The sequence below is a fragment of the Danio rerio genome, chromosome 7 (genome assembly GCF_052040795.2).
Source record: "Danio rerio strain M-AB ecotype USA chromosome 7, GRCz13ab, whole genome shotgun sequence".
Lineage (NCBI taxonomy): Eukaryota > Metazoa > Chordata > Actinopteri > Cypriniformes > Danionidae > Danio > Danio rerio.
The window spans coordinates 2,986,752-3,038,965 of record NC_141027.1 but is presented as its reverse complement, the minus strand read 5'-3'; the positions used below and the strand labels follow the sequence as shown (position 1 = coordinate 3,038,965).

Genomic DNA, 52,214 nt, shown 5'->3' with positions numbered 1-52,214 from the left:
AAGGGGGGCAGGGGGGGCAGGGACTCCGAACGAGTAATTTGCTCGAGAAACACTCCTTGCGGAGATAGAGCTGGAAGGTGGCAGCACTATATATAATTATATATTTATATGAAACATATAGATATATAAATATATAATGAGGTAATCTAGGGCGTTGGAGGGGCGTTTTTTACTGACTCTTGCGAGAGTCGAAGCTCTTGGCTCTCCTGCGGGAGAGAGAGCTGTATGTGCCGTCTCCAGCTGGAGTCGGGAAAAGGAAGGGTCGGTGAAGCCCCAGCTGGAGGGTGAATGGCAGTTGGTCGATGACCCCTGTGGTTGTCCGGTGCTCGGGATCAACTCCACGGGAGTTGGAGCTTGAGGGTGACAGCACTATATATAAATATATATTTATATGCGTAGGTGCATATATATAAATAAATGTAGAAAAATAGAAGATAAGTGTGAGAAATGAAACAAAAATAAACATAAATAAAAGCTAGGGCCGGGGAGGGTCGGTGACGTGACTCATGTCACAGCTAGGGGTTGGGTGAGCTATTTAGCTGGCTCCGGGAGGAGTCGGGAGAGATGAGGGAGAATGAAGACTCCTACTGGAGGGTAACGGGCGACATAAGCGCTCTGGGTGTGTTCCTGCAGGAACAGAGCATGAGGGTGACAGCACTATATATAAATTAATATTTATATCCGTGGGTGCATATAGATATAAATTTATATAAATAAAATCAAACAGAGAGAAAAATAAATAGTGCTATACTATATGTCATCATGGAATGACATATAATATAAAAAGCTAGGGCCGGGAAGTGAGATGATTCCTGCGGGAATCGAAGCTCGGGGCAACGCCCCTGCAGGCCATGGAAAAGTTGGGGGGCAGTAAAAACTTCTGTGGCAGCGGCCGGATGGGAGGGGGGCGGGTGACAGGGGGGCCTGGGCAGGAAAAGAACTCCTGCTGGAGTTAGGTGAGTGAAAAGAGGGAGAAGGCTGAGTGCAAATCAGCTGGAAGGAAGAAAGGAAGCTAGATGGCTGGGTCGTGCCCTTGGGAGACTGGGTAGTCCCTCTGCCCTCGGGAAGCTGGTATGGTTGGGTAGTATTCTCTCCCTGGACTAGGCCCATGCCCTTGGCCGCTGGGATTACTGCGTCTGCTGGTGAGGGTCCTCTGAGCTTCCCTGAGATGGCTGTGGCTAAGTCAGATATAAGATTTGAAGGCGTCGAGAGACCACTTTCCTAGTGTTTGTATGTGTTGTTGCGATAGCCCTTTGTGTGCTGCTGTGGTGGCGGCTCCAATTCTGAATGAGTGACTGGATTATGAATCTGATGGAAGCCTGAATAGTCCTATGACTTTAGGGTATTTTTGGAACCAAAACATGTTACTGGGTGGTGTGTGTCGTCTATGAAAAGGGGGCTAGGGGACTTGCGCTTAGTGTTTTCCTATAGTGTATGAAGCTAGGAGTATTTGTAACGGGCTTGTGGAGGAGGGAATATTGAATATGAAGATGCAATGTCCTTTTCTGGATTGATCTGTTTACTTTGCTTGATGAGGAAGGAAATTGTTTCCTCTTCAATCAAGGTCAGATCTGTGATGGTGGGTGGATAGTGGGATCGAAATTTGGTGTTACTGTAAATTCAGAACATCTGAGAAATCCGAAAAAGACGAGAATATACATTGCATCAAGAGTGTGGTCTGTATGAAAGGATAGGTAGCCTTTTCTGATTGTGCAATGCATTCAGAGAGTATGTTGTGTGTGTGGTGGGCAATCTGGTATATGGGGGGGGGTGCCTTTAATAAGGCTGGTTTGTGAATTAGCAATAGAATCAGAAATGGAGCCGTACATGAGTTTGTGGAAGAATTTAATTCCACTTAAATAGCTCTTGATGGAGTTGTCTTGAATGTGTTTGTAAGAATGTGATGTATAGACTGACTATAAGCAGGGAAAACAGAAATAAAGTGTTGTGTGATGAATGGAATGTGTGGATGTGTTGAGCAGTGAGAAACTGATGAGGTGTTCTAGGGGTAACTTAAAATGTATATATGAATGTTGCAAATATATGCAAATTGTGTATGCTGCGATTATGGGATTATCATCTTAAAAGGAGAGATGGAGTCAGCTGCGGCTCTGCTTCTGATACCGGTTTCTAAAAAATAAAGCTATAAGAGAGTCAGCGATTTCCTATGCAACTAGGAACATGTACAACAGTTATAATGGAATTATTATTATTTTTTTTTTCTGAATTCAGAATGTAGCGATGGAGAGCCGCCTTAAAGCAGGATAATGATAACGCCCTTTATTAGTGCAGTGAACGGCAACTTCGTTGTAACTGTGCATGAGAATATTGAAGGCTATTAATTTCTCCACGATATTGCCCGTTAGAAGCGCGTCGGCGGCCCTGATAATATCCCCTACGGAGGGGGCGGCATCTGTGTAAAAAGGATATACTGAGAATGAAATTGGATAGCTAATAGATGAATGGCTTCTATTCCAGCGCTTAAGGAAGGAAAGCATAAGCAGGTCGCATGCTTTAAGCGCCAACTGATGGTTACAAACCTTTATGAATTTCTTTCTTCTGTTAAACCAGGGGTCACCAAACATGGTGATCGCGGGCACCAGGTAGCCCACAAGGATCTCGTGTGTTGCTCACAGGCCTGTTCTGAAAATAGCTCACCATAACGCCACTTACTAGTAAGCTTCCTCTTATATAGAAGAAATCCTTTAAAACTGTAAATATTTCCAAAGATATATAAAAATAAAGTGTTGCACATTGACATATTAAATACAGGGTATGTCCTACCCTTTTAAATCATTGTTGGTAACTTTGTGAGAATCATTAACATGATCAGTGTCTTCACATGGATGAATATTATTAATTATTACCAAAAGCTTAAATTATAGTTAAAAGTAAATTGAGCAAATTGTTATTTGAGAAGTGTTTATCAAACTGGTAGCCCTCCACGTTAATCGGTACCCAAGAAGTAGCTCTCAGTTTCATAGAGGTTGGTGACTCCCGTGTTAAACGCTAAAGAAAACATTTTGAAGAAAGCTGTAAACCTGTAACCATTGACTTCCACAGGAAGGAATAAATACTATGGAAGTCAATGCGGCTGTCGGTAGAGCCCAGCCACAATACAGGACACTTCGTATTCTGCCGCGCCGCGGAGCGCTATTTGAACATTTGATTAGTTTATTTTTAGATAAGGTATGAATGCGTGTGTCTGGTGTGCATTAGCCCTTTATTCCCTGTCGTAAGCGCGCTGCGTCACCGCGCCGTCGGCGCCTCTGGTGCGCGACGCCCTTCAGGCTGAGTTTGTTACGGCCAAGATCGGATTTAGATAATTTCTCTTCTACTCCGGAGATTGATGCTGCGAGATGAAGTAGGTGAGTGACGAAAAGGCATCCCTGCGGGATAATGCGCATGTGTGTTTGATGTCCTAAGATTGACAGCAGTTTGTGCTTAGCGTGATCTTGTTTCTTCTAGAATATAAAAGGGAACTAATTTGTCGATTTATTCAAGTAGCCTATGGATGCTTGAAATTCTATCACTCCAAATTGATGCTTAAGAATTCTATAGAGTGCTTAAGCCGGAGGTTCTTCCGCGATGGGAATGCAAATATTATAAAACCGGTCACTAAATTTAGCTGGAGGCTATTAGGGAGAGAGAAACGGGAAACTTCTAGTAGATGAATTACGTGCAAACGCAGTAGTTATTGGCAAAAATCCAGCGGATCATTTTTAAGGCATAAATGTGTGTGCTACTTCTGCATCCGAATGTTAAACGGACTACAATATATAATTGTGACCTCGGATTAATGCCAGAAATCGGTTTATATTGGAAGGCGGGTGTAATGTTGATTTGCAACCAAGCGTTGCAGCCGTCTAGATTAGAGAGGCTGAATTATGAGGAGATGAAAGAACTGTTATTAGACGTTTTTTGAAACGTTCTAATGCCCATTTCAGAGGGCTGGTATGAATGTGCTTAATGGGGAATTGCTCTGTGATTTCTGCTTCAGCGTTGGTGGACGGCTAGTGAGGTTATGGGAAGGGAGCGCTGAGATCAGCTGTGATCCAGTTGACAAAACCTGGAATGAGAAATTCAGAAAATTAGGTCAGTTTGCAAACGTAATTGAGTAAAAGCTTAAACGTATTGACAAAAGTCGACAAGTAATTTCTGTTTTCACTAGACTTAGCACTTGGCTAACGGCATATGCGTCGCCGCAGTAGCTGCAAGTGTGTAAAAATGAGAGGGGAGGCGGGGGGCGGTGAAGACGTGGATTCGCAAGTCTTTTGGGTTTAATGCAGCGGCTTTGAATTGTGGTCCCGGCTTCTGGGAGTTTGGAGGAGTTCAGTGACATTCGTTGTTGGATATGAGAGACGCATGATGATGCTGGAGAAGGTACGTAGCGGAGCATGCATTGTGATCTGGCTGAAGTGGATAGGCCTACGGCCTCTTATTGGAGCCTCGATCTTGAGCTGACTTTAATGCTGGGCTGGGTGTTGTTGAGACGGGGCTGGTGTTTCGGGGAGCGCGGAGCTTTCTTTCTTGTCTGTAGCTGCGATGATGCTGTTGTGATCTCAGCCGCCGTCGCTGTTGTTTTTTGTCATTTTTGTAGTTGCTGACGATGGTAGTAATGGTGGTGTGGTATTGTAGTAGAAGAATAGTAGGAGATGTGGAGGATCCGGTTTGTCCGTGAGTAACTTTTGGAGGAGCTGTAGCGGACCTGTCATTAGCTTCCTCGGAAAACGAAGATAAGGGAGTAATATCTAGCTAGGCTACTTATAGTGGGTTAGGATAGATCTGATTGGCTAACTAATGAGTGTAGATAGGTGGCCAGCTGCAGTCAATTATATCACGTGCTCCTCTCGAAATTAGTTTAAAAACTTCACTTTATTTTATTAGATATGTTTCTTTGAGTGTCTTTTTGTAATTATACATTTCACTCATTGAGATTAGTGCAATATAAATGTTACTGTCTGAAATGGTCAAATCATGAATCTTAAATGGACATACATTTACTGAATTGTAATGTTTCATACTCTGCATTTATTCAAGGAGAGAGGCAAACTTTAAACTTATATATATATATATATATATATATATATCTGCTAAGTTGTTAGTTAGACTAGTACAGTGTCGGCTATGTTGTTTAAAGTGTTAAATTACTTTTTTTTCTGTCGCCTGTCCTTCATACTGTAGATTTGGAGTTTTTGTTTGGAATTTTGTTTTTCAAATATATATTAACTTGCAGGATATTAATATTTAAGGATTTAAGCTCAAAGTTTAAATTAAAATTAAGATAATTGTTTGTGCCAGATAATGCAATGTGAGACTAAATTTGTGACTAAATAAGATTAATTAGGCTAACAACATTAACTATTTTCTGTTAATAGACTTTTACTAGCAGTCAATGACTAAATAATTATAAATCATAATCATATGAAAGAGCTGGAGGTTAGTTTTAATAAAAAAAAAAATTATGTGTAGTTTTATGCCTATTTTATAATGATCTTCATAACAATTAATCACTCACATGGTGTTAGAAAACAACTAAAATGTTTTTATGTGTAAAAAGGGACAACATATCAACATTGAGCAAATAGAACAAACAGCTTATGTACAGCAACGCTTAAACCATACACTTAAATACAGTTTTACATGCAAAAAAAAAGCAAAAAAAAAAAAAACACTGATGCATCAGAAAAGTGCATTAAAAACGTTCACTTCAGATATAATAAACGTTTACTTCAATTACTTGTCAATACCACATTACATTTTCATTTTGCACATTAAATATCATAAAGCAGCATGAAAATCTAAAGAACTGTAAAAAAAAAAAAAAAAATGAACCAGCCCTTATATATGTTGAAGGCAATCACTAGATACTGTAGTATACTCCAATAATCACAGCACAACAAAGTGTCAGTGTGGTGTCTTCTGGTGTGGTGACGAATATAAGTAGAAACGACTTGAATGGCTGTTGAATGATTTGTAATGTAATGTAGAGCGTTAATGTTAAAGCTACTCTGACTTTATAACTGTGTTTGTAATTCAGTGTTCAATAGTGAATGATTCCTTATTTTAGAGTATGATCTACAACACATACGTTAATGGATACGTGTGACCGGTCCTCGCTTTACTCTGCGTTGTGTTGTGCTTAGGCGAAAGGAACCAGTCATATGGGAATTAACAGGCTTTTATTCTGTTTGAATAAAGCAAATAAAGGGCAAAGCTGAGTATGTGCCTTCCTTAGGAGCTCACCAACCTCTCCTCAATCGCGTTTGCCGCGAACTCACATAAATAAAGTTGAAGTGTGTTTAACATACACCAAAAAAAAGAAACATTATACATAAATTCAAAAACATAACAGAAGCATAAACACATATGTAAACACATACCTGTTTGAATAAAGCAAATAAAGGGCAAAGCTGAGTATGTGCCTTCCTTAGGAGCTCACCAACCTATTAGTGAAAGGGATAATTCTCACTACAAAGCTTGCACATTCATGCTTATAAACTTTACCCACAATACATGCCTCATATACATTCAACCCCTCATACATGTTTAAACATCAATGTAATGCAATTTAGAACACCATTACATGTGTTATTATGATAAACAACACTTATATGCTATATTTTAACCGGAGCTTCAGTAAAACTCACCTCTCCTCAATCGCGTTTGCCGCGAACTGAGTGAGAGCAGGCGGAACCGGAAAATGACACTTAAAGGGGCCACGCGCAATTTTCCAAAATACACCAATACATTGAAAACAAACACAACTATGATTTCATTAACTCTGAAATATAAGATATATAAAGAACAACTTTGAAAATACACAATTAAATAAAAATAATTGATGAATAACAAGGAGAATTTTGAGTGAAATTAATAAAAATAATATAACACCTGTTACATTCACCTCCCCTAATTTCATCAAAATTTCTGCACATCTATGAAGAGGAGTTTTCAAGAAATCCCATTACATGAACATCATAATTACAGCACTGAAAGCTATCTGTCCTGACAGATACAGAGGAATTTGAGGTTGATCAGGCCTCAAAACCTCTTAGTAAAGTATGTTGCCAAATACACCATACCACATGTAATCATTTGTGTGAAATCCTCACTCACATAAAGTGTCTTATATGCAATTTAACAGCATCGATTATCTGCCAAAATGACCAAAAAAACTTGTCAAAATATAGTGTCATCAAAACAAACTTAAAACTGACTGAGACTTTTTTAGAAAACTGTTCGACAAGTTTGGCATTTTGAATGGCTTTTGGGCCATGGTCTCTATAAGACGGTTGACTCTCTTTACGACTCTACCAGCTCGTGTTGTAATTTTGCCTTGTTCGTGATCTGACGACAACACATCTACAATCACTGAATCACCAACGTCTGGATTGGACATAACAGAATTCGCAGATGGACTGTCACTGTTAAAATCACATGGACCTGAAGCCTCATCAGAAAGGATCTGGATTTGACTCCCTGAATTGGAATCACCATGGTAAGTGTCACTACTATCAACATCTTGTTGTATTGGTTCGTCAACAGACAGTGAATTTGGTGAATGTTCTCTGTTTAATGCCCCTGAATATGTTTTGTTTCTAGAAGTCTCATCCTCCAGACAATCAGTGGAATTGGATAATAGGCTCTCACACTCTGAGTCTTCTGAGCACTCCTCAGTTGCTGATTCATCTGATGTCTCCTCTGGAAGTGTTACAGGTAAGAAACTAATATCCAAGAGCATGTTCCGATGAACCACTTTGGTCAGTCCTTTATCATCCTCCACCTTGTATATGTGTGTTTTAGGGTCACTATCCACGATGGTATATACGGTAGGTTCCCATTTATCTGCTAACTTCCGTTTGCCTCTTTCGCTTTTGTTGGCAATCAGCACTCTGTCTCCACAGTGTATATGTACCCCTTTTATCCTGCGGTTATACATCTCAGCCTGTTTGTTTTGTTCTTGTGTGGCATGTTTTTGGGCAATTTCAGCTGCTTCTGAAAGGTGAGACATCAATGCAGCAGCATAGTTGCTATAATCAACAGTTACAGGATCATTCAAAACTTGTTTAAACATGACATCCACAGGCAACCGTGGTATGCGCCCAAACATAAGCTGAAAAGGGGCATAACCAGTTGTTTCATGTACTGTTGAATTATAGGCGAACGTCAGAGTCTGTATCTGTTGTGGCCACTTGTCCTTAGATCTCAAGGGCAATGAACGTATCATGGTCCCCAATGTTCGGTTAAACCGTTCTGTGATGCCATTGCCCATAGGATGATAGGCAGTCGTGCGAGATTTGGAGACACCAGAAAGCGCCAGAAGTTCAGCGATAAGCTCGCTCTCGAAATTTGTGCCTTGATCTGTATGGATTCGCTCAGGGAAACCATAGACACAGAACACATGATCCCATAACTTCCGAGCGACTTGCTTAGCTGTTTGGTTAATGCAAGGAAAAGCATGTGCGAGCTTAGTGAAATGATCTGTCAAGACCAACACATCCACTGAACGTTGCTTATTATCCTCTGCACTCCAAAAGTCAAGACAAACCAACTCCATTGGCGCAGAAGTTTTTATGCTTTCCAGTGGGGCTCTAGCAGCTGGCTCAGGTGTTTTAGCCAGAATACACCTCCTGCAACACTTGACATACTCCTTAATCTCATGGTCCATCTTGGGCCAGAAAAATCGCTGTCTTGCTAAATGAATTGTTCTAGCCTGTCCTTGGTGACCAGCAAGATCATGGAGACCACTCAAAGCTTTTTCCTTCATACATTGAGGGAGAACATACTGGTGGCGTTTCTGTCTGCTTACCGGGTCCTTTGTCACTCTATACAAGATCCCGTCCTGGATTTTCAGACGATCCCACTGCTTTATGAGTGTTAGAGCTCTGATATCCAACTGGTCTCTTTCTCGTCGAGAAGGGCGTCTTTTCCGAATTACTAAAGGGAGAACTTTCGAAATAGTACTGTCAAGCTCTTGACTCCTTTGCAACTCATCATGAGAAAATCCAAGTAAAGAGATTTGGTTAGCAGCTGCAACCTGACAGACAGATTGTGCCAACTGGACTGCACGAGTAAATGTAGCAGTTTCCCACTCATCATGGACTTGGCAAAGTAACTTGATGACTACTGAGTCACATGGTTGCTCATATCTGGATAGACATTCCACACGATCATTACACTTGTGGCACTCAACCTTTAATCGAAATGCATCTTGTATACCATCTTCCTTAACGGCATCAGCTTCAGTCAGGAGATGGTTGTAGCTCTCATTCATGAGTCTGTGACTAACTGTTCTCGCAAACGGGTCTCTACTTAAAGTGTCAGCCACCACATTCTTTGTTCCTGCGATATGTTTAATGTCAAAAGAATAAGGGGCTAGTTTTGAGACCCACCTTTGTTCACAGGCATCAAGTTTTGGCTTTGACATTATGTAAGTAAGCGGATTGTTGTCAGTCCAAACTGTAAAGGTGTGCCCTTTGAGCCAATGGCTGAACTTTTCGCACACGCTCCACTTCAAAGCCAAAAACTCAAGCCTGTGAGCAGGATACTTTTTCTGTGACACACTCAAGGTCTTGCTGGCGAAAGCAATAGGTCTGGCTATTTCTTCCCCTGCTGGAACTTGGGAAAGCACGGCGCCAAGCCCATCCAAAGATGCATCGATAGAGAGAATGAGTGGTTTTGAGAAATCAGGGTGTGCTAGAACAGCACATTTCAACAACTTCTCCTTAAGCATGCTGAAAGCAACATCGCACTCATCTACCCAGTCACTGGGATTCAGCTTCCGAAATGTGCCAACATGCTTCCCAGATCTCACTTTACCTCGTCTCTTTTGACCTGCAGTTAGAGCAAAGAGGGGCTTAGCAATCGCAGAACAATTAGGAATGAAATGTTGATAGTAAAAAATCATTCCTAAAAACGACTTAATTCTCTTTGGTGATGGAGTGCAACCATCCTCCTCCATGAGCTGTGACTTGGACATTTTAGATATAACATCTACCTTAGCAGAATCCACAGAAATGCCACTTCCAGAAATAATATGGCCTAAAAATTTTACTGAATCACGCAAGAACTGGCACTTCTTGGGACTCAACTTTAGGCGATGCATCCTAAGCCGGTGGAAAACTATTTCCAGCCTGTTCAAAGCTTCTTCCTCAGTAGATGCAAATACAAGTAAATCATCCAAGTAGCAGAGTAAGCTGCTAAAGTTCATGTCTCCAAAAATGCTAAGCATCATCCGCATGAATGAAGCTGGGCTGTTGCACAAACCCTGGGGCATGCGGTTGTACTCATGTAGCCCCATAGGAGTAACGAAAGCGGTGTACTTCTTGTCCTGTTCCCTCATAGGCAAATTATAAAATCCTGAGGTTAGGTCCATCGTACTGAAGTAATTATTACCTCCTAAAGCAGCCAAGCAGTCCGACTGATGGGGGAGTGGGTGAGCATCTTTGAGCGTTCTTGCATTAAGCCACCGAAAGTCTGTACAAATGCGAAGACTTCCATCTTTTTTCCATACAAGCACTAACGGTGATGCATATTCGCTGACAGATTTTCTAATAATCCCTTGCTCCTCCATTTCAGTTAGCGCTTGCCGCAGTTTTTGGTAATGGGCAGGAGGAATCCGACGATATGGTAATCGGAAAGGCCTCTCATCTGTAAGTCGTATACAGTGTTCAAATTCCTTGGCTTCGCCACAATCTAACGAATGTTTAGAAAAGACATCATTGTACTTGATCAATAACTGAACAAGTTTCTCCTTAGATGCATCCGTGACTTTGCAGAGATCGATGTCAATTTCATCCAATCCAACATCACGCAGTTTTGAATTTGAAGTACAACTTGGATTAGCTTGTATCTCTGAATTAACCATCTGTATCTTTCCAGTGCCCTGCAAGATGGGGAAATCCTCAACAGCCAGACAAGGTGAAACATCTGCCAGTCTACGATTTTTTCTCAGTGTGACAGGTAGGTCAGATAAGTTGGTTATTTTCATAGGAACCCACCTATCACCCCACATAGATGTTATCACCCGTGCAACCATGATGTTTCTTGGCATAGTCTTGGAAGTTGTTGGTTCAACCAAAATAGTGCTCCCTAGGGACAATGGAGTCTTACTAGGCAGTCGACCCCACACTAAATGTTCTTGTCTAGCAGCAAGAGTAACAGCACGCTGGAGTTTTACTGTTCCAATCTTGTGAGGGATCTCATCATGTCGCCAGCGTGTGATATTTGACATCACATCCAAAAAGTGTTCCCCTTCCTGTGATAGCTGTGTGGGACTCTGTGATATAAAATCCCAGTACTCATCAGTGTTCTTCATTTTGCTCACGATGTGTTTTATCAAGTTAGTACCAAGAATCAAATCATCGTGCTGACCTGGGACCACAAGAATTGGAACTCGACAGCAAATGCCATAAACTTTCATGTTAACTTCGTACAAACATTTTGGTTGCGCCGTCCTACCTCCAACACCCACAAGAACAATATTCTCCGGGAGTGCTCTTTTATCCAAAACAGCGTTTTCAGACAACAACTTTTGTTCGGCTGCTTCACTTAGTGTACAGGACATAGAGCCGGTGTCAAGCATTCCGTTCAAGTGGAAGTGATCATTCACAATCACAGAGGTATAGAATAAATCGTCAAAAGGCCTTATTTTCTGTATATTTTGTGTGTATATAACATGAGTACCATCAGAAACTGCATTACATGCATTCTCATACTGTCGTTCCAGATCCATTATGAGGGTTTCATCATCACGAACACATCCCCTCACCGAATGTGGGTCTAATGGTTTAACGGACCAGTTCCTTGTGAGGAGTAGTTTACGTCTGGACTGTGTCGACTACTCCAGTTCGGGCACTCTCTCTTTCTGTGTCCATATTCAAAGCAAGACAGGCACAAACCTTCTCTTCTGCAATGCGCTACTGTAGAATGATTAGTAGCTCTGCACACTTTGCAAAACATCCGTCTCGCATTCGCATGTCTATAATCTTCAGGTACAGATGGAGTCTGTGCATTTTGTTTCAGCACACGATCAAGCAGATTGATAAGAGACTGTGTGCAACTGTCGCTTGACTGAACTGATGGTGGTAATGGTGACACATTTTGACCTGCTGATACATCTGGTTCATTCCCAGACAATTCAACATCCAAAGTCGGTGCTTGAGCATAAGTGGCAACAGGCTTCATAAAGGCAGAACGATTAGACTGTGCCTTCATCTGCGCTCTTTTCTCAGCTTGAAATTCATCAAGGCGTTCTTGTATTTCAGCTGCAGTCCATTTATCAGCAGTCTTAAATTTTAAGATGGCAGAAAGAGAATGATCAGGGCAGTATTTAACAAACATCATCGTCACTTCACGGTTGGGATCTTCAATACTTCGTCCCTGTCTCATCAAACACTCATCTGCTATATCAACAGCTTTATTAAGCCGAATCCAATACTCCATAGCAGTTTCTCCTGGAACAGGTAAGGTACCATAAAAATCAGCTAGCGGCATCGAAGAATATGTCAAGTCACTGAAATGTTGCTTTAGTATGTCTGTGACAACTCTTGGGTCTTTTTGTGGCTGCAATAATGGGTTGCTACGAAGAGTAATCTTTATTATATCTTTGGCTCTGCCTGTTAAGTTCGACATAATTTCATCAGCTTGTTCAGGTAGAGGGATGCCTTTCTTTCTCAGATAAACGTTCATGAGTTCTTCCCACTCATGTACTGTCAATTTGTCAGATCCATCCGCTCTGAAGCAGGGGGGTGCCTTAACATCAGGCTTCATAACCAGCTTCATACCAGTTAAATTGAGAGACGGTGACTCAGTGAGAACCTGGCTTGTTCTTATGCTCTGTGGTTGATTATCAATAGTTTCATTCTTTTCACTACCTTTTTTCAGCTGATCAGATATTGACTGACCTATTTGTTGAGCCAGCTGTGTGATCAAACTACTCAGGTCAGTGTTACTGCACTTATTATCATGTGACTCAGCATTTACACACTGTTCAGTATTGTGCACCCTATCAGAAGTACGGGTAGAGCAAAAATTGGGACTACCAAAATTAACAGCTCTTCTTAGTGGGGTATGTTCAAGTTCACCAAAGATACGCCCCCTAGCAAAACCCAATTCAAACCCATTACTAGCTGAAAGATCTGTCTTACCCTCTTGTGACATCTTAATTAATAATGATCACCAAAAATAAACAGTTGATAAAACAAAAAAAATAGTCAGATCATTAACGTAAAATTAATTCACCAGTAATTGTTTTTCTTTTTTTTTTTTTTTTTGTCCTTTATATTTTTTCTACTGTCTTTGGTAAGATTAATTTCAAACTTTCAGCTTCTTTTTTTTCTGTATGCACGGGTTAATGTCCAACCTCTTCCCTTTTGACACAGATACCAGCAGAAATCAGATGTCCAACGATGCAGTACACCCCGGCGACCAAACTGGCGTTGATCAAGCAGAATCCATGATGACACATCAGTTGAAAGTCACGGCACCAATGTGACCGGTCCTCGCTTTACTCTGCGTTGTGTTGTGCTTAGGCGAAAGGAACCAGTCATATGGGAATTAACAGGCTTTTATTCTGTTTGAATAAAGCAAATAAAGGGCAAAGCTGAGTATGTGCCTTCCTTAGGAGCTCACCAACCTCTCCTCAATCGCGTTTGCCGCGAACTCACATAAATAAAGTTGAAGTGTGTTTAACATACACCAAAAAAAAGAAACATTATACATAAATTCAAAAACATAACAGAAGCATAAACACATATGTAAACACATACCTGTTTGAATAAAGCAAATAAAGGGCAAAGCTGAGTATGTGCCTTCCTTAGGAGCTCACCAACCTATTAGTGAAAGGGATAATTCTCACTACAAAGCTTGCACATTCACGCTTATAAACTTTACCCACAATACATGCCTCATATACATTCAACCCCTCATACATGTTTAAACATCAATGTAATGCAATTTAGAACACCATTACATGTGTTATTATGATAAACAACACTTATATGCTATATTTTAACCGGAGCTTCAGTAAAACTCACCTCTCCTCAATCGCGTTTGCCGCGAACTGAGTGAGAGCAGGCGGAACCGGAAAATGACACTTAAAGGGGCCACGCGCAATTTTCCAAAATACACCAATACATTGAAAACAAACACAACTATGATTTCATTAACTCTGAAATATAAGATATATAAAGAACAACTTTGAAAATACACAATTAAATAAAAATAATTGATGAATAACAAGGAGAATTTTGAGTGAAATTAATAAAAATAATATAACACCTGTTACATATGCAGTTGATATATCATGGCATTTATCACAATTAATTACAATAATGTACAGTATACTTTGTTAAAGTAAACATAGCATATAGTTAACACAACATCTCAGTGAAATGATGCAAAATAAAACACAATAGAAGACTTACTTATTCCTAAAGAACAATGTATTACAACAATGAAGTATTTCAATGAAAATATATGTATGACATATGTATGAAATATGGAGTCATTGCTTTTAAATTTGATTTGGAATTGAATTAATTTAATTTCATGTTTTTGATATGTACATATTTTATACTACATTATATTTCATCATATCTACATGCAGATGACGTTTAAATCTTCCAATCGCTGACGTGTCCCTCCGTTAGAAGGAGGTGTTGTGTTGGAGCAGCGCTGCTTGTAAACATTGGAAAGGTTTTCGGTGAAGTTATGCTACAAAAGGATAATAGAGTGGAGGAACTATGACGTCAATTTGTATGCAAAAAAACGGAAGCGAGTTAGCATTTTAGCACTTCCGGTTCCCTCGTCCCAAAGTCAATGGTTTTTTTGAATGGGGTTTCAGTAAAATCGCTTAAATAAGGTCCGTGGCTAACACCAACTCAAGATACTTTCACGTTTTGTTCTATGACATAAAGCACATCAGTTACAGCACACTCTTCAACTTTTAAATCAATTATGCTTCTTTAAAAAGACGGTTGCTATCAAGTTGCTCAATGGGACTACAGGCGGCGTCGGGGACAATATACGTCATCGAGCTGATCTGGTCTGGAGCGCAGCTCGCTTGTGTTTGGCATTTGGATTTGTCTGTTATTTAGGTATTTTCATGAATAGTATTTTATAGTTTGTTGTATTATTCTAATTGCGAATTCAGATTGTGTGTAGATAATGCCTTCACTTGTAAAGGCTCTCGAGACAGATTCATTTGTTTATCATTTATTTTAATTAAACAATATTATGAAGATACTGCTCACCAGTGCAGCCTGCATCATTCCTACTCTCAGTAATGCAAACGTGTCAATAAATGTGTAAAAATACATGCATGTTAACTGTCGTTTTAACGTGATCAAGTGATTTCTCGTCTTTTTTTCTTCATCTGAACACATTTAACTGCAGTATTTACACTCCTCCATAAAACGTTCAGCAGATGTGACAGTATGAGCTGCTTTTTGCTGTACTTCGTGACAAAAAAGGAATATTGAATGTTGCTCTGTGTCCATCATGATGGAACTTGCAGGCATTTGATTGACTTGTTTCTCCTCACGCCTCATTTCTGTCCTCTGTTAGGGTAAGCAGGCTGTGTGCACGCGAGCGATACACTTATTTAAATATGTCTCATAATAATACTATATAGGCACATTTATACACATTTTTAAAACTTTTAGAACAACCGCAAAGTAAAACAGATGTATTTCCCACGTAAAAACGATCCAAAAGGCAAAAAGGTCTATGTGTGTTTGCGTATTTATTTGTTTATAATACATAGCGTGGATTATAATATAATAAACTGAGAGATTAACTCTTTGTCATGGACATTATTTCTAAAAATAAGCTTGATAAGTCGTCTGTAGCAGGGTGGGGCTGACGTCACTGACGAGCGCCCCGAGGGCTCTGTAGTCCATTTATAGCCTAATGTTAGCTTTTCAGTTCTTGCGATTGCATTTAGGATCCAAAAGTGCTCAAAGTTGTATTTTCGTGTGACAATTATCCGGCTGAACAAAACGTGTAAGTGTAATGAACTGTGTTTGAACACAGAGCTTATTATTTGCAATCTTCGAAAACCCTATGTTTATAATTTAAGCCTGTACGCTAAATATGAGACTGTACATGTGTATTTATGAGCACAATTATGAGCACAATTCCAAGGATATGTGTAACGACTATTGTTTGTTTGTTTCTTTTATTCAGCTCTTTCAATGATTTATTTTGAAGGTTAAATCCTTTATGAACATCAGCAAATGAAAGTAAGGCAGTGGTGTAATCTGGTGGTCGGGATCAGAAATCTTACACTACAATTTTTGAGTCACGGATCAAACCATTTTTCAGATCAGTAAAACAGGGAGGAGACAAAAATTTATTTTCCATTTATTACAAAAACAATATTGCAAGACACTTTTGATTTTAACAAACAGAACTTAGAAGCTGTAATTTTAATAACAAATAAAATCAAGAAACAACCAGCTGAATTAAAAAAGTAAATAATCAACTGTTACAACCTTGCTCTAGGGCGTCAAGGAAGTAACACAAAACACTCGACATATAAAATATCGTTTTAGGAAGCCCTTTGAGTTGGGTCCATTTATTTATCTTTTTTTTTCTTTAAACATCCAAAAATAAAGTGAAGCCAATACCTCGGAGAGGACTCACAGAAAATAATAAACAAAAAGTATCCGCTAACTAAACACACTAATGAAACTAAATCCTCCTAACAAAATAACAGAAATACAAATACAATACTTTATTAACTCCCAAACTGTCAAAAAACTGGAGAAGATCTTTACAAAAAGAAAAAGTGTGGCATTCATCCCCTACTGCTTCTCATCCTGTATATATACAACGTGTACACTCTTTACAATACAGCAAACAAATACAAATAAAAAGGTAAAAACACTGGATGGATAAAGAAAAAGCAAAAACCAAATTTACATACAGACAAATAAAAAGTGGGAACACGCTTTTGTAAGAAAAAAATGATGACAAAGAAAATCTCAATGAAGATGTTTATTCAGCATAGCAGTCTCAAAATACATGGCAGTACCTTGGGTTCACCGGAGTCAGAATGAACCCAGAACATTCTTAAACTCAAACCTTTATACTGTTTTTGAAGTTGCCTTTAGATGTTGATGAAGTTGCTCCTTGGCTGTTGACCCAGCTGTTCTCCCTATCTCTCCGTTAATGCAGTTTCAACACCATTGATGAGATGGTACTTTGGGCACCACCCATCCCCATTCTACAATTGTTACCATTTGGTCGAGATGTAGTCACCTCAAACAATGCAGAGACAAGACCCTGTTTTCTCTCATAAGTCAGCCCTTTTGGGAAATGAGCATCAATTCACCATTTAGAGTGGAAGTTGGGTCTAGGCAGACTCATTTCTTACACTTTAAAGGGTCTATGCAGAGCTATGTTTCTTCCCATACTGATAAAGTCACATTAACCATTTACCGGAAGTTTATTCCATTTTACACGGTTCCTTTTACAGCATTGATGTTGTAATGTGATTAAAATACAATCAGTTAAATAGACTTCGGCATTCATTTAGTTCAGTAGTAGGGAACCTATGGCTCTCGAGTCACATGTGGCTCTTTGACTAAAAATATGTGGCTCTTCAGCTGTCGTCCTTCAATATTATAAACTATTACAATCACTAAAAATCAGTTTCCTATCAAAAATGCAATTTTAATCCCCTTTTAAATTGTAATCTTATACAGCATCATGAATAAGAACTCAGTTAACAATAAAAGGATGTTTCGACCAATGTACGTTTGTGGCAATGTGGATAAACTTGAATTGCGACACCAATAAAGGACAAACAACTTACATTTCTATCGTAACCTAAATTCAAACAACATTCAAGAGTAATGATGGCGAGAAAAAAAAATGCTATAAATTATTCTTTCTTCATTCATGAACTTGCTCAACATGTGATGCTTCATATTTGTTTATTTTTGAGTTGTGCATAGACATAAATTTAGGTTTTGTTTAAACCTGTATTATTTATAGTAATATTACAAATAATAATAATAATATGGTATTAGTAGTAATACTGTAATAATTTTTAAGTAATTTATAGTAATACAGTAGCAAATGCATTTAAAAAAAAAGGCATTTTGAGATATACAGCTGAAGTCAGAATTATTCGCCACCATGTTTATTTTTTCCCCAATTTCTGTTTAAGGAGAGCAGATTTTTTCAACACATTTCTAAACATAATAGTTTTAGTAACTCATCTCTAATAACTGATTTATTTTCTCTTTGCCACGATGACAGTAAATAATATTAGACTAGATATTCTTCAAGACACTTCTATACAGCTTAAAGTGACATTTAAAGGTTCAACTAGGGTAACTAGGCAGGTTAGGGTAATTAGTCAAGTTATTGTATAATGATGGTTTGTTCCGTAGACTATCTGAAACAAATATAGCTTAAAGGGGCTAATAATATTGACCTTAAAATGGTGTTTAAAAAATTAAAAACTGCTTTTATTCTAGCCGAAATAAAACAGATAAGACTTTCTCCAGAAGAAAAAATATTATCATACTTACTGTGAAAATTTCCTGAATCTGTTAAACATCATTTGGGAAATATTTAGAAAAAAAAAAAGAAAATTAAAGGGGGACTAATTCAACTTGGAGACTTCAACTGTACATTCAAATGGCTTTTTACAAAAATGCATTTGCTAAAAAACATCAGTAATGGCTCTTTGCTGAAAAAAGGTTCTCGACCCCTGATTTAGTTGCTCAAGCATACAACGGGATGAAAAGCCTTTTAACACGCACATGGCCGTCAGGATTAGCAGGCGAGCACAGAAGCTCCATTGAATATAATGGGGTAAAATAAATGTTCATATTTTAAAGACATTAGGAATGCTGGTTTCTTAGACTGGTTCCTTAAAAAGCTACTTAAAACTCCTTCCTTATTCCTTATTGTTTTATTATGCTTTGTTTTTTTTTTTTTTACTTTTTTGCAAGCACTTTGGGTCTGAGAAAAGTGTGTTATAAATAAAATGTATTATTATTATTATTTTTTTTTTTTTTTTATCATTAAGTAAAGGAAATAATTATTCAATCTTTATCTGAATGGTCATTGAAGCTGACTGGTCGTCCACTTACAAGTATCTGTATATGCATGCATACAACCAAAATGCATGCAGAGGACAGAATGTTCTAAAATGTTGTTGACCAGGAACACATGGAGTAATAGAATAGTGATCATTGCTCTGCGTGAATAACACTTGAGTTCCATCCTGCACTTATACTTTATTAGAGAGAGAGAAAAAGGAAAGAAAATGCCCCTAAGAGCCAGACTAAGAGTCAGTATTCTTTGGTCTGTTTAGTGACTATGTGACCAAAATACAAATTCAAAAGATACATTCAATCTGATCAAACAACAGGTTTATAACTTTTATCTCTGTTTCAAATGTGTGATCACTAGCAGACCCTGCTGTACACACATCTTACAGCCTACGGGCTCTGATCTTATCGTATGCCATGACATTTTCTGATTTTCAGTCTTGCATCACTCATCTTGAAATCTGTTTATAACAGGATCTGAAGAGAGGTCATAGAAGAGCACAGTGGAGACAGGAGTGGATATGATGGACACATGCAGGGCCGGAGTGGGACTCCTTTTCAGCCCTGGAGTTTCAAACCTCAGACCAGCCCACCTCAGTTCACAACTGACAATAATAAAAATGAGGTCATTTCCAATTCAGTTTCTAATGACACTATCACGTCCTTTTTTGAGAAAACAGCTGCTTTAGAACTTTAAATGTTCAACAACCCTAACAGTATTATATGTCTTAACAATAAAAAAAAAAATAACATACTCAAATGAGGATCAAACCCGGGTCGGCGGTCTTAATAATATAACGTGCAAACCACTGGACCACAACAGTTGTATATTGAAAGGTGACTCATCTGAGTTATATTATAATTAACCTGCAGGCTGGTTATATATGAAAAGAGCAGAGCTGCGGTAAAATAATAAATAAGAAGACTGTGGTCAAGTTAAAAAAAATATATTATTTAAAAAGTGTGACTGCTGAGAGCAACAGATTCTGGAGCCCTCGCGGCCAAAAAACGGACCGGCCCACCGGGAATTCTCCGGGTCCTCCCGATTAGCTAATCCGGGCCTGGACGCATGTAATGATCATCACTGGAGAACAGGTAAGAGATGCCCAGACTTTGAGGCATCATTACAATACATTGTTAAATTAAGAGGTTGAATGAGAGAGATTTGGCACTCAGGTCTTTGCAGCGGTTTTGACAGCCTAACAGTTTGATGAATTCAATTTCACCACCAAGTACTTCAATTACCAAATTAATCTGCATTCTGTAGATCACTGATTAATCCATTCATGCACTCATTCAGTTGCTTTTGCATTTTGCTTAATCAGTTTTGTCATATGGTTTGCACTCTTGATATTCACTATAAAGTAACATTCTATATAGTTATTTAACCATGAAACCATTGGGTATGTGAATTGTTTTCCCAGATACATCAGCATCTGTTCTGCTTTTGCATCTTGTCGCTGCAGTGTGATCTGTCGAATGATAATCTTGTCTGTTATATTCAGTGTTCATTTAACTTCTGCAGTGTTTTATACAATAGCGTGTTTTTTTGTATTTCATGTAAATTAATCTGATGATAAACTGAAACACTCAGAGCCCAGCAGTACCTCTAGAGTGGTTGTTAGTTGAGAGAAAACTGAACTCTGATGCGACTGAACTGTGTTCTTTATATTCTTTACATGTTGTTTACCTTTGCATGGCCAGAGAGCCATGATTGTGAGAGTCGTAGCTTTCTTAGGGTTTGTTTTAGTATACTGATGAAATGCCCCGTGGTTGTCCTTCATGTAGTAGATATTGATTATTATTATTATTTTAGTGGATACATTTTTCTTTGGGTGTGGTATAACTTGATCATGATATTTTCATAAAACTGTTTATTTTCAATTTTGGCTGTGATCGAAATGTTGGTGCTGATATTTCAGTGATCAGCAATATAAATAGTTCATTATGTACTCATTTGGTGAATTTGTGTATATTTGTGTGTATTTTGTTTGTTATGTTTAGTATAGTTTGTAGTCGGTGGCTTTTAGCTATCTAGGCAAAAGTTAAATTTGTAATATTGATGGATTTATTCCATCTGGCACCTGAACAAAAAGTAAAATATTTCCTACTTGGGGTTTAAGGTAGGGCCACCGTTACACATTTTTACATATCATTTGGTTTCTTTATTTGTAACTTCACACATCATAAACTACAAAACAGTTTTTCCCGCTCTCTGCTTTCATTAAGATTCAGATCATTGACTGCATCTAAGCCTTGCATAAAACATTGATGTGTCATGATTAAAACGGGACAAATAGCAATACATTGGAATTGTAACGAGGAGACTGACACGGAGGGATCCATTTTGCAGTATTTATTAAGTCACACTTAAACATCAACACCTCGCACGGCTGTGCGAACATACAACATACAGCTCAACGATGATTAGCAGATAACAGAGGCAGAGTGATTACCAGGCTTGAGTCAAGGGCAGGCAGCGTGGTTCAGAGTCCGTAATACAGGCTTTAGTCAGGGGCAGGCAGCGAGAATCAGAGTCCGTGTAATCAGGCTTTAGGTCAAGGGCAGGCAGAAGACAGAGCAGAGTCGAGGAACGGGCTGAAGTGGTAAACGGGAGATCAGGCAGGATAGAACGCTCAGAAATGCTGGCCGGGGCTAAACAAGACTTCGCAAAGGAGTGTGTGTGTGAGCTGCTTATATGTGGTACGTGGGTCATTGGTGAGATAGAGAACAGGTGTGCTGGGATCTGAGTGAGAAGGATGACGTAATGGTTAGAAGTCCGGAGATGGTGACCTCTGCTGGTCAGCGAGGGGAATGACTGGGACCGAGTCGGTGACAGAGCCCCCCCCCAACGAACGGCTCCTGAAGTGAGGCAATTCTCGACGCCGGGGTCTTCCACGGGGGCGAGGGGCCGGCATCTCCGGATGTTGTGAGTGGAACTCTTCCAGTAGTGTAGTGTCGAGGATGTCCTTGCGGTTAATCCAAGATCTCTCCTCCGGGCCGTACCCCTCCCAATCAACGAGGTATTGGAGTTGTCCGCCCCGGCGTCTGGATTTCAGGATCTCGTGGATCTGGTAGGCCTCTTCACCATCAATCATAAGAGGCGGGGGACCCTGTTCACCGGCTGCCACCTCCCTATCCGTCTCGGCTGGACCAGCAGCAGGCTTGAGCAGAGAGACATGGAAAGTGGGGGAAATACGAAAATGGTTAGGGAGTGTCAGTCTGAACGAAACAGGAGATATTTGTCTTTCTATCTGGAAAGGACCCACGTACCTGGGACTGAGTTTCTTGCAGGGCTGCTTGAGGCGTAAGTCGCGGGTGGAAACCCATACCCATTGTCCTGGGGAATACATGGGACCAGGACGTCGGTGTCGATCGGCTTGTTCCTTGAAACGCCTTATGGCGTGAGAGAGGTGAGTATGAGCTGCGTTCCAGACCTCTTCGCAGTTTTTAAACCAGGTATCCACCGCAGGGAGTTCAGAGGTCTCACCGGACCAGGGAAAGAGCGGAGGTTGGAAGCCCAGCACGCATTGAAATGTGGTTAATCCTGTAGATGCCTTTCTGAGGGAGTTCTGAGCATATTCTGCCCACATCAAAAATTTGGCCCATTCGTTCTGGTTCGAATGACAATACGTGCGGAGGAATCTGCCGATTTCTTGGTTCAAGCGCTCTGTTTGCCCGTTGGATTGGGGATGATAGCCGGATGTTAGGCTAACGTTGATTTGGAGATTTTTAAAGAATGCTGACCAGAGTCGGGATGTAAACTGGGGACCTCTATCCGACACGATGTCTTCGGGGAGACCATAGTACCGAAACACACACTCGCAGAGTAATTCGGCCGTTTCCATGGCTGTGGGCAGTTTGGAAATGGGGATAAGGCGACAGGATTTTGAAAACCGGTCCACTACGGTGAGGATGGTGGTTTTGCCCTGAGATATGGGTAAATCGGTGATGAAATCTATAGCGATTTGTGACCAGGGGCGATGTGGCACCTCCAGGGGTTGGAGTAATCCAGCTGGACGGTGACGGGAGTGTTTGGACATCTGACAGGGTGAGCATTTGTTAATGAAGTTGATTACATCCTTGTGTATGGATGACCACCAGTAGCGGGATTGAATCATTTGCACAGTGGCTGTGCTGCCTGGGTGACCGGAACTGGGGTGGTCATGTACCTCGGAGATGAGTCTTTCTCGAAGCGACGGGGGAACAAAGATTTTATTCTCCGGACAGGGCTGCTGAGAAGGATTATTTTCGGCGGCTTGGAGGATCTCCTGATCTATATCCCACTGGATGGGAGCGACAATTAGAGGGCTTTTGATAATGGGCTCGTCAGGGATTTCAGAGGTCTCATCGTCTGAGAGGCGGGACAGAGCATCTGCTTTGATGTTTTTCGAACCAGGGATATAGGTGACTTGGAAGTCAAATCGGGTGAAAAACAGCGCCCATCTTGCCTGTCTAGGATTCAGACGTTTACAAGACCGGATGTATTCTAGGTTCTTGTGATCAGTGATGACGATGAAAGGGTGTTTTGCGCCCTCAAGCCAGTGTCTCCATTCCTCTAGCGCAGCTTTCATGGCGAGGAGTTCTCGGTTTCCCACATCGTAGTTCCGTTCAGCGGAGTTAAGCTTGCGAGAATAGAATGCACAGGGATGGAGCTTCTTATTCACTAGGGATCGTTGGGACAGGATGGCTCCAATTCCAGTGTTGGACGCGTCAATTTCGACTACAAAGGGTTGTTCGGGATCAGGATGACGCAGAATGGGTGCACTGGAGAAGCGAGTCTTTAGCTGGGTGAATGCTCGGACAGCGTCGGGGTTCCATTTAAGGCGAGCATTGTTGGCTTTGACCATGGCGGTCAGTGGGGCAGCGACTGAACTGAAGTTCCGTATGAAGCGCCTGTAGAAGTTAGCAAAGCCCAGGAATCGTTGTAGTTGCCTGATGGTTTCGGGTTGCGGCCATTGTGTCACAGAGTCAACCTTTTGCTGGTCCATGGCCACGCCTTCTGGACTGATAATGTAGCCCAGGAATGAGATGCAGGTCTGGTGGAATTCGCACTTGGAGCTTTTTGCATACATCTGGTTTTTAATGAGACGTTTGAGCACTGCCCGAACGTGCTGGATATGCTCGGATAGCGAATTGGAATAGACCAGGATGTCGTCAATATATACTATGACCCTTTTGTTGAGCATGTCTCTAAATATCTCATTTACAAATGCCTGGAACACGGAAGGACTGTTTGCTAGGCCGAAGGGCATAACGAGATATTCATAGTGGCCGTCAATTGTAGAGAACCCGGTTTTCCACTCGTCTCCCTGTCGTATGCGGATGAGGTTATAGGCACTACGGAGGTCCAACTTAGTGAAATACTGGGCGGATCGGAGTTGTTCAAGGGCGGCAGGAACCAATGGTAATGGGTAGCGGTATTTGACTGTGATCTCATTCAAGCCTCGGTAATCAATGCAAGGGCGTAAGCTGCCATCCTTCTTCTTAACGAAGAAAAACCCTGCTGAAGCGGGAGAAGTAGATGGTCGAATGAATCCTTTCTCTAGCTCCTCAGAGATGTACTTCTTCATAGCCTCAGTTTCAGGTTGTGAGAGAGGGAAGATGCGACCACGAGGGGGCGTGGTGCCGGGTAGCAGCTCAATGGCACAGTCATTATCACGATGAGGAGGGAGCTTAGTAGCCTTCTGCTTATTGAATGCTTCAGTTAGATCGTGATACGCATCAGGAACATGCTGGAGTTCAGAGTCTTCGGTCTTGTTAATTGTGTTGATCTGGATAGGGGAAACAGGATGCAGACATTGGGTAAAGCATTGATTGCTCCATTTTATGATCTCACCAGTTCTCCAAGAGACTTGAGGGTCATGCTGTTGTAGCCATGGTAACCCAAGAATCACAGAGTGTTTATGGGAGTTGATGGCAAGAAGGGAAATTTCTTCTTCATGGAGAGAGCCTGTTTGAAGCAAGATTGGCAGGGTCTGGAATTTTATACGTCCTTCTCCCAAAGGGCGCCCATCTACAGCAGTGATGGCTATGGAGGAATCACAGGAGGTTAAAGGAATGGAGTGAGTGGTGGCAAACGTGTAATCAATAAAGTTACCAGCGGCTCCTGAATCGATCATGGCCATAGTCTCAATCTCATCTCCATCGTTTCTCAAAGTGACAGGTAGATTCACAACATTATTAGTGGTAGTGAACATAGTGGTTGCACTCACCGAGAGGGTTTTAGGGAGAGGCTTGTTGGGACATAAAACCTTCGTATGACCTGGAAGTCCGCAGTAAATGCACAAGTGATTTCTTCTCCGTCGTTCTCGCTCTTCTGGGTTCAGACGGGTTCTACCCAATTGCATGGGTTCAGCGGAGGTTTCAGGGGATACAGGACTGGAAGCAATTGAGCAGAGCGGATTGCGAGTGCGGAGGAGAGTGTCTAACCTTATGGAAAGCTCGATTAGTTGATCCAGAGTTTTCCCATCGTCACGACATGCCATCTCTCGCTGCAATTCTGGCTTTAGAGCCCTTCTGTAGAGCGTGATAAGCGGATGGTCAGCCCAGCCAGTTTGCGCTGCCAAGGTGCGGAACTGCAGGGCGAACTCAGCTGCGGAGCGATCTCCCTTTTGGATACACAATAGCTCCTCGCCAGCGTTACGACCACCCTCCGGATGATCGAACACAGTGCAGAAACGTTTGAGAAAGTCATTAAACGAGGGAAATATCGGGGTACTGTCTGGCCAAACTGCAGTAGCCCAGTCTAGCGCTTTCCCAGTGAGCAGTGAGCACACAAAAGCAATTTTCCCGTTCTCGTCCTTAAACAGATGGGGTTGTTGGGCGATAAACAGTTTGCATTGCAATAGAAAGCCTTTACATTTTGCTGGGTTACCTGAGAACTTGTCAGGAAAAGCCAATCGAACTCCGGAAGTCATCGGGGGTTGTGCAACAACAAGTGGACTTGGAGGGTAGTTGGTGGTGGGTTGCGCAGTGGCAGCAGCTTGCAGGTTTTGGAGGGATTTTCACCAGTTCATCTGTTAACTGAGTTAGGTGTGTTAGTTGTTGTTGGTGTGTTGACAATACCTGAGCTTGTGTGGTGACTTCGTGAGACAAAACCTGGATGGCTGCGGGATCCGTGTTGGGCGAAGTCTTCTGTAACGAGGAGACTGACACGGAGGGATCCATTTTGCAGTATTTATTAAGTCACACTTAAACATCAACACCTCGCACGGCTGTGCGAACATACAACATACAACTCAACGATGATTAGCAGATAACAGAGGCAGAGTGATTACCAGGCTTGAGTCAAGGGCAGGCAGCATGATTCAGAGTCCGTAATACAGGCTTTAGTCAGGGGCAGGCAGCGAGAATCAGAGTCCGTGTAATCAGGCTTTAGGTCAAGGGCAGGCAGAAGACAGAGCAGAGTCGAGGAACGGGCTGAAGTGGTAAACGGGAGATCAGGCAGGATAGAACGCTCAGAAATGCTGGCCGGGGCTAAACAAGACTTCGCAAAGGAGTGTGTGTGTGAGCTGCTTATATGTGGTACGTGGGTCATTGGTGAGATAGAGAACAGGTGTGCTGGGATCTGAGTGAGAAGGATGACGTAATGGTTAGAAGTCCGGAGATGGTGACCTCTGCTGGTCAGCGAGGGGAATGACTGGGACCGAGTCGGTGACAGGAATATTACAGTAATTGTAACCCTAACTTTACATTACAGCAAAGATGAATATTCTTCAGTGTATATGAGATAAACAGTATATAAGAAAACCAATGCATTACAAGAGATATATAGCAAATCTACTGGAATAAAATAATCCCTAAAGCCCAACCGCATGCAACATACTTGATTTCTGTTTTTTTGCTTATTACATGATATATTTATATAATTTCTGTAAACTCTGCCCACATCTCTATCACTACTAACCACTGTAGGCATTTAGTTCCCCTTTAAACCCTTTGATGTCCTCCAAGACTTTGCAGAGCTCTTTGTGTGTTTTCCTCATCTGAGCAATTGACTTCAGCACACTGGATGAGACCTTTTCCGGATCATCTGTTCTCCAGTTCTGTCTCATCTCATGAATCTCTTTGGCATCTTTCACTATAAAGGTGACATCAACGACAACTAATATTCCACTCAATACGGCTGACGCTGCAGCTACTGCTCGTCCTATTTTCGAAGCCTGAAGAGCAATCCTGCCCACATTTGCCAGCATAGCCAGACTCACTGCTCCAGTGGCACAGTCTGCTGCACCTTTGCCGATCTCCCATGCTGTTTGCAGGTTACTAGAATGTGAGTTCCTTTCAAAAATAGAGAATTTATATACTTTCCCCAGCACCCCTCTCAGTTTATTCAGAGTATTGAGGATTGGTTCACTTGATTTTTTATACTTCTTCTCAATTTGTTCAAAATTCTCGCGATATGATTTTTGCTTTACTGAGTCTGTAATGTTGGAGGCAGCACCTGTTATTCCACCTGCAGCTCCAACTCCAGCACCCACAGCTGATACAATCAGAGATGCTCCAAATGTGACAGGTGCCAAAGCTACACCAGCCAGTGCAGTGATTCCCCCTGCTGTCCCAATCACTGCTCCTGACAGACTGCCTGCTGTGGCACTATAATGCATATCCTCTAGTGAATCTGTTGTTTCCCCCCACTCTTTAACTAAAACCTCAAAATCTTTATAGTTATCATTATAGGCCTCAACAAAAGCATTGATGGACTTCTTTAAGCTTTGTTCCAACCCTTCTGGAATTCTCTTAAATCTCTTTACTGCCTCTCTGAGGAATGGTCTTCTGAGGATCTCCTCAGCTGAAGGTCTGTCTTTAGGGTCACAGCTGAGCATTTGGCTGATCAGTTCTCGTAATTCCTTTGAGTAACTCTCTGAGATGTGGGGAATAGTTCCTTTCATACTGAGGGCATGGTTTAAGCGACGTGTCTTGATATCTTCCTGTAGAGGAAAATAAAACAAAATTATTATTATGTTGGCTAATTATTAAGTAATTATTATTATCTCCACCTCACACAATTCATTAAATGTTTGTAATGTAACTTTTTTTTTCTAATGAAAGAGTGTGTTTCTTATTTTTGTGATGTTACAGTTTTTACAGTTGTTTTGCCACATATTTCAAAACCCAGTCAATTGTCAATTTTCAAAACTCTAATTTATCTTTTTTTTTTTTTTTTCAAATGCTTGGATACAATACACAAGTCAATATTGATAGTGCTTCACTTTTTTCCCCAAATCTTTTTGAATATTTGAAAATTAATTAATCCTGCACCCTCTGACTAATTTCAGAGTGTTGACATATTGTCCGTGAGAAGATGCGCAAACCCGGGGTGTGGAACTCTGAGCGGCGTTTGGTCCCTAATGAACGTATAACTGAAGAGTAAGGGATCAGATGTAAATCAAAACTCTAAATTAAGTCATAAATGATGAATGTGATCTGTTCTTATAATTAGAAATACAGTCTAACATTTTGAATCACCCAAATAAATCACCGAAAATTGGGAAAAACCCAATATAATTAATATAAATAGAAGTTCTAATAAATAACAAAATTATTTTCAGAAGCACTGGAAAAGGGCTTACATGCATTAAACCTTCGACCATGCTGTTAGTTTTGTCATTGGGCTAATAGATAGATTCCTACACCCCATAATGGAATGTGAAAAAGGAGTTTTAGAAATTGTTGCAGATTTATTAAAAATAAAAAAGCTGTAAAATCTCATGCACATCAGTATTGACAGCCTTTGGCGTGAAATTTAAATTGAGCTCAGGTTCATTCTGTCTCCACTGATCATTCTGGAGATATTTCAGCAGCTTCATTGGAGTTCACCTGTGCTCAATTCAGTTGATTGAACATGATTTAAAAAGGCATACACCTGTCTATATAAGGGCCCAGGGTTGACAGTGCATGCCAAAGCACAAACCAAGTATGAAGAAAATGGAATTGCCTTTAGACCTCCGAGACAGGATTGTCTCAAGGCACAAGGCTGGGCAGGGTTACAGAAACATTTTTGCTGCTCTGAAAGCTCCAATGAGCACAGCGGCCTTCATCATCCATAAGTGGAAGATGTTTAACCACCAGGACTCTTCCTAGAGCTGGCCGGCCATCTAAGCTGAGTGATCGGGGGAGAAGAGAGAAATTACACACTTCCATTGCTCTTCCACAAGCATGGTATTGCAGTTCAGGATTGTGAATGCAGTGATTGTGCTGTGGGTGATTATATATATATATATATATATATATATATATATATATATATATATATATATATATATATATATAGTTTGTATATATAGCTTGGATATATAGTTTAGCAGACATTACAAACAATGTGGAGATATTTATGGTGTAAACATGCATGTATACAAATAATGATTTGATAATTGAATAAATAGATTTGTGTGTGATGCCTTACACCAGGGGTGTCCATACTCGGTCCTGGAGAGCCGGTGTCCTGCCAAGTTTAGTTCTAACCCCAATCAGACAAACCTGGGCTAGCTAATCAAGCTCTTACTAGGCTTTGTAGAAACATTCATGCAGGTGTTTAGGCAAGTTGGAGCTAAAATCTGCAGGACACCGGCCTTCCAGGACCAAGTTTGGACATGCCTGGCTTACACAATGAAAAAATATTTTGAAGTTGTGAAGAGTCTGACAGTCTAAAACAGTCAATGCACTGTCAGTCAGTCAAACTCTCAAGTGCTTAGTTTGTGGGTATGTGTGATGAAGAGGGAGTATTAGAAGGATTAACAACTGATATTACAGGGAAATTATGTTGATTATAGTTTTTGGTTTCTTTTGCTTTAAGTGCTTAGCCCTATGTCGCTCCTGTTGAGTTTTGTGATAGTTTGTGATAGTTTTCTAGTTAGCATCTGTTATATGTGGGTTAGATTTTTTATTTTTTTTTGCCCAACCATTTATTTATGGCCAGTATACATTTAATAAATTCCATTCCATATTTTATTATGTTCACAGCCTAATCAGTTTTGAGTAACGCCAGGGCTGGATATAGGCTATCAGGTGAGCGGAACACACCCAAATGTCTTGGTCATCCAATCTGCAACTTTGTCAGGAACAAGGCACATCTTGGTATTCTTACTAGTACTACTAACTTTATTTTATTTGTTAAAAACAATCTTAAACATAATTTTAATTAAATTGAAGTTTTAACAAATTTTAGTTAGAGTTTGTAGACCATAAATCAGGGGTGTTCAAATTCGGTCCTGGAGGGCTGCTGTCCTGCACAGTTTATCTCCAACTTGCTTTAACACACCTGCTTGGAGCTTTCTAGTATAGACCTTTGTCATGACTGCTGCATGGAGGGTGCCATAGCGACAGCGTCTTCCTGTAGAATGCTAAAAACTTCCGTTCACAGCGTGTACAACTGGTAATTTGCGCTCCGAAAATGGGTTTCAATAATGTTATTAATGGATAACAGAGTGTTTTTGTGACACACAACTTAGAAATGTGTCTGTTAAAGCCGTTATAATCTGTCACATGTGAAAATACGAGAAAAATGTTGTCCTAGTTCACGTGTCTGCTGTCAGAAATACAGTGTGTGTGTGTGCGTTCCCGGCCTGTCAGCTGTTAGCTCAGCGGCTCTTTAACACACACACACACAGAGAGACAGAGAGAGAGAGAGAGCAAAGCAGAGTACTGGCATGAAACTTAACAGGTATGAAAGCAACCCGGGCTCATTGTGGAAACGTAGCCCCGCGGACGTTTCTGCGGACCGCGATTTACGTCCCGGGAGGTACGTATTCGAGCGTTTTTTGGTTTTCGCGGATCCGCGAGAGGCCGCTGTGCGCGCTTTTTCCACCAGATCGGAAAAAAAAAAGCAAAAGCCCTGGTCTTCGATTTCGGCCTTGTTTTCGGATCCCGCCGCGTTCTCGCCCTTATTTTTCCGATTCCGTTTTTCGTCTTACCAGATTTCCGGAACCTGCTGTTCCCCGGACTCGATCCCGGTCGTCGTCCACCGCGGCCGGCTCCGGCTCCTCTTCCGGGGCCTCCGCTCCGCCAATGCAACGCTGTGAGCCAAGCGGACAAACTGATTGCATCGAGAAAGCCCTCCACTCGAAGACGAGCCGCCGGCCGGCGAGCGCGAAGAGGAGGGGCGGAGCGACGCCACACCGCCCCGCAGCGTTCGCTCGAAAAAATACAAACGCGGCCTTTATGTACCTCCGGCCACGTAAATCGCGGTCTCCAGAAACGTCCGCGGTGCTACGTTTCCAGAATGAGCTTGGGTTGTATAAAAGTGGTGCAATTTACAAAAATGAGCAATAAAAGTCTGTTATTGATCCTCTGCTGCTGATTTGCTGTTCATTCTAATCGCAAGCCGTTTGTGTTTTATTTCGTGTGTTGTATTCACCACGGTTTGTGTTTTTCTGTCATTTGGAAATGACACTAGCCTATATTTTCACTTTGTCACAGTTATTAAATCAGTGTGTCAGTGGCACAGTACAGGCTACGTGTGTGTGTCAAACATTTTGGTGAACTACATTTGTTTGGGCTGGTTATATATGTGAAATAAAGAGAAAATGTTGACTTTAGCGATGACGAGGCTTCATTTAAACTGCAGAAGATGCCGTCTGACAACGAGGGGAAAACGCCTCACAGCAGCTGTTTTCCATCCTATTAGATCGCATTTCTTTAAATGATCAGTCCAGGAGATGGTGCTGATGGACAACAGTGTTAGTTCAAAGAGGATAAAAGCAGGTAAAATAGATTAAAACTAGCGTTTCAAAGCTGTCCAAATGTGACTGTTTACAAGCATCAGCTGCCGACCGGAAGTTCTTCGCATTCTCCTTGCGCATACACGCAAAGCATCATGGGTAATTTTGCGTTCCATGAAAAAGGTCTAAACCTAGAAAGAGCTTGATTATCTGGATCAGGTGTGTTTAATTTGGGTTGGAAATAAAATATGCAGGACACCAGCCCTCCAGGACCAAGTTTGAACATCCCAGCCATAAAGCAAGTATAAATTAAATTAACTTTAATCTTATTTGGCCATGGTTTATTAATGTTTTTAAATATAATAATTATTAATAATAATAATAATAACAATAATAATATTAATAATAATAAAAAAAGAAACACTCACCCATATGTCCAGCATGCAGAGATCATGGAGCAACCATCCCAATGACCATATGTCACTAAAGTCATGCACGAAAAAAAAATTACATAAATAAATAAAATCTTTAACTGATGGAGTGAAACACATTGTTTTAAAAAGTTTATCTTGTAAAGTTTCAATTAAGTTAGCATCTCATCATAACTTTACCAAGAATTGTTTAAGTTTTATGGAACGTTCACATCAGATGCGGCTTGCACGAATAGATTGCCATATTCATATAGAAAAAACAAATAAAGGAACATTTTAAGCTCACTTGCTTCATTTGCATGTCAAATTCAGCTCACAATAGATGCAATTTTGCCTAATAGGAGGGTCATCTGTCTACCCGGTGGCGACTCTAGTTTTATTGCTAATGGCTAACATGGATTGATCAAGAGAGCAGCTTTGCTTTGTTGGCTTTAAAGAGGCTGAAGAACAGCGTAGATTTGTTCGGCGCCATGTCCGAGTCCTTCAGATCCTTTAAAAGTGTATCCAGCTCTGTGAGTTCATCAACTCCTTCAGAAGCTTTGCCTGGATAACAACCACTTTCAGTGGTGCTTCTGACTGAGCCAGTCTCAGTTTGATGAGCTGTCGTCCTGTGTTGGCAAGACACCAACTGCAGGCAATACATCAAAATCAGGTCCCTAATAGAGAAAGTGTGATGCGCGTGAATGTCTGCCAAAGTTAAGATTTTTACAATCTGCTTGTTAAGTGGTGACGTGTTTGTGACGTATGTATACTGTTTCCGGGTCCAAGCCGCCATTTATTTGAGTGGAGAAATCATTCGTTTATGATCACGTTTTATTACTATCACACATTAAAGTTAATTTTACATAATGTCATAGTGAACAACAACAATCTCTGGGCTTGCTGCATAACAAATACCAAAATTTTAACAATTTATAAAACAATGAATTACTTTCTGGCCATCGAATATTAGGCATAGACATATATACTGTAATCGTGACTTTCGAAAGTATTAAATCACTCTGTAAACGTTTATTGTTACCATTTCATGAATCTCCCCATTCAGTTAACTAGAGCGATTGGACCCGGAAGCAGCTCCGCGTGACGTCACACTTAACAAGCAGATTGAGTGATTTGGCGTGAATCATGCGTTAAGCGTGTCACATGCCTGAAACGCTGAATTCGAGCTGTTTTATTCTAGGGCCACAGAATGTCTAATCACGTCTCTACATTTACTTAACATGTAAATCACTCGCGCTTGATGCTTCATCCGCGTCTGGTGTGAATGTACCATTATGCTGCATTTATCAGCGTTTCATATGATTCACCATTATACCTTTTGGAGTTATATTTCTTCTCATAAACCTCTGGACTAACGTAGAGATCTGCTCCCACAACGGATTGTGCGTATGCCTCAGCTCTGAAAAGAACAGTGATATAAAATCTAAATCAGCACCAACACAAACTGATATAACTGAAAATATATACTGTGTTAGGAATCCACCAAAATCTGATCTCGGCAGTTAAAATGTTCAGCGTACACCAGGAAAATGATGGGTTTCTGAACAGGGGTTTTAATTTAATCACAACATTATGTTATTCATTTAGACAGACTAATCGTTAGTTTTACTAATATTTTACTAATAGTTAAGCTTTTTTAAGCATAGTGAATCATGGTGATCTTTGTCTAAGCCAGTGATGGGCAAACTCAGTCCTGGAGGGCCGCTGTCCTACACAGTTTAGCTCCAACTCTAATCAAACACACCTGCTTATAGGTTTCTAGTGATCTTGAAGACACTGATTAGTTTGTTCAGGTGTGTTTGACTAGTGTTGGAACAAAACTCTACAGGGACACCGGCCCTCGAGGATCAAGTTTCCCCATCCCTGGTCTAAGCGAAAACAATAGGAAAACACAGTCTTCCTAATTTAATACCATACAAATAATACATGTTTGCATGTTGTATGAACACAATATGTAAACATTCACACTTCAGGGTGGAAAAAGTATGTGAACCTTTGGGCTTAATAACTGGTTGAACCTCTTTCGGCACCAATAACTTCAACCAAGCATATCCTGTAGTTGCCGATCAGACCTGCAGGGCTGGATTTTGGAACATTCCCCTTTACAAAACTGTTTAAGTTCAGCAATATTCTTGGGATGCCTGGTGTCACTCTCTTGAGGTCATGCCACAGCATCTCAGTCAGGTTGAAGTCAGGAATCTGACTGGACCACTGCAGAAGATATGTTTTTATCTTTAAGCCATCCTGTTGTCGATTTACTTCTATGCTTTACGCTATTGTCCCATGGCATCACCCAGCCTCTGTTGACATTCAGTTGGCAGGCAGATGGTTTTAAATTTTTTCTGCAGTATGTCTTGACATATATTATTATTATTTTTATTTTTTATTTTTTAAAAGACAGGGCAGCCTAACCAACACATCCAATCTCATCACATTGATTGGACTACAGGTTGGCTGACTCCTGACTCCAATTAGCTCTTGGAGAAATAATTGGACTAGGGCAGGGGTGTCAAACTCAATCCCTGGAGGGTCGAAGCCCTGCACAGTTTAGTTCCAACCCTGCTCCAACACACTTACCTGTACGTTTCAAACAAGCCTGAAGGACTCAATCAGTTTGATCAGGTGTGTTTAATTAGGGTGGGAACTAAACTGTGCAGAGCTGCGGCCCTTTTGGAATGGAGTTTGACACCTGTGGACTAGGGGTTCACCTACTTTTTCCCCCCTGCTCTGTGGATGTTTACATGTTGTGTTCAATAAAAATGAAGACTTATGATATTTATGTGGTGTTAGTTTAAGCATTGTTGTGACTTAGATGAAGATCAGAACACATTTTCTGTCCAGTTTATGCAGAAATCAAAGAAATCCCAAAGGGGTCACATACTTTTTCTTGCAACTGTATATTCAGTTTCAGCTACATTATCTTAGAAATACCAACATATGAGAATGGAGATTACAAAACATCAAAGTTGTGTTTAGTGTGTGAGAAGAATGCTTAAAGAGTAAGCCCAACATTGTTAAGAAGAAGATGATGATAATGATGGAAGAACAGTTTTGACAAAGGAGGTTGTCACTGGCCTATGGCAAAACTGTTCTCACATATTATCAGGAGTTATTAGCTGAAGTACCCACTGTTCAACTGGTGGAGCGTTCATATAGCCGGAGTGCACTCTAGTGAGTCTAGAGGGTACACCCCACACCATGTAGTGGAAAAAAGCCACATGTGTGAGGTTTAAAATATCTTTTCTTCATCTCTTTGTTAAGCTGCTTTGACACCATTTACATTGTAAAAACTCTAGAGTTATAAAAATGAATTTAATAGAGATATTTTTGTTGGAGTTACTTTGCCACAAAGTGCTGGTTTTGGCCAATAATTGTCCTTTTGGTGCATCATTAGATCATGTTTCTGTTTTTACCTGTCCAAAACTTTTGAGCATCCAAAATCACCTATGTTGATGTAGCCTTCTTCAGTCAAGAAAAGATTCTACAATAACAACAGAAACATCATAAAATTAACAGATCAGGCTTTGTGTCATGATGCACTGAGCGTAAATGTGTTAGTTCATACCTGAGGTTTTATATCTCTGTGAAGAACTTTCTTCTCATGAATGTACTGCAGGGCCAGACAAATCTGAACCAGCCAGTCAAGAATCTACATCAAGATAAGAAACAAGGAGACACGTTCTAAACTCTAATTTAGTGTCATATTACACAGACAGACAGATATATAGATAGACTTTTAAAAAAAAACCACACTCACTGTAAAAGGGCACAGGCAGTGCTTATTTTATAAATTAATATCCGTAACAAAACTACATTGTAAAAGTGCTACACAAATAAAGGTGAACTGAATTGAATTGATGGAAATGGCGTTTCTGTTGATCCTTTAAAGGTCAAAGTCAAAGCCAAGCTGTCAAAAAATTACCTCATGGAAGAGGCGAATTACATTTTTTGGAAATGATACTCTACTACCAACATTTTATTCCAAATTGCTATTCAGTAGCCAGACCATTGTTCTCCTTAACAGTTGAACAGAAAAGGAAAACAAAAAAAACTGAGGCTAAGTCAGGCACATATCGGAAACTGAAGCCAGTTGATTGAACTCCATAGTGTGGTAATGCTTTCTTTAAGTTGAAAGAGAGTTTGGTGCAGAGTGTGGTTTTAGCGCATAACAATTTCTCTCTTCCTCTAATCCTGTCAATTGATGCTTCTTTGATAGGACTTGGTGCTGTGCTGTCACAGATACCAGCTTGTGAAGAAAAGGCATGCCCCATTGCATTCGCAAGCAAGTCCCTAACTAATTTCAAAGGAGATATCCAGTGCACAAGCTTTAAGCCTAAAACTGGAGTGTGTGTGTGAAAAATTTAGTTACTGGTTAAAGGGCCACACATTCGCAGTGTGGACCGACAATAACCCTCTAACTTGTGTAATACCGAAAGCTAAACTCAATGCTTGTGAACAGCACTGGGTATCTATGCTTGCTGCTTTTACTTTTGACCTTAAGCAGATTGTTGAAAGTAATAACATTGCAGCTGACGATTTAAGCCATGATCCATGCAAACTTACATTTACAAGTGAACAACCTCCTTAAGTCAACTCTGGCAAGCCCAGTGTTCTGTGATCACGTGACAATTGTGATCACTCTGTTGAGGCTGTAACTGAGTGAAGGGCTATGCAAACAATCCTATCCATCCAGGATGAAACAACCTCTAGATTTGATCCAGTTTCAGCAATCCCTTTCAAAGCGATTCGTCAGGGTCAAGATGCAGACCCATCGAGTCCTAAGATAATGTCCTATCTGGAGAAGCTGTGACTCTAATTATTTATTCATTCATTCATTCATTCATTTTCTTGTAGGCTTAGTCCCTTTATTAATCCAGGGTCGCCACTGCAGAATGAACCGCCAACTTATCCAGCAAGTTTTTACGCAGCGGATGCCCTTCCAGCCGCAACCCATTTCTGGGAAACACACACACACACACATTCACACACACACACTACGAACAATTTAGCCTACCCAATTCACCTGTACCGCATGTCTTTGTACTGTGGGGAAAACCGGAGCACCCGGAGGAAACCCACGTGAACGCAGGGAGAACATGCAAACTCCACACAGAAAGCCGAGGATCGAACCAGCGACCCAGCGACCTTCTTGCTGTGAGGCGACAGCACTACCTACTGTGCCACTGCTTCGCACCGTCATCTTTCAGTGATGAATACAGGGGCTAAAGTAAAAGTAAAGTAAAGTGTGTCATCTAGGTGCTTGTAAACAACATCTCAGGGGCTTCCAGTATTTGGTTTGCTTATAAAAGTTTACCTTTTAAAAAAACGTTCTAGGTCATAATTTGTATTAATTTGTAAGTGTCTTATTTGGAAGTTGAAATTAGTGACGATAATAATGACATGACACAATGACAGTTACTACTTTTGTGTATTAAAAGTACAATCTGACCAAGTTTGAATGTTTTTATATTAAGCACTCATTACTTTCTCTCATTTTCATTTTTTATATCAAGCTCCTATGACAGGCACTTGACCAATTTGCTTGTCCCAACTGACATATTTACCTAATTTATACATATCTGTGCTAAAAGTGTAACACATTTGCCAACTTAAGACACTGACCTGCTCTTCTTCAAAAAAATATTTCTGTGTTTTCATCCTCTTGCTAAGATCTCCTCCCGCACAATACTCCATCACAATATAAAAGAATCCAGTTTCTTCATCTAAAGAAAGAATAATTAATAAATAAGAGTTAATCTATTTGCAAATATAAAGGCTTCCTTCACAATATGTAATTCAGTTTTCAAACCTCAAAATCAAATATAAAACAGTAAAGGATTATAACCATTCCCCATAGCCTCTGAACATTTAAACAAACGCACCTTCAAATGACTCCACATAGGAAATTATATATCCATGGCTTAGGGTCTTCAAGATCTCAACTTCCTTTCTGACTTCTTGAAGGATCTTTGCCTATTAAGAACATTTTTAATCAAAGAGCTTAAATTTAGGATTACAGCATTTAAATAAATAAAAGCATCTTAATAATAAACTGTTTGTTTATATCATTGATAGTACTTACATCTCTACAGTTAATCTCTTTGATTATGCAGAGATCTTCATCCTTGTCCTTCACCAGAAACACCTTTCCTGACACACCTGCTTCATATTCTTTCTTCACCTTGTATCCATGTTTTTCTAAAAATGATGCTAAAAAGTGACAATATGGAAGAAGAATAAACAACATCTGCTAATGGAGCAGTGATCAGTATGAGTATACAAATCACCATGTGAAAGTAGAGAGTATGACAAAATCAGTCGTTTACCAAAGTCACAGAAAACGAGAGAAAAAGCAAGACAGATGTTGCTTCTGGCAGTTAATGATAATTATTGTTCTCAAACCTCCTGTTTAACTCCGTTTCTGTGAAATATCTTATTCTCTCTTTGTAGACAGTGATTATCAGTTACAGTGATTAAAATATTAAGAAATTTACATCCAGTGCACAGCATAATTAAGTATACCCTTGTTTAAAAATGATTTTTTAAAATCAATTTATCTGTGAATACAGCCAATAATTGTTGAAGAATTTAAGACAAAAAAAGTTAAATATTTTAAAATTTGAGTGTATGCACCTAACATCTTTAGGAATAGAAAATAATCCATTTAAAAAAAAAAAAAAACAGTTATTGAAAAAAAAAATAGTTCTTATGTTTCTCTTGTTTTTTTTTTTATTTATTAAAACTCATTTATGTTGAACACTGTATATATGAGAAAATAGAAAATTATGATCACCACAGCCTCATCATTAGAAACTACAAATTAATCTAACCCTGAAACATACAGTATTTGTCCTCCTGTCTCTTTCAAATATTTCCCAAGTGTTGTTTAACAGAGTACATTTTTCATAATATTTCGAGTTATATTTTTTTCTTCTGGAAAAAAGTCTTCTTTCTTGTAGTTTGGCTGGAATGAACACATATAATAAATGCATATGCTTAAAAGCACCTCTGTTTTGTAACAGAACAATTTGATTATTAGATAAATTAAACTATTAGTGTTTAATTTAAATGACCTGGTAGTCATATTGCTTTCCAGAATATACTGTGCAATAAAACTCATTTAACTAATGAAATGTAAGTTCATATGATTATTTATTGTTGTCGTGTTATGTCATGTGTGTGTTTGTGTATGTGTGATATTGGAAGCAGACACAATCATGATACACTGGATAATTGTTCTTACACCCCTAAAAACGCAGTAAATGTGGTAAATATATTTTTAATTACAAGTTTTTATAAAACATTTATTGAAAAATAATAGCAATGTTGTTCAAATTCATTGTAAAATATACTTACCAAATGAAGGTAGAAGTCCTTGTCTGGTATCCATCTGAAAGGGAAAAAGGATCTCTTAAGGTACAGTTCACCCAACCATGAAAGTCCTGTCATTTACTCCAACATTTTTTTAAGAGCCCCTATTTTGGGTTTTTGAAAATGACCTGCTATGCAGTCTGTAACACAGCTCTAAGTGAATTAAAACAGCCAGCTGAGGATAAAATCTGAAACCGTGATTAAAACTAATAATTCTCAGAAAGAAAAAAAATGACTCAGAATTGTTTATATAATTTGTCTTTAATCCAAATCGTATTGATGTCATCACGAAGCAATACCAAATATGAGGTGCTGGATTCAGTAAAATGTGAACGTGCCTTTCCTTTCTAGTAGAGTGCTGACATGATGACTGAAGATGAGTGAAAATGAATGAGTGAACATTCTGATAATTATTACAATAGCCTGCACTGCATTGGGCGTTTGTTAGAGGAAGAATCAGCAGAGTCTATTAACGTGTCAGATTGTTGGCTTACTGCTGTGGTTGGTGTTACATGGGTTTTGGCGATTGCTCTATTTAAATTGTAGGTTAAAGTACAACTTGCATGCCAGCTGTCCTTTATCTTTGACTACTCTTTTACGTCCACTGTAATTGCAGTCTTTTTTCAAATCACAGTATTGTCATAAATAAATGTAATCTCTCATCCCTAATTTCTAGAATAATTGATGGAAAAGTTATAAAATCAAATATTATTTGTGTAGTAAACATGAGAGAATCTTTGAAAGATTAGCAGCATAACCACTGCAGTTCATTACATTACGTTTGCTTTTAAAAAGTTTACCCACATGTAAAATACACAACTTACCTGAAACTGCTGGTAAATGTTGATCCTGAGATGAACTTCAGCTTCACTCTCTAGTCTTCTGTGTGTGTCTGTGCAGTCACATTTGCTATATATACTGCTTAAAGAAGCCTAACTGCCTAAAGTCCCTCCCAACAAAACAAAAAACCTCTTTAATGTGTACTCTGATTAGTCTGCTATGAAAATATTTTCAGGAACAACACATTTGTGTGGAGAAATGTACTGGACTGTACTAAAACCACACACTATGTGTCCTTACTATAAAATATTTAGCATGTAGCAAGCTGATATAAAAGATAAACCACATGAACAAGTTCAAATGAAACCCTTTGATTATATTATTGCCATACATTTAATAGAGAATTTTATAGTGTTAACTTTTTAATAAGGTTTCACAACCAATAATAAAGACTTGCACAAAATTTTATTCATACTGTAGTTCAACATTTACAAACACAATATTAAAATCCAAATTCATGCCTGTTAACATCAATTAATAAACTGTAACTACATTAACTCATATTAACTAATACAAGCTTATTGTAAATACTGATGAACCAACACAATCTCACGGCAATTCGTAACTTTTTCATTTAGTGGCTAATTCGTATGAATTCGTACGATCTAATTCGTACAATTTAGTACGATTTGCTCATCCCCCAATGCGGTTGGGGTTAGGGGTGGGGTCAGGTGCCACGCCTCCTTTTTAAAATCGTATCATTTCGTACGACTGAACTCGTAAGAATTCGTACGAATTAGCCACTAATCTGGCAAAACGTAAAATACTTACGTTTTCTCGTGAGATCAGGCTGGATGAACTGTCAAATGGCATACATTGCAAGCTGGCCAAAGTAGTAGGCTCCATTTACGGGACATTATATTTCATTTGAGAGCATCCGGGAGTTTCTATCAATATGCGGGAGACTCATGGAGCTTCTGGAAGACATTTACATTTACATTTAGTCATTTAGCAGACGCTTTTATCCAAAGCGACTTACAAATGAGGACAAGGAAGCAATTTACACAACTAAGAGCAACAATGAATAAGTACTAAAGGCAAGTTTCAGGTCTGTAAAGTCTAAGAAGGGAAGTGTTAGTAGTTTTTTTTTTTTTTTTTTTTTTTTTTTTTGTACAATTAGTGTGATATTCAAAGAGGCAATTGCAGATTAGGAAGTGAAGTGGAGACTAAATAGTTGAGTTTTTAGTCGTTTCTTGAAAATAGCGAGTGACTCTGCTGTTCTGATGCAGTTAGGGAGTTCATTCCACCAACTGGGCAGATTGAGCGTGAGCGTTCGCGAAAGTGATTTTTTCCCTCTTTGGGATGGAACCACGAGGCGACGTTCATTCACAGAACGCAAGTTTCTGGAGGGCACATAGATCTGCAGAAGTGAGTGCAGATAAGAAGGTGCTAGGCCAGAAGTCACTTTGTAGGCAAACATCAGAGTTTTGAATTTGATGCGAGCAGCAACTGGCAGCCAGTGCAAACGGACTAGCAGCGGAGTGACATGTGCTCGTTTAGGTTCATTGAAGACAACTCGTGCTGCTGCATTCTGGAGCAGTTGAAGAGGCTTGATAGAGTTAGCTGGAAGCCCAGCTAGTAGAGAGTTGCAGTAATCCAGTTTGGAGAGAACAAGAGCTTGAACAAGGAGTTGAGCTGCATGTTCAGATAAGAAGGGTCGGATCTTTCTGATGTTATAGAGTGCAAATCTGCACGATCGAGCAGTTCTAGAAATGTGGTCAGAGAAGTTTAGTTGGTCATCAATCGTTACTCCAAGGCTTTTCACCATTTTGGATGCAGTAATGGTTGCCCCATCCATCTGGATTGAAAAGTTATGGTGTAGAGTCGGGTTGGCAGAAACTACAAGCATTTCCGTTTTTGCGAGGTTCAGCTGAAGATGATGATCTTTCATCCAGTGTGAAATATCCAACAGGCAGGCTGAGATACGAGCTGGAACCGAGGGATCATCAGGATGAAAAGAGAGGTATAGCTGGGTATCATCAGCATAGCAGTGGTAGGAGAATCCATGTCTCTGGATGACTGGTCCTAGAGATGATGTGTAGATGGAGAAGAGAAGTGGCCCAAGAACAGAGCCTTGAGGTACTCCAGTGTTTAGATGCTGTAGGTTGGACACCTCTCAACTCCAAGACACCCTGAATGACCTGTCAGAGAGGTAAGATCTGAACCATTGTATAACAGTGCCCGCAACGCCCAGTGACTCAAGCGTAGATAGCAGGATCTGGTGGTTGACAGTGTCAAAAGCAGCTGACAAGTCCAGCAAAATGAGGACTGACGATTTAGATTCTGCTTTAGCCAGTCTGAGATCCTCCACGACCGAGAGCAGGGCAGTCTCAGTTGAGTGGCCTTTCTTAAAGCCGGATTGCTTGTTGTCCATGAGATTGTTTTGAGTAAGAAAGTCCAGGACTTGATTGAACACTACTTTCTCCAGAATCTTGGCCATGAATGGAAGCAGGGATACTGGTCTATAGTTTTCAAGTAGCGTATGGTCCAGGTTGGGTTTCTTTAGCAGTGGGGTTACCCTAGCCTGCTTAAATGTAGTGGGGAATAAACCAGAGTCAAGAGATGTGTTAATTATGTGAGTCAGTGTTGGTATGACTGCAGGAGAGATGGCTTGCAAGAGATGAGAGGGAATGGGATCGAGTGGACAGGTGGTTGCATGGCTAGATAGCACAAGTTTGGACACCTCAGACTCAGAGAGCTGAGAAAAAGAGGTGAGTGTGTGTGGTGTTGGTGTTGTATCTTGCGTGTTTGTTGTAGGTGCAGTAAATTGAGCACTGATTTTTGCAGTTTTGGTGCAGAAGAATGTAGCAAAGTCATCAGTAGTAAGTGTGGAGGATGCGGGTGGAGGAGGAGGATAGAGGAGGGAGGAAAATGTTTTAAAAAGTAGGCGAGGATTAGTGGCATTGTTGATTTTTAGACGGTAATATGACTGCTTTGCAGAAGTAACCTCAGCTGAGAAAGAGGACAGAAGAGTTTGGTATGTTAAGAGATGTGCAGGATTTTTAGTTTTCCGCCAAATTCTCTCTGCAGCCCGAAGTTTTGAGCGATGCTCACGGAGAGCATCCGAGAGCCAGGGTGCAGGAGGATTGGCACGGGCTGGCCTGGATGCAAGAGGACATAATCGGTCTAGACATGATGCTAGTGTGGAGCAGAGTGTATTAGTGGCACTGTTCGAATCAAGTGCAGTGAGTTTGCGAGATGGAGGAAGAGAGTCTGAAACAATGGTGGATAGTCTATTGGGTGAGAGAGATCGTAGGTTTCTGCGAAAGGTAACCAGTGTTGGAGTGTGTGGCGGCTCAGGAGTAATGTGGATGTTGAGAGACAGAAGGTGTCTTTAAAAATATGAAATATGAAGACTTGAGGTGTCTGTAAAAATATGAAAATGCATGAAAAAGGGCATGAAAATATATGGTGCTTTATAATGTCTTAAAATCAATGAAAATAAATGAGACTAGAAGTCTCGAGCCAAAAAGATTTCAGTGGCTGCACCCACTCGTACGTGGAGAATACAGGAAATAGGCTAATTGCATTTCTTTGCTATCTTGGATTTCCGGTCCAGCAAGTGTGTGCATAGATACTTCAGGTTTGCGTGTCGTGTACTTTAAGGAAGTGAGTTTGTGTGTGTGTGTGTGTGTGTGTGTGTGTGTGTGTGTGTGTGTGTGTGTGCAGAGAGTGCATAGATGAGAGGATCTTATGCAAGACAGAGAGTGTGTGTGTGTGAGAGTGTGTGTGAGAAATAGATATACCCTTATAAGAATATATAGATAAGCATGTGAGTCTTATGATATTCTAACAACATTATGAACCAACCTGGTGTAAAAACGCATATTGTCCTCTGATCCAGCAATGCATTGTAATCAAAAACAGGACTGTAACTGTCACCGACTCGGTCCCAGTCATTCCCCTCGCTGGCCAGCAGAGGCCGCCATCCCCGGACTTCTAGCATTACATCATCCACATAGACTGATTGTGCAAACACCTGAACTGAATCACGTTAATGACCCACGCCACCTATTTAAGCCACACTCATACCATTGTTCATTGCGAAGTCTTGTTTAGCCCTGGCCAGCATTTCTGAGCGTTATTTCCCGCCTGATCTCTTGTGCATAACTCCGGACTGTTCCTGACTCTGAGTTGCTTTCTGCCTGCCCACGACCCTCGCTTGTTACACGGATTCTGAACCACGCTGCCTGCCCTCGGCCCACACCTGCTATAAGGACTCTGAACCACACTGCCTGCCACTGATCTAAGCCTGGTAAATCACTCTGTGTCCGTCAGTTGCCAGCCCTACGACCTTGATTGATTACTGTTGATGTGTGTGTTCGCACTGTTGTGCGTATTGGATGTTTGTGCTTGATTGTGATTTAATAAATACTGCAAAATGGATCCCTCTGTGTCAGTCTCACCGTTAAAATAACGGTAGTTTTCAACTGATGTTGTGGGTCATCATTTAAAAAAAGTATTGTATAATATAATCTTTTTCAGAGATGTGTTGCGGCAGGAAGCGCATCCGCTGCGTAAAAAAAAAAAAGTGCTGGATAAGTTGGCGCTTTACGCTGTGGCAATCCCGCATTAATAAAGGGACTAAGCTGAAAAAAAAGAATGAATTGTAATTTTAATAATAAATAAAAAAATCGCTTCTCTTAGCTTTCTTCTTTAATTAATTCTAAATCATCGCCATTTCACTTGTCATGAATGATGTTGCTGGAGTGACAGTAGTCATGATCAGTGTTGTGCAAGTTACTTCCAAACTGTAATACATTACAGATTACTTGTTACTGTTATTTAAAAGTAATCCCTTATATTACAATATTACTGTCTCAGAATTGTAAAATGTTACATGACTCTTATATTACTTTTAAGTTACTTTCAGCAAAATAACTACAGAATTAGAACTCAACACTCTAAAATGACCAAATGTACTGCAGAGCATTTTACATCCAGAAGAAAGTGATTTGATGTAGCAGAATGACTGTGACCTCTCCAGGCTACTAACAATATAGTATCTAATTGGCAACGTGAAGGTTCAAGACAATGCAAGAAAGTATAAGAGCCGGAATCACAAATAATCTGTTGAAAGTATGGTAGAGGTAAAGTGATTTATCTGGCAATAGCTCTGAATAGCTTGACTATATTCATATTAGACACAACAGGCCGATATGTAAACTCCAATGCCATGACAAGATGCAGATTTCTTTCTTTTCTTATTGTAGCCATTATTCTATTCACTCTAAATTCAAGTGGTTCACAACACAAAACTGTTCTGCACAAAGTGAGCATGATGAACAGCTTTCTCAATATAATGCTCGTGCACCAACTTCCTCTGTTTGTGGACCAAACTGCTTGCGAGCTCTCAAATATACGCTGCTCACATGCAAATTCTCACGCTCTCTCAAATATGCACTGCTCACGCACACATTTTCTCAGTACACTGCTCTCTCAGTGAGATTATATGCTGACTCACCATTTGTGTCTTGTGTTCCTTCTTCCTTTCGTGGTTTTTGAAATGATTCATATTGGTGCACTATTTATAAACAAAATACTAAAATAAACTTATGTATTACATTTTTAATCTAACAAACCATTACATTTTGGCTGCATGTTATATGATGAGATATTCCTTGTTTCAAACACTTAAACACAGAGACTAAACGTTAAATATAAAGAATTTGTTTTATTTTGAAAACATTTATTAAACATCCAAAAAGTGCACCGTGCTAATAAAAAAAAAAAAAAAAAAAAAAAAAACATTTCAACAAAAATATAACTATCACAAGCAGAAATGTAACGGTAATCTCTCTTTAAATAAATCTTACTATCAATCCCGTTTTATCATGGCTACTAAAATAGAGTGAACAAGTGTCTGTTGTCTTCCACATTGTTGATGAGATTGTGGAGGACATTTTCCCTGTCATGTACTGTGTTTTAAACAGTAGTTTACTACAGTAAAGCACTTCAATTAATCAGTTGTGGTAATACTATGGTTGCTATGGTAACACAAGTGTAATATAAACAAATTACCCAGTGGTGTAGTTTTCATACTACAATTCGCCACACTTTACTGTAGTAAAACTACACTGTGTTTGATTTTATCAGTTTACTATTCTTAATACGACAGTTTGCTTAAGCATTCACTAACAAGTTGTAAATAATACTAGCCTAAAACATAGGCAGTATACCTAACACTAAGACACACTAGTATTTATTATAGAATTTACCTTAACCTTTTAGTGTTTTGTGTATTGTTTATAAACAGTGTAGCAATATACACTGCAATATAAACCATATCAACATACTTGGAATAACCAATTGAACGGGAGGATCTCTGGAGAGCAAAAGCACGAAAGGAAGAGTAAACATGAGGCACAGATTGTGAGTCTGCATCATCTGATAAAGCGAGAGCTGGGGTCCGTTCTTCGTACCTCGCTTAAATGATCTAAGATGATTTGGCAGATCCTGGATCTTTTAATCTTGATAACTGATCTCTCGCTAATTTGGTTCTTCAAACGAGTTTGCGAATCAGATTAGAATGTCTGGATAAACTGATCTGAGATCGCTGAAGGACAGATCTATCGATCCTCGAAATCATGATCAGCAATGCAACGATTGGCTGACGGCACAGCAGCGTAATGACATCATCTGATTAATATTCAATTATCCATGTGAGCAAAATGACATCAAATTAGCAGTAAACGGCTTGTTAAATATGACACGCAATAACCTTCCACATTTGTTGTGAGCTGCAATTTCCACTTTCATGTGTCAAGTGTATTCATCATGTATTTCAATGCAAATCAATGTATTTAGTTCTACATTTAGAAAATATTTTCTTTATTATAGTACAGTTTTTTAATCGGTGTAAAGAATAACTGGTTGTTTACAAAAGTATTTTCATATTGGTAAAGGCGTCTGCAACTTTTGTGAAGCATCAAATCACCAGCATATAAACTTTCAAGTTTATGACTGCATAAATGTATTATTGCTTTAAAAAGTCACATATTGTGCATTTTTATTATACACAATTTGTACTAAAGCGATCTAAAAAGTTCATATCAATAAGTTTTCTCTTTGCACCACCAGGTGGCAGTTGTACTTTCATTTCGAGGGTGCAGATTGCATGTTTAATTAATATGTATAACTTAATTTATTTTATTAATGACTATAACTTTATATATATAGTTTAAAAAATATGTACCATTTTCCCAAGTGTATATAACTACTACTGTAAGAAAATATCAGAATTCGGAACATACTTTCTGTATTATCTTTGCTTGAACTGAGCCGATCTAATCCTGTTTATATGATTTGAACCTGCTCCCGATCAGGTTTGACCTAGCAGAACTGTTGCTATGACAACAACTCTCGGATCAGCTTTGAAGAACGAAACGATCCTGGATCGTGTATCCAAATCCAGCTAATTGAGTAATCCACGTACGAAGAACGGACCCCTGATCATTCGCAGATGAGCAGTGTTTTGAGTGCGTGCGACTGCAAGAAATTTTTTGTCAAACAGTTTTGTCAATGAACAGAGGAAAGCGATGTGAGCAAAAAGATTCGCTCGCTCGTATATTACATGAACTGCGCTTACGACATTTTTCAGTGAAATACCGCCATATGCTCGTACGTTCATCTCGGTTCATCTTCTGCCATTTTCATCTATTTGCCACTTTTCCGCTGCGCGTTAGGGCTTAACGTTACTGCGAACCTGGCTGAGCCAATAGCCCTGGAAATCATTCTGCGTTCAAAGTAAAAAAGTTGCAATTGCCAGAGGGAGATTAATGACAGTACACACATATATTCACTAACTATGAACTGGAAATAAAGCTTACTTGCAGTATTTTTTATTTGTTAATGTCTTGCGGGTGAAAAGTTTGGTGTAACACACGCGTTACTGAACATGTACAGAGTAAAATATTACTGAAAATGTATTAGTAATGCCTTACACTACTCCATTACAGGAAAAAAAGTAATGCGTTCTGTAATACATTACTTCCAACACTGGTCAGGATTAGATGCTGTTCGTGTTTCACTAATCTAGAGTAAGACTGAACTCTTTTCGTAGTTTTCTTAGTCCTCGGGCATCAAAACTAAAGTGTGTTTCGGGAAATTTACCTTAACTGATCTAGTAGTTTTTGTGGGACTGAAATTATCCTTACAGATTTTGGTTAACCACTCAGCATGAACAAATTTGTGTTTATTTTGTGAATGAGAAAATGTCAGAGTTTTGTGAAAATGTAATAATGGTTAAAAATGTTTCTAGAGATCAGCTGCAGCACAAGCAGAGGACAAAAACATTCACACTCTTCAATTGTGATAAGCTGCAAATTAGGTCTTTACTCAAGCATCAGTCATAAGGATTCTGCATTTAATAGAGGTTTCTGCAATATAATAAATGAAAATAATAATTATTAGAGTACGGTGTGACTGTGCAACAAAACTTCTAAATTACTCTAATAAAAACAACAAAAAACTCAAAATGCCTGACAGGTGTCGTCACTGCTAAAATTAATTTAACAGCAATTAAAAATAAAAATTACAATAACAGCAGACAGCACGGTGGCGCAGTGGGATGCACGTTCACCTCACAGCAAGAAGGTTGCTGGTTCGAGCCCCGGCTGGGTTAGTTGGCATTTCTGTGTAGAGTTAGCATGTTCTTCCTGTGTTGGCATGAGTTTCCTCTGGGTGCTCCGGTTTCCCCCACAATCCAAACACATGCACTATAGGGGAATTGAATAAGCTAAATTGGCCGTAGTGTATGTGTGTGAATGAATGTGTATGGGTGTTCCCGTTGTTGGGTTGGAGCTTGAAGGGCATCCGCTGCGTAAAACATATGCTGGATAAGTTGGTGGTTCATTCCGCTGTGGCGACCCCAGATTAATAAAGGGACTAAGCCGAAAAGAAAATTAATGTATGAATAAAGTATATTTTCTGTTTTTTTCTTACCTCCTCTACTGCACTATTGTTCTCCGATGCAGTGGCCCCAATTTAAACCTTTTGAGAATATTTCAGTTAATTTTATGCATTTAGCAGCGATTTTACAGCTCTTTTTTGGTTTCTTGGAGCTTTTCGGCACTGCCTTTTCTTGTTTTTACAGTCCATCTCTGACAAATAGCTTGTGTTGCACTTGTTTGTTTGACATTCTTTCCAGATTTTGATTACGTTCGCGTAACCTCTGATTTGGTCGGCCCCTCTCGAAACCAGCCGGCCATCACTGATTGGGCCAAATGCTTATTTAAATGCTTAATGGCAAATCCTTAATTATTATTCAATTCAATTCAATTCAGCTTTAATTGTATAGCGCTTTTACAATGTAGATTGTGTCAAAGCAGCTTCACATAAATGGTCATAGTAACTGGAACAGTGTAGTTCAGTTTTTACTGCTTAAGTTCAGTTCAGTTCAGTTTAGCCCAGTTCAGTGTGATTTAATCATTACTGGGAGTTCAAACACTGAAGAGCAAATTCATCAATGCGTAGCTCCACCAATCCTGAACCATGCGAGGCAGTGGCGACAGCAGAGAGGGAAAAAAAACTTCACCTGATGGGAGTGAAGAAAAAAAAACCTTGAGAGAACCAGACTCAGTTGGGCACGACCATTTTAATTTCTCCGCTGGCCAAAAGTCTCGTGCAGAGCTTCAGTCACCGCGGTGGAGGCTGGAAGATGGCCTCAGCGAAGACTCGTCTGTCCCTAGAGTGTCGCTGGAATCAGACACATGTTCTCCACTCCCCCACGACCATCAGCGCAGCAGCAGCTCAGGATATGGCCTGGTCCCGGATATGGAAACCTTGGGATCATCTCGTCGCTGGTCTTGGATCCAATCAGTGACTCCGCATAATCTGAGGACCTCGGGATGACTATCCCCAGGTGAAAATAGAGAATTATTACTACTATTACTATCATCATCATTATAATATTCACATCTTGCAAAAGATAAAAGCTGCCTGCATGTACAAACAATACACATTAAGAAATAAAAAGATTTTTAAAAACTGACCGGCCCACATTTAAAAAATGGTCTGGCCCTTCTGTCATTTGATAGAATTGCCAGATGGCCAATCCACCCCTGAGAGGGGGGTCACACAATATATGAAAAAAACTGACAACAACTGTCACCCTAAAGCTCCGTTTAGCCCCCAAATCACAGAAAATGAAATGTTGATGGCGGAGCCATCAGAAAGAGCTGAACACTAATGGCTGCTTGTGTGATGATGATATCACTTGACACTTTTCAAATCTGAAAGTGTTCAAGGGAGCGTTTGTAAGCATTGTCAATCTGATGTGTCCGCGGCTCGATCACTTGTATATCTGAACGACTCAGTGGATAGATGTAGCTTTACCATTCGCACGCATAAACTGTCTGACTATTTCTCGCTTCCTCTTAGTCCACCCCAATTCAATAATCGGTCAGGAGTCAATGAATCAAAATCAATGAATTTATTTATCAAGCATAAGTGAATAAAGTGAAGATCAGGATCCTGGGCTTTTGAAGAACTGACAATCTGGATGTCCAAAAGCTCTCGAACTCTTTGGTCTCCATCCTTTTATCCACCAGCAATGTCAGATCTCTTTGGCCACTCCTCTGAGCAGTTAACCCCAATCTCTATTGTTCCCATCAGCTGTTCCCCTTCGGATGGGGAATTTCAATGCTATCAGTGAATTTGTTTAATTCACGAATGGGGATTTCGTTTTAGAAAACCAATCGTCTGAAAGAGTATATAACGGGCCAATGAAATGCCAAATGAGTTGGCAGCGTAAGCTTGCGCACCTGGAACTTATTGCCAATTAGCTCCGCATATAAGGACAGGGGATTACAGCCTTCTGAGAGAGTCGATGAGGGTTCTTCCTGCTGTGGTCCAGCGATTTCGAGCGAACGAGAGCATTCTCCCGGTCCAGAGTGTGTACACGCAGCGGCAGATGGTCGAGCTGGGTTTCTCCCGTGCCTGGCGTTCTTTGGGTCCGGTCCTCCAGAGCGGTGAGTATAAAGTTGCAACTTCACAAAAAGAGCAACACAGTCGTGCAGCACGTCCTTTTCAGGATGGCGCTCTGACCGTGCGTTTCTGGATGCGGTGGTTTCCTGTCCTCGGATGATGGGCACGGGCACTGCGTTGCATGTCTGGGGGTCCAGCATGTTAATGCGCTGCTCGCGGGCAGTTCATGTCGTCATTGCGATGCCATGACTGTTGCGCAGTTAAGATCGCGGCTAGCCTTTGCAAAAGGGCAAACCACCCCAGCTGTCCCCTGCTCTACTCGGGCAGATCTGAGGGTTTCAGCGAGAGATAATCCGTCGCCCACGGGCCCGCGGACCTCCTGCTCCTCCAAGCGCTTCATCCAAGCTTCGGGCGGAGGAAGCGATCCGTCTAACCAGATGCTAACCTTACGCTCGATGACACCGGAAACCAGACGTCCACCGCGGCATCAGAGGGTGGGCTTTCATTATCCGATGATGATCAAGACCCGCTCGCCCCCTCCGGGCAGGTAAGCGCTGTCAAGACGGATCCTGAAACGGACATATTAGCCGTGCTTTCCCGGGCTGCTTCGGCCGTGGGTTGGAGATGGTTTATCTCCCAGCTCCGCGGTCGGACCGACTAGATGGGTGCTACGTAGAGGACCAGAGGGCGAAGCCTTCGAAGCCTCTCGTTCCCTTCTTCCTGGAGGTGCACAGTAGGCTCACGCAGTCTTGGAGGGCACTTTTTTCTGCCCGTGTTGCATGTCCCACCGCCCTCACCACTCTTGACGGTGGAGCGGCCAGGGGATATGTGGCGATTCCTCAGGTTGAGCGCGCGATTGCGGTCAATCTTTGTCCGTGTGATGCCTCTTCTTGGCGGGGTCCGCCTCG

General features: G+C 40.3%; 1 protein-coding gene across 2 annotated transcripts; it reads right to left on the bottom strand.

The window, feature by feature from the left end:
• Nucleotides 1–21,417: 21,417 nt before the first annotated feature.
• Nucleotides 21,418–40,595, bottom strand: si:ch73-122k23.1. Of its 2 annotated transcripts, NM_001442964.1 has the most exon segments (11): nucleotides 21,418–23,864; nucleotides 24,130–28,009; nucleotides 32,167–32,221; nucleotides 33,485–33,568; nucleotides 35,583–35,650; nucleotides 35,735–35,818; nucleotides 37,792–37,892; nucleotides 38,052–38,142; nucleotides 38,252–38,379; nucleotides 39,526–39,559; nucleotides 40,365–40,428. In NM_001442964.1, coding segments are annotated over 9 exon segments (1,674 nt in total). In that variant the 5' UTR covers nucleotides 40,365–40,428; the 3' UTR covers nucleotides 21,418–23,864; nucleotides 24,130–26,980.
• Nucleotides 40,596–52,214: the final 11,619 nt, after the last annotated feature.

Coding starts and splice junctions, on each gene's coding strand:
- si:ch73-122k23.1 (XM_087258673.1), bottom strand. CDS start 39,559: ATGGATACCAGACAAGGACTTCTACCTTCATTTG. Junction 37,893..38,051: donor CTATGTGGAGTCATTTGAAG/GTGCGTTTGTTT, acceptor TTCTTTCTTTAG/ATGAAGAAACTGGATTCTTT. Junction 33,569..35,582: donor TGCTCAAAAGTTTTGGACAG/GTAAAAACAGAA, acceptor TGTTCTTTTCAG/AGCTGAGGCATACGCACAAT.